Source organism: Barbatula barbatula (genome assembly GCF_947034865.1).
Source record: "Barbatula barbatula genome assembly, chromosome: 14".
Lineage (NCBI taxonomy): Eukaryota > Metazoa > Chordata > Actinopteri > Cypriniformes > Nemacheilidae > Barbatula > Barbatula barbatula.
Genome location: NC_136777.1, coordinates 373,235 through 445,323, shown reverse-complemented (window position 1 = coordinate 445,323; position 72,089 = coordinate 373,235). Strand labels below are relative to the sequence as shown.

Sequence of the window (72,089 nt, the reverse complement as noted above, 5' to 3'; positions counted from 1 at the left end):
TGTAAAGAGCCTAAAGTATATACAGTAGTAGCGGAGCTCTATAGAACTAGAGACCATTAAAGTGCATCTGTAAAGAGCCTAAAGTATATACAGTAGTAGCAGAGCTCTATAGAACTAGAGACCATTAAAATGCATCTATAAAGAGCCTAAAGTATATACAGTAGTAGCAGAGCTCTATAGAACTAGAGACCATTAAAGTGCATCTATAAAGAGCCTAAAGTATATACAGTAGTAGCAGAGCCCTATAGAACTAGAGACCATTAAAGTGCATCTATAAAGAGCCTAAAGTATATACAGTAGTAGCAGAGCCCTATAGAACTAGAGACCATTAAAGTGCATCTATAAAGAGCCTAAAGTATATACAGTAGTAGCAGAGCTCTATAGAACTAGAGACCATTAAAGTGCATCTATAAAGAGCCTAAAGTATATACAGTAGTAGCAGAGACCTATAGAACTAGAGACCATTAAAGTGCATCTGTAAAGAGCCTAAAGTATATACAGTAGTAGCGGAGCTCTATAGAACTAGAGACCATTAAAGTGCATCTGTAAAGAGCCTAAAGTATATACAGTAGTAGCAGAGCCCTATAGAACTAGAGACCATTAAAGTGCATCTGTAAAGAGCCTAAAGTATATACAGTAGTAGCAGAGCCCTATAGAACTAGAGACCATTAAAGTGCATCTGTAAAGAGCCTAAAGTATATACAGTAGTAGCAGAGCCCTATAGAACTAGAGACCATTAAAGTGCATCTGTAAAGAGCCTAAAGTATATACAGTAGTAGCGGAGCCCTATAGAACTAGAGACCATTAAAGTGCATCTATAAAGAGCCTAAAGTATATACAGTAGTAGCGGAGCCCTATAGAACTAGAGACCATTAAAGTGCATCTGTAAAGAGCCTAAAGTATATACAGTAGTAGCGGAGCTCTATAGAACTAGAGACCATTAAAGTGCATCTGTAAAGAGCCTAAAGTATATACAGTAGTAGCAGAGCCCTATAGAACTAGAGACCATTAAAGTGCATCTGTAAAGAGCCTAAAGTATATACAGTAGTAGCAGAGCCCTATAGAACTAGAGACCATTAAAGTGCATCTGTAAAGAGCCTAAAGTATATACAGTAGTAGCAGAGCCCTATAGAACTAGAGACCATTAAAGTGCATCTGTAAAGAGCCTAAAGTATATACAGTAGTAGCGGAGCCCTATAGAACTAGAGACCATTAAAGTGCATCTATAAAGAGCCTAAAGTATATACAGTAGTAGCAGAGCCCTATAGAACTAGAGACCATTAAAGTGCATCTGTAAAGAGCCTAAAGTATATACAGTAGTAGCAGAGCCCTATAGAACTAGAGACCATTAAAGTGCATCTATAAAGAGCCTAAAGTATATACAGTAGTAGCAGAGCCCTATAGAACTAGAGACCATTAAAGTGCATCTATAAAGAGCCTAAAGTCTATACAGTAGTAGCAGAGCTCTATAGAACTAGAGACCATTAAAGTGCATCTATAAAGAGCCTAAAGTCTATACAGTAGTAGCAGAGCCCTATAGAACTAGAGACCATTAAAGTGCATCTGTAAAGAGCCTAAACTAAAGTATATACAGTAGTAGCGGAGCTCTATAGAACTAGAGACCATTAAAGTGCATCTGTAAAGAGCCTAAAGTATATACAGTAGTAGCAGAGCCCTATAGAACTAGAGACCATTAAAGTGCATCTGTAAAGAGCCTAAAGTATATACAGTAGTAGCGGAGCTCTATAGAACTAGAGACCATTAAAGTGCATCTATAAAGAGCCTAAAGTATATACAGTAGTAGCAGAGCCCTATAGAACTAGAGACCATTAAAGTGCATCTGTAAAGAGCCTAAAGTATATACAGTAGTAGCGGAGCTCTATAGAACTAGAGACCATTAAAGTGCATCTGTAAAGAGCCTAAAGTATATACAGTAGTAGCAGAGACCTATAGAACTAGAGACCATTAAAGTGCATCTGTAAAGAGCCTAAAGTATATACAGTAGTAGCAGAGCTCTATAGAACTAGAGACCATTAAAGTGCATCTATAAAGAGCCTAAAGTATATACAGTAGTAGCAGAGACCTATAGAACTAGAGACCATTAAAGTGCATCTATAAAGAGCCTAAAGTATATGCAGTAGTAGCGGAGCTCTATAGAACTAGAGACCATTAAAGTGCATCTATAAAGAGCCTAAAGTATATACAGTAGTAGCAGAGCTCTATAGAACTAGAGACCATTAAAGTGCATCTATAAAGAGCCTAAAGTATATGCAGTAGTAGCGGAGCTCTATAGAACTAGAGACCAATAAAGTGCATGTATAAAGAGCCTAAAGTATATACAGTAGTAGCAGAGCTCTATAGAACTAGAGACCATTAAAGTGCATCTGTAAAGAGCCTAAAGTATATACAGTAGTAGCAGAGCTCTATAGAACTAGAGAACATTAAAGTGCATCTATAAAGAGCCTAAAGTATATACAGTAGTAGCAGAGCTCTATAGAACTAGAGACCATTAAAGTGCATCTATAAAGAGCCTAAAGTATATACAGTAGTAGCAGAGCTCTATAGAACTAGAGACCATTAAAGTGCATCTATAAAGAGCCTAAAGTATATACAGTAGTAGCAGAGCCCTATAGAACTAGAGACCATTAAAGTGCATCTGTAAAGAGCCTAAAGTATATACAGTAGTAGCAGAGCTCTATAGAACTAGAGACCATTAAAGTGCATCTATAAAGAGCCTAAAGTATATACAGTAGTAGCAGAGCTCTATAGAACTAGAGACCATTAAAGTGCATCTGTAAAGAGCCTAAAGTATATACAGTAGTAGCAGAGCTCTATAGAACTAGAGACCATTAAAGTGCATCTATAAAGAGCCTAAAGTATATACAGTAGTAGCAGAGCTCTATAGAACTAGAGACCATTAAAGTGCATCTATAAAGAGCCTAAAGTATATACAGTAGTAGCAGAGCCCTATAGAACTAGAGACCATTAAAGTGCATCTGTAAAGAGCCTAAAGTATATACAGTAGTAGCAGAGCTCTATAGAACTAGAGACCATTAAAGTGCATCTATAAAGAGCCTAAAGTATATACAGTAGTAGCAGAGCCCTATAGAACTAGAGACCATTAAAGTGCATCTATAAAGAGCCTAAAGCATATACAGTAGTAGCAGAGCCCTATAGAACTAGAGACCATTAAAGTGCATCTATAAAGAGCCTAATAGGCCTATAGAACAAGAGACATAAAGAATGAAGTGTATAGCATCTGGGCCATATAGAACAAGGGCTTATAGAATTAGAGTATATAGCAACAGAGCCCCGTAGAACCAGAGACCTAAAGAACCATAGACTGGTACAATTAATGTATAGCAGAGCCCTAAAGAATCTATAGAATCAAAGTTTATGCAATTTTATAAAATATTAAATTTAGTCATAGTTCTGGCTTAAGCTAAGCCTTGTCTGTGAATCCAGGCCAATATGTATTATTTTGAGTCACTTAAAGACATCTGGAGTTTTCTGCACTAAAGGAAAACACTAAACACTGATCGAGTGCCTTTGCATGTTGGATTGGTAAACAGAAGTCAATTTTCATCTAAAGTAGGAAGGTTTACTGTGTCCCAGTTCCAGACCGCCACAGATAAATAGGTTAGCTTTCAGCTGACAGAAATATCAGCGAGCTAGATGTTCCTCTAGCCAGATGTTTGTGAGCGCATAGGACAGTGGATTCAGAGACATTGTGAGATGACATCGGTTGACTAGATTTGACATATTTGACATCGATTACAGAAATAAAATATATATATATATATATATATATAAATACCTCCAGTTGTGGACCAAACCGGCTGCAGTCATGTAGCAAGTATAATGAATTATTGAGCAGTTGTGGAGGTTATTTGATGTAAACTCGGTTTGGCAGTGAGGTGTCAGTCAGACGGCTGAACTGGAACTGTCAGTGTGTGTGCCGAACTCAAGCCAAGAGAAACACTGTGACATCTTAATTCTGTCCACAACTACTTCACAATATTTACAATCATGTCCATCTCTCCATGAATTCTTACAAACCTCCCAAAAATGACAATTGACAGGAGTTTTTCTCTCGGGTTTCAAATAAATGTGGATATAAAAGATTTGTCTGCCGAGTTATCAATGCCTAAAATGAATAGAAATTAAGGATATGACAACAAACCTGTGTGTGTGTGTGTGTGTGTGTGTGTTAGTGAACTACATTGTGCAGATTCATTATTATTGAAATAATGTTATTATCTAAAGTTCAATGAGCAACAAGCTCTCTGTAATATCACTCTCATATGTTTTAAAGTAAGCTCAGGACAAGTGCACTAATGAGCACACTGGTGTTGTTTAATGAGTGTTAATGAACAGTGACAGAACAACAGCAGGTCAGCTGTGAAACACTTTGTTAATGTGGAAACAAATAATGATTACTTTACAATTATGACCTCATCATGATGAACTACATAAATACTTTCAGTCTACTTTTTATCTATTTCTCACAATTTACACTTAAGTATACTTGACTTGAATGATTTATAAAATACATAAAAGCAATACTTGAGTAAAAGAACAAATATCTTGCCAGAAAATGACTTTGGCAGAAGTGAAAGTATCCTATTAGAATGTGACTTGAGTAAAAGTCTTAAAGTAATAGATAAATATTGTACTTAAGTATCAAACATACTTTTTATATTAAATCTACTGAAGTATTTAAAGTAAAGTTGAATCAAACGTTGTTCGTAAAAATGTTACTGTTACAAAAACTTAATAAGTCCCAAGCAGTGTTTCAGAACAACACTTTCAGCTCTCTTGATACAAGTATACATATGTACTGTAGCTGTAAAGCTCAAAATATTCAGTCACTCTGTTATTTTAAGTTATTTCTTTTTATCAATTATTGCAAAAGATTGTGCTGAATAAATGTCTTCATTGAGTATTGAGTTCAATGCTAAACTCAGCAAAAACAAAACAGACTCATCACTGAAACACAAATAAACACAACATACTGTTCATGAGATGTGTGATAATGTCTGTATATTCAAGTTAATGAACACGCTCACGTGTGATGATCTGCTCAGTTTAGGAAGTGTCTGATTCAGCTGGCGAGCTGCAGAGACATCGGCACCCTCGACGGAAACGTGAATCAGACCACCGAACGTGTTGGACTGTCCAATGAAAGCCACACAGGAGAGATGTCAGCCATCTCCGCCCGGATCCCAGCGGCCGGACCCGTTCCATCCAAACCTGAAGAACAGCCCAGTGAATGTAGCCTCTTCGGTCAACTTCCCATTCCTGAGAACAAAGTCTGTCCCAAGTGAGCACAAACACACTCCACATGACTTTGTGCAAACATTCATATAGTGTTTAAGGTTTTACAACAGAAGTTCAGATAGTGTAAGACTGTTGAAAACACATCATTTACCATGGAAAACGACAAAAAACTCACCAGTCTACTTTAAAAAGATAATTTAAAGAGCCCCTGATCCAGAAAGTGCACTTTCAAATGTTGTTTGAACATAACTGTGTGTCAGGGGTGTGTGTACAAATCCACCCTAGTATGGAAAAAATCCACACATTCATTTCTTTAATCCCCAATAATCCTCAACTGTCCACTTGAACGAGCTGTTGGCGTCCTGACGTCACAGCGATTGAGTCCTCCAGATGTCTGCTGATGGACTCCGCTGTCTCCTCCCTCATCCACTTCTATACTGTCCGCCATCGTTTTGCTACAAGAATGTTTTGTAAACAAACAAGGTGTTTTGTTGTTGGATGCAAGACTGAACAGAAATCTTCATTTCCTTCCGACATCGAGCCTCTGAAGACGCTGTGGATTAGTTTGATTTCTCAACGAAGTGTGCAGAAGACATCAGGTGAAGTCACTTTACACATGGATGCAGTACAATGCTGGATTCATAATGGGTCATGTTTTCACTTTTTATATATATATGATGTGTTTGTCCCGTGTTTTGTCACTTAAAAAACAATGTGCACGTTGTAAAGACATAATGCGTTTGTGCATTCACTCAGAGAAAGCATGTTGTCTGTTTTTATAGATATGATGTGTTTGTCCGGTGTATTGTGGCTGTAAAGACAACGCGTTTCACTCATAGAGAGCATGGGTTCCGTTTTTATAGATATGATTCATTTGTCCCGTGTATTGTCACGTATAAAAACTATGTGCACGTTGTAAAGACAACGGGTTTGTGCATTCACTCACAGAAAGCATGTTTTCACTTTTTATAGATATGATGCGTTTTCCCTTTCTCTCAGAAACAGTGTGTTAAACTTTTAAAAAAACTATATGTTTGCCCTGCACTTTGGTTTTTAAAAATAAAAAGTGTTTCTCATTCACCTTATGTGACAGCCCTGTGCTTTCTGATGGAAAGGGGGCGGAGAACAGCTGCTCATTCGCATTTAAAGAGACAAAACAGCGTGGTTTTCCTTACAGGCAAAAATGGACATTTATGGCACAGTATAATAAAAGATCTGTGGTGTATTTTTGTCACGTGTAGCGGGTATAAGAGCGCACCACAACGGAGTAGAATCAAAAAAGGGTATCTTTAATAAATCACCAGGAGAAAACAGGACTAGAAACTACACAACAACTTAAAGGAACAATTATGGTTTTTTAGGAGGATCTATTTACAGAAATGCAATATAATATATAAAACTATTTCTTCAGAGGTGTATAAAGACCTTCCATAATGAACCGTTATGTTGTAATACCTTAAAATAAGATGTTTAAATCTACATACAGAGCGGGCCTACAGACATTAAAAATCGCCGCCATGTTCTGTACAGTCGCCGTAAACGGACAAACAACTCTACAGCGTGTGTTTCCTCTTCCCTACGGTATAGTGGTGAAACAGATCACACCTCTACGGTTGGGAACGTATGTGACCTGTGGATTAACTGTAAATTTAATCATCATTGAGTAAAAGAGTCAAACGCGCTCTGGCTCTCTCTCCAGTTTTAGCACAAACGCGCTCTCGCTCTCCAGTATCTGGATGAGAACAATATTAAAGCGGGTCCAGACAAACAATGATGCTCAAAACTGCTCCGTCACACAGCTTATATTACAACAACAACATATCTTGGTTCTAACAAACAGAAAACCAATGTTTCTCACATACTGATCCGCATCCAAGTAACCTCCTCTGGGGGATTATTAGATGATCTTTCTCTCCAACGTCTCTCTACTGGAAAGTATCTCCATAGATATCTATGAGTACTATGATCACAATATCTGCACATCATACTGAGGCTGTATAACATTCAGCTTCAATGATCAGTGTAAATACTTCTACAGTAGTGAACAACACTAGGATGAAACACACAGTTTCAGTGTTGATATCACATGAAGAACACAGTCAGTTAAACTCAGCGATTGTTCCAACATCCACTTTAAATTTCCTCTGACTCTCTTCAACCCTTTAGACACTAAAATTCACTGCCATTTATCTATCAATTCAATTCAAATGAATGAAACACATGTGTGGGGACTTTTGTATTGTTGTAATGATTTTCAAACCGAGAAAATTACATTTTGAATAACCTCAGAAAAAACTTTTTGCATTCTAGCAAAAGACAAAATATAGTATGTTTTTAGACCATGAAGTGTCATCATAAATCATGTCTATGTTTATCTATGTTGATATACATATCTACAGTATGTCCTCATAGACGCTTACAGCGGCAACAACATAAACAAATGTCATGTGGTCTAAACGTAACGTCCGTTAGTCGGTAGAATTTATAAGTGTGGAGTAGACGCACGCAACACAAAGACAAAAGGTCTAAAAGAGAGTGCGCAGTAGTTGACTTGTGTTCACACTACACGGGGTTAATGTAGATTGACTCATTGACGTGTCTGTGTTTTACTGTATCAGCATTAGTTCTGCTGTTGTGTGTTTGTCGTCTATTTGAAATCATCACACTCTGTGTATTTTGCATGCACTATAAACACACACAACACTGTGATCTGATGCTGTTTACTGTTTGAACACAATCGGCCATATGAACAAATGAAAAGCATCAATTGAATCTGTGTTTTACATGACAGCTGATGATGGAAACATAGAAAGAAATATAATCGAAAGAAACACGTGGAAGCACACAGAGGACACACATCACCGGAGTCTTTCTTCAGTGGAACACAACAGAAGATATTTCGAGAAAGATCTCAAAGGAGATTATTAATATTCTTCAGAATATCTTCTTTTGTGTTCTGAAGAAGAAACTCATACGGCTTTAATATGACATGAGGATGAATAAATGATGACAGAATTCACAGTTTTGAGTGAACTATCGCTTCAGTATGATGCTTCGACATGTTTGGAAAGAGTTGTTTGAAATATTTTCAAATGTTCTTGTTCTAGTGATATACGGACAACGGATGTTAAAGCAACAGCAGCTAAAACACATTTACATTCATTCATTTTCCAGAGATTTCACCTGATTCATTTCAGCTTTGTCAAATGTTTGTTTGTTTAACATGATAAATGATCTTGATCTGTGTGTGAGATTCACATCAAATCCTGTATGATGGAACGGAAGTAAGAATGTTTTTCTTCTGTAAAATCTCAGATTCTTCTGGAAATAAATTGAACTCCCTTTCTCCTGTTCCTTCTATTCTAAAGAACTTCATAAAGAAATGCATTACCTTTCTATTCTGGGATGTATCAGGCACTTCTTAACGCCCAAACAATTTCTACTGCACAAAATCCTACAATCAGGTTCTGCAGTATTTTTCATTTAATATCTTTTGTCTGTTTGTTGCATTTCTGAAGTGAAGTCATATTTTCAGAAGCTAGACTAAACCTACACCATTAAAAGTATTTCTGTAAATGGTCCATACTGGATGTGTCTTAAATAATTTACTTTGATGTATCGACTGTATATTGGAAAGTGAGTACGCAATAAAACTGTGTTATATATCATGTATTTCTCAGTGCTGTAATTATTACTGCACATATTATCGGACCCAAAAACTGCCAAAACTTTGTCCCTGTTTGACAAGAGAGTCTTCCAGTCACTCACATAAGAGTTTTAGTCTCGCTAGCCAAAAGTTTGACAATGAATTATTCTACTGCAGTTGTCTGTAATAGCCATGTGTGCTTCACAAACTCTCACAAATATGGAGAAATGTCATTTACATCAAACAATACGCTTCAGTATACGCTCAATGATTCATCACCACACACCTATTCAAGTTTTATTAGTCTTATGTTGTCTATTTTAACAGCCTGGAACCTAATCACACTTATATTTTCATCTCTTATTTCCACACTTGAATTGTTTACATGAATTCATTAATAATGTAGGTAAAATGTAAAAACAAAATGTTAAAAAGCGTACTTATTACTTACTGGAGCAGTGTTGGGTAAGTTACTCTGAAAAAGAAATGAATAATATATATAGTTTCTAATGACATATTCAATAGTGTAATTAGATTACTGTACAAAATACTCTCTCCAAAAATTATTAACTTGGGTATCACTTATTACTTTCTATATCCTATCAACCTTGATTAGTTAAGTGATTGAAGGATAGACATTTAATTCCTTCAAGTAAATAATATAAAACTACGTAAAGTAACATTATTAACTGACCAAAGTATACAAATGTGAAAATTATACATTAAAGCACGGATTTAAAAGTTAGACTTTGAATTTTGATGTAAATTCCACTACTGCACACACATACAGTATATTCCACTTAGCATTTAGTTTAATTACTTAATTACAGAGAGAGAAAGCCTAACCAGGGGATTCCAGTTCCCCTCTGGCAAAAGCTGCAGCCTCTGCACAAGTTTGACAGTGCGCGCACAACAAGGCCAAATTATGTTTTTTTTAGATTTAACTTTATCATTAATAATCTAATAGCGGCTGAAATTTAGTAGTGAAGACGTTTCAAGTCACCGTGTCATTCTTTATCCAGCTCTATCACCACAGCATTTGTCAGTTCTGGGCATAAACTGTGCCCTGCCCGCTCTGGTAACCTTGGACTGCGCCCTGCCCGCTCGTGAAAGAACTGTAATACAAGAGAACTTCACTCAAGTAGTGAGGAGCTAAACCATGCGGGGCTTTATAGGCAATAAGCAAGATTTTAAAGTTAGTGCGATGCTTTATTGGTAACCAGTGCAATGTTGACAGAACCGGGCTAATATGCTCATACTTTTTTGTACGTTTAAGAACTCGAGCTGCCGCATTTTGGGCCAGTTGGAGTTTTTGTAATAAGCCTACAGGGCAACCACCTAATAGTGCATTACAGTAATCTAGTCTTGATGTCATGAATGCCTGAATTAACTTCTCTGCATCTGATGGTGACAGCATATGACGTAGTTTAGATATATTAGATATATGGAAAAACACAATTTTACAGGTGTTGGCGACCTGGTTCTCAAATGACAGAGTACTATAGAAAAAGACGCCAAGATTCTTTGCGACGACGAGGGTTTTATGGAACATCCATCAATAGTTAAGCAGTATTCATTCAGCAATTCTTTGAGCAAACAAGTGGCGCCTTGTAATGCCTTCTCATAAGGGCACTAAATCCCTTCCCCGCTCATTCTTCTACACAACTCCTTCCTGGTGGAACATTCTTCCCAATGCTGTCCGATCAACCACATCCTTCAAAAAACTACTTAAAACACACCTCTTCTGTGAATACTTAACAGACAAATGAGGGGGAAAAAACACACTAACCCTCTTCTCTCAACAGGTAGTGGTTTAGCTTTTGTTAAAACTAGTATCTTTGTATTAGCACCTATTGTACTATTGCTCTTTTATGACATATCGCTTATTGCTCCCTGAACTCTTTGTAAGTCGCTTTGGATAAAAGCATCTGCTAAATGTAAATGTATTCTTGGTTGTTACATATGGCGGTTTTCGGTCCAATAAGTAACACTTCAGTTTTGTCCGAGTTCAGTAATAAAAATTGTTACTCATCCGTTTTTTTTTATCGACTATGCATTCCATTATTCGATGGAATTGCTGTGTTTCATGAGGCTTTGAGGAAATATAAAGTTGTGTATTATCAGCATAACAGTGAAAGCTAACACTGTGTCGCTTAATTATATCTCCTAGAGGTAGCATGTATAATGCGAAGAGCATAGGCCCTAAGACTGAGCGTTTTAAGAACGGACAGACTGGTTCTTTTGGGAACCAAAGGTTCTTCTATGAGATTGCTGTGAAGAATCTTTTGTTTTCATGAATCATCATAATTATAATGGTGTCGAACTGTTAACTGTGCCTGGTCACATCTGATTCTCCATCTCAGTCTGTTAACAGCTTGAACGTTCAGAGATCAGTCTGTCTGATCAGAGAGATGATGAATGTTGTCATCTGTCCACTGAGAAAATATCTTTGACTTCAGTATCATCTCTCAATGCCTGCACAGAAATATTGAGAAACAAAATAATCAACAAAACACTACATAAGAATCCTATCTTCCCCGTACTGTCCATGAGACAGACACACTCAGTCAGTTTAAATCTAAACTAAAGACGCATCTTTTTAATCTTGCACTACACTATCATAATATATATAAACACTTATATGTTTTGCTTATAGTCATTATGTTTTCCTGTACAGCTGCCTACAATTAAAATTGTAAAAAGCGCTGTATAAATAAAGTTGACTTGACTTGACAGCTTAAACAAACCTTAACCTGTTAGCTGATCTCTAAGGTTAGGTCAACTAACATCAGGTGAAACCCATGACCGGCCAGACCTGTTTAAACCACATAAAAACCACAGAAGACTGGTCAGAAAAAGAAACATGTAGAATGTGATATTGTGTCTTTTCAAAGTCCAGGAATAGGAATCTGCAATAGTGGCTGAATATTTTATGTATGAGTTTCCCAGCAGTGTCTGTCCATGGTTTTCTCTTCTACCGGTATTTTCTTCAGGATGTCTGGACAGAGAACAGAGATAACATGAATTAAACATGAAATAAACTCACAAGCTCTCACACGACTTTACCAAAGCCTTTTTTCAAAGAGGACAAACCACACTGTAGATATGAAGACGTGGACTCAATCCATCCATCCTCAACTAACTAACTAGTTCACCCTGTAACACGGACTTTGCAAGCACTACTCTGCAAAGTTTAAAACACATACAAAGCTGTATGTTATTGGATACACTACAATTTAACATCACTCATCATGACTGTTATTAAAACTACTAAGATCATTTGAGATGCAAACACCTTTAGATCAAGATTGAGATTTAATGTTGTTAATTACTACAATCATCACTTTTTTAAAAACAAAAAGCATCACTGTGTCATTATGAAATCACATCTCTCATGAAGGGGATGAAATTATGACCCCTTTCCTACAGGCAGAATTAAAGACAAGTCATGTATAAAAATGATTTACTGTAAACACAAGATGAACTTTCATTTAACCAAAACATTCCTTGAGTCATTAGGAGATCGTGAGAGAGTTAACACAGCTGGAGAGATTCTGATGGAAATCATTTTAACTAGAGCTCTTCTCCATCAGGACGTGTTCGTGTATTGGATGTCAGAGGATTATAGAGGACGTGAAACATCTAATGGATTTCCACAATCCTGATGTAATGACACAAGACCGCGTGTTTAATAGAAATGAAAATAATGAGGTACAGCAGAGGATTAAAGATCAAGATAAAGACCGTGTGAATACAAGTTCTGATGTAGAAAATTGCATAAGTGCTGTTATTTCGTTCCAAAAGATAATCTTACTGTCTGTGTGTGTGTGTGTGTGTTCAAGAGAGTGTGTTACAGTTAATTGTGTGTTTAATTGTGTGTTTATAATTTGAGTGTGTTTTGTGCGAGCGTGTGTGTGTGTGTTGCACTGACTCTTCATAAATGCTCCATCAGATCCCTCAGACACATACTGTACTGTACGTCCAGCCGTCTCATCGCATCTTCAACCTTCGAAAAACACTCAAAGCATTACAGGGATAGTTCACCCGGAAATAGTTTACTACAGGGATAGTTTACTCACGTAACCTGTATAAATAACTCTGTTCTGATGAATACAAAGAGAATTTAAATTTTTTAGGTGAACTATCCCTTTAACGTTGTGGTTTCATTTCTCAGGAGTTCTCCACATATGAAATAAAGCACATCTGCTCATGAAGACGTAGACGACAGACAGACAAATCAAACAAATATATTAAAATGAGGAAAAGAAATGAATGCGTACCACCCGTGGATACCCGCACAGGTCCCTGAGACGCAGCTCGAGTGCCAGCCGCATGGGCAGCGGTGTGTCCTCGACGTGTCACAACTGATCCATCATCAGTTCCTGTTCACTTCAACTCAATGACACTCAACAGATTAACAGCCCACCTTCAAGAGCTGCCCTCCAACGCATGTCAACATGACACAGCATTATATCAAAAACATCATCGGTATTCACGAACAGGAGCAGACGAATGTTTCCACCTCATAGCCTTCATCTATAAATCCAGTTGAGAGAATAGAGAGATTTTAGTGTCATTCATTCGTGAAATAACATTTACTTTAAATCTTCTGAAGTGCAGCGTGAAGATGCTGATCTTTTGGCCATGACTGTCAGGGTTTGACGTTTATTTTTTGTTTTTAATGGGTTGCTTGAATACATTCATTGGACAAGTAAAAATGTTTCCCCTGAAAGAGGATTTAGCAGGTCTGTCAAAAGAGTGAAAGTGTCTCGTCCTCCAGGAATCCTGAAGTAGCTAATGGATAACAGTGATGATGCAACCGTGTGCTAATGCACCTGAAAGTTATTAACACAATTAACATTTTTGTATTAATACAAACAAAACTGGTCGAGTCATGAGCGACAGTAATTGAGTGAGAGAGAAGAGATGTGTGCTGAGATTCAGACGGTTCAGATCATTGAACTGTAACATTTTCATAATTTTGTCAGATGCTTTTATCCCTATTATTTATGAGATATGATGTAAATGAAAGACTCTCTGTAGCCTATTGTGTGGCTGAACAGTGGAAATGTGGATCAAATATAAAGCCCTAAATTACCTTATATGTCTGTCATCATGAAGGACACGAGACATCAGAAGTTCAGCAGATGTTTGTGATGTGGATGTTTGTCACATGTACCTGATTCACAGATGATTCCAGTTCATCTAAACACTGCTTTAGTCTAGAGAGAGAGAGACAGAGAGAAAGAAAGAGACAGAGACAGAGAGAGAGAGACAGAGAGAGAGAAAGAGACAGAGAGAGAGAGAGACAGAGACAGAGACAGAGACAGAGACAGAGACAGAGACAGAGAGAGAGAGAGAGAGAGAGACAGAGAGAGAGACAGAGACAGAGACAGAGAGAGAGACAGAGACAGAGACAGAGACAGAGTCAGAGACCACTCGGGGTTGAGCGGCCAGGGGACCCAGGATGGCGGATGAGGATTTGCCAGCCGCCCGGCAGCCGATGGCAACTATATTTATGGAAGCCCCGTGGGCCCAGAAGTACGGTGGGCCCGGCTCAGAGTTGAGCTTGACAGACTGGAGAGCGCAAGTGGAGTACCTGGCCGGACTGCAAGGGCTCCGAGAAGCCCAGAGGATACAGTTTGTGCTGAATTCGCTCGAGGGGGAGGCGAAGAGAGAAGTTCGAGCAGCACCTGAAGCCGTCTGAGCCACTACACAAGCGATCTTTGAGTTCTTATCCAGGCAGTATGGTGATTCCACTCCCGTGGCAGTGTTGCCGGCTCAGTTCTTTAACTGTAAGCAGGGACCTGGGCAGACCCTGCGAGCATTCGCTCTGCGACTACGAGAACAGTTCTCCAGGTTGAAGAGTCGGGAGCACCATGGTCTAGGAGATGAAGAGACATTATTACGAGACCAGTTCCTGTTGGGGTTACAGGAAGGTCCAGTGCGACAGAGTCTGAGATTACAGCTTCGACGGGACGCTGCCCTGACTTTCGAAGATCTACGTAAAGAGGCCCTAGCCCTGGAACAGGATCACAACCAGACCGTGGAGTCACCGGTGTGTATGGCTGCAAGTGGTACTAGTGCCCCAGTACTGCGTGAACCGACGGAACCTCGTCCTAACCACGTCCCTACTAGAGCAAGCTCCTGGTTCGTAAACGCGGCGCGAATTTTCGCCAAAATTCAGATTTTTCAACTCGCGCGAACTATGGGAAGCCAAATAATCCAAAAGTTGGACGAGACAGCGGGTATTACAGAGCTTGCGCCGCGCTCAATCGCCCAGCCAGCCGACTCCTCGTCAGCGCACACGTTATTTAAACAGCGCAAACCGTACACTCAAATGTACAATAAAGAAACCCCTCATTCCTTAAAAACATTTACATTTGTTTACATTTACACAAGTCTATCAGTTTTTCCCTACAGAAGACAAAGGAAATCAGGATGAAATGCATAATTTTTTTTATTATTATCTTTAATAGTGTACAAGTAAACGGTAGTGTTTTGCATCGATACTTTGAAGAACTGCACATATGTATAGACTCTATACTATAGAGGCTACGGAAAGACCTGTACAAAGCAGAAACTTCAATGACTTCCAATTTCGTGGTCTTGAGGAGCACGCCAACCTCCTGGAAATTATATAGGACAGTTTACATGTTCAGGTAATTTTTTTATTATTGTAGTACGTTTTGCGCCTAGCCATTTTACCCCAACTATTTATGTTAAGCTGATTGAGTCCGTTGAGCCGTCAAGCTGAAGAAGGAGTCTTATCGGGCCTGGTTGGCTTATGGGACTCCTGAGGCAGCTGACAGGTACCGGCAGGCCAAGCGGACTGCTGCCCGGGTGGTTGTGGAGGCAAAAACTCGGGCCTGGGAGGAGTTTGGTGAGGCAATGGAGAAGGACTATCGACTGGCCTCGAAGACATTCTGTCAAACCGTCCGGCGCCTCAGGAGAGGGAAACAGTGCCCTACCAACGCTGTTTACAGTGAAGGTGGGAGGCTGTTGACCTCAACTGGGGATGTCGTCGGACGGTGGAAGGAGTACTTCGAGGATCTCCTCAATCCCACCGTCACGTCCTCCATTGAGGAAGCAGAGGCTGAGGGCTCAGAGGTGGACTCGTCCATCACCCAAGCCGAGGTCACTGAGGTAGTCAAGAAACTCATCAGTGGCAAGGCACCGGGGGTGGATGAGATTCGCCCTGAGTACCTCAAGTCTCTGGATGTTGAGGGGCAGTCGTGGATTTTTATGGACAGAATTTCTAGGCGCAGCCAGGGGCCGGAGGGTGTCAGGTTTGGGGACCACACGATCTCGTCTCTGCTATTTGCGGATGATGTTGTCGTGTTGGCCCCTTCAAACCAGGACCTTCAGCATGCACTGGGACGGTTTACAGCAGAGTGTGAAGCGGCTGGAATTAAAATCAGTACCTCCAAATCCGAGGCCATGGTCCTCAGTCGGAAAAGGTTGGCTTGCCCACTTCAGGTTGGTGGAGAGTTCCTTCCTCAAGTGGAGGAGTTTAAGTATCTTGGGGTCTTGTTCACGAGGATCTCGAGGATCACGAGGATCACCTTTGGGTCATGACCGAAAGGACAAGATCCCGGATACAGGCGGCGGAAATGAGCTTCCTCCGCAGGGTGGCTGGGCGATCCCTTAGAGATAGGGTGAGAAGCTCGGTCACCCGGGAGGAGCTCGGAGTAGAGCCGCTGCTCCTCCACATCGAGAGGGGTCAGCTGAGGTGGCTTGGCTATCTGTTACGGATGCCTACTGGACGCCTTCCCCGGAAGGTGTTCCGGGCCCGTCCGACCGGGAGGAGACCCCGTGGAAGACCTAGGACACGCTGGTGGGACTATGTCTCCCGGCTGGCCTGGGAACACCTCAGTGTCCCCCCGGAAGAGCTGGAGGAAGTGTGTAGGGTGAGGGATGTCTGGGCATCTCTGCTTAGACTGCTGCCCCCGCGACCCGGCCCCGGATAAGCGGTAGAAAATGGATGAATGGATATTTATGTTAATAATAGCAGAGGTTTATGGGTAAAATGTAAATGAGTGGTGCCAAATGAACATTGTATATGTTTTAATTGGACAGTGCAGCGGATTGGTTGGTGCCACGCTGCCCATCGGTTGGCGATCGGAAATTGAATCGCGCAGATGACATGTCAGCGCGGCGCGAGCTCTGTAATACCCCGCTGTCTCATCCCCCTATTGGATTGTTTGGCTTCCCTTACTAATGCTCAATTTGCGCGAATCACACCACAAGTAGGTATAGGTCTATCACCAGGGAGTCAGTCAAGAGAGAGTGAGTACACTGGTCCACTTGCACTGGTACACTGGTACACTGGTCCATGGCACTTAGTTCTCAGCTTTGTAGGTTTTTGGGGGAATGGAACAGTAGATACGCATATCTACAGGGACCGCAAGGATGGTGTACTGGTTGGTTGTGTCCGACCCACTGTGGTGGGCCGGACTGAGTAAAAATGCCAGGGCCCTTTTTTTGTCCTAATCCAGCCCTGGCGTAAGAGAGAAATTTTATGTTAATAGGAATATGCTGATTGAGTGATTTTATTAATGTGGGACTGAAATGACAGAGTGCTATCTAGGATGACACCCAGACTCTTAACCTGAGGGGAGGGGAACACAGATGAATTGTCAATGGGGATGGAGAAATCATTTATTTTAGAGAGGATGGATTTGGTGCCAATAAGGAGGAGTTCAGTTTTGTCACTGTTAAGCTTGAGCAAGTTTAGAGGGAACCACGATCTGATTTCCTGAAGGCAATTAGATAGAGAGGTGGGAGGGAGGGATGTAGTGGGTTTGGTGGATAGGTAGAGCTGGGAGTCATCTGCGTAGCAATGGAACTGGATGTTATGTTTATGAAAAATGTGGTCAAGAGGGAGAAGGTAGATAATGAACAAAAGGGGTCCAAGGACAGAGCCTTGGGGAACACCAGAGGGAAGGGGGCAGAGTGGGATCTGAAAGTTTTAAGTTGTACAAACTGAGTACGGCCAGAGAGATATGATTTAAACCAGTGCAGGGGTGTATCAGATAATCCAAGGAAAACTAATCGGTCGATGAGGATGTTGTGGGAAATGGTGTCAAAAGCCGCACTCAGGTCTAGGAGGATGAGGATTGTCAGTAATCCAAAATCCGCAGCCGTGAGGAGGTCATTGGTGATTTTAAGAAGAGCTGTTTCCGTGCTACGGAGGGGACGGAAACATGATTGGAACTGTTCATAGAGACTATTGTGGATGAGATGGTCATGAATCTGAGAACCCACTGTTTTTTCAAGAATTTTAGAAAGGAAGGGGAGGTTGGAAATTGGACGGAAATTGTTAAAGTTGCCGGGGTCAGCTCCAGTTTTCTTAAGAATGGGGGTTATTGCCGCTGTTATGAGGGGTGATGGAACAATACCAGTGATAAGCGAGGAATGGATAATTGCAGTTATAAAAGGGGTCAGGGAGTGAATGCAGGTTTTAACCAATGTAGTCGGGAGAGGATCAAGTTGGCAAGTTGATGTTTTAGATTTGCGAACAGAATTTAATGAAGGCAGATAAAAAATGACAAGAAGTTATTTGAAAATCAGAGGATAGTTTGAGGGTTGCGATCTGAGGGGATACCTGTTGATGTATACGATCAATTTTAGTAGTAAAAAATTTCATTATAGAATTACAGGAGTCAGTGGAGTAAAAATGAGGTGGTAGAGAAACAGGTGGACGAAGTGTTTTATGCACAAGTGAAAAAAGTGCTTGAGAGTGACCAGAGACTGAACTGATTAAATCCGCATAGTAGTTAGACTTTGCTGTAGACTTTCTTTGCTGAAAGTAAATGGGTATAAAACATTTGTTTGTGGATGGGCAAACCAGTTTTTCTTTAGAAGCGTTCCAGTTGGCAACCTCTAGATTTCAGTTGGCGATGTTCAGAAATAAATCAGGTGCAGATTGGGAAAAGGAAACAAACCGTGTTTTTATTGGAGCCAGTGTATCGAGGAGATGGTGTAGGCCACAATCGTAGTGACTGAGCAGTTCATCAGGGGAGGATGTGAAGTCGATATTGGGAAGATTGGCAATACCAGAATTTAAAGCTGCTGGGTCAATGGACTTGATGTTACGGAAAGAGATTTTACGTAACAGTTTCGTTTTGAACAGTGTCACCATAGCATTAAATGAAATAAGTTTATGATCAGAAATGGGAAGGTCAGATGCAATACACTTAAAAGGAGTGACACCAGCAAAGTAGACGGCCCTTTGAATGGGTGGGAAAATTAATAAACTGCTGCAATTCAAAACTATCAAGGCATGATTTAAAGTCTTTTATGAGGTAGTTATTGTCATTATCAATATGGATGTTAAAATCACCAAGGAGAATAATATTTGGGGAAAGAGGTGATATAAATGTAAGAAAAGCTGAAAAATCATTAATGAATTCTGAATTAGATTTAGGTGGACGATACACGGTGGCTACATGATTGATGATTGATCATTATTAATACACACTTCATTTTCAAGTTCTATTCTTTCACTGATAGGCCACCTGTGATCTTGAAACACTGAGCCACAACTGAGTAAAAATGAGCGTGTATGTTTTAAGTGCCTTCATTATTGAAAACAAATCTTAATCAAACATTTCTAATGACGTCATTCACAATATAAGAGTATTTTGTCTTGGGGTGTAATTGCGGGTGGATGTGGATTGCGTAAAGTGGTTTCCACTTTCAGTGTGTGTCCGTCTGAGCTTTGTCTTTTCTCTTCTTTCAGTCTTGACGTCTCAGAGGAGCTCAGAGTGACGGTCACAGGTAACCTGATAAATAAAGACATGAGGTCAGAGGTCAGTTAGTCATCTGATTAAACCTTGAACTGAAAGCGTTTCCTTTGAGCTGTACGGACACAGATGAATGAGAGCAGTCAAGACCTTCAGACTTCTGGGCTAAAATGTGAAATTGGTCAATATATTCAATAAAGCATCAATCCATTCATATTATTAGACATTTGATCAATTCATTAATCCATATCAATGGATCATTACACCAATTATAGGCTCAAAAAATGAAGACACCTCGTAGTTAAATTGCACTCAAGTAAATTAGTTTTATAGCTACATGAATAAAGGGATCAAAACAATGACAGGTGGTGGCTGTAGTAGGTCTGGGATGTGTGCATTAAGAAGTATAGACTTCATGTAGCTCGCTAATCATAGTCACAGCTTTCTTTATGGAATAAAGCTCAGTGTTGGACTGTAATTATTCTTCTGCTCGGATCAGATCTTCAGCATCACATTTATATTATATCATCTGGATTTTCACTCAGAGCCTCTACAGGATTTACCGCATACGATTCTGATCAGAAAACATTCCCATTATCACACCAGCTGGCAAAAGACATCAGGAGATCAGAAATCTGTTCGCATCAACACAAGTGGCTCTTCTGATTTAAAACATAACCTCAATATAATCACAATATTTTACTCGAGCTGAATAAATCAGCCGCAACAGAAACACACACAGAATCTATAACTGCAATCTAAAACACGTGACACGTGAAGAGTGTCCTGACAAGACAGATTCAAGCATTCACAAAGAAAAATCATATTTAATATCTCAATTATTTCAATGAGATGAAATGAACAGCTGATTGTGTCTCAAAAACTGAAATAATGTGACAAATGTGTCCGTCATTAGAGTTTGAGAAGAATCTCAAAATCATTTCTCATCACATTTACTCAAATCCAGATGATTTGACATAGTTCACACTGTACTGGACAATAATAGTAAAAAAAAGCTTTATAAAGTTTAATCAACTTTTAAAACAAGACTAAAGAAATAATGCCACGTAAAGGCCAGACCACTGTATTTCCATTTCATATTTCAAACAACCTCAGAACATTATTAATGCCATTGTTGTGTAAACACGCACAACAGATCTGAGAAGCGTTAAGCTTTTGTTAAATGTACAAATACTCAAGTATTCCACACTGCTCAGAACTCATTATTAACATGAACACATTTGATATCACGAGATATGTTCAGAAGGAGCATGTTATTGTAAATATACAGTATAGATTTAAAGACCCGCGACTAAAGGTTACTCTCTGCAGGGAGATTTAGTTCAACACAATGCTTTAATGCACACGGGGTCAACACTGACGCGTTTCTGTCAGTGTGTTATGACATCACTGATAATCTCCAATAAAGAGGAATTACTGACCTCCAGCGTCACGCTCTTCATCTTCTCTGTTACCTTTAAAAGCTCATTTAAAAACCTTTCAGCCGCTTTCTAATGAATTCATATATTCACTTGTGAAAACATTATTCCACCCACCAGAAGCTGAATAGTGTAAATCATGTGTAAGTATTAAAGTCTGTGATTAACAGTCAATCAGAAATAATGAACGTCTGCTCCTCTGGATTATTGCGCTGAAATACCAAATTCATTTTTCATAAACCTAAAAGAACTAACTGCTTGAATTCATTAGATTTTTTTGAAGTTGTATTCTGTGTCACTTTATTTGGTCTCAGTTCAGTTCAATTGTGTTGCATTAACACAACACGCTGCCTGTAGACACGAGTCCAACACAAACACAGGAATAGTGTAACACACACACACACATGATATTTAAATGTGACCATTCATTGCTGTGATAAGACAAAATGATCTGGTGGTAGTTCTGATGTGATATTGTGTGACAGTCTAAACTGAACCAGAGAAGACTCAACAGAGTCAGAGTCTTTCAGAGCTTCTCTCATCGACGAGACATTAAAAGCACAGAGATGATGAATTAACAGCAGAAACTCTTTCAAACTATCATGAGTTTTATTGCAGTAATCTTAGCTAAAGGTCATTGAGTATTACAGTCTAAACAATGCTATTGAAAAGTTCTACATTGAACAACTCTGCCGATGTCAGATTTATGAAACCATTAAATTTGGAAGTCCATATATAATGAAGTTTGAAGCAGAAGCGCTCAGAGCTTTGCCTTTCTTGGTGAAATCACAGTCTTCAGACGACACATCAGCTGTAATCTCACTCGCTGTGATAAAACAAAGACAAACATTTATATCATTCAGCTTTATTTGACTGCATAAACAACACAAATGAAACACACACACACACACACACACACCTGTCGGACTGGACAGCTTTCCACTGACATCTTGGCTTTCTCTACAAGATCTCAATACATGAACAGCCTGAGCAGATGTCAAACCTCTTCTCAGAAGATCTGCAACAGAAACATCACTGAATCATCTTGTTTGTTTCGTGTTTTAGAATCTACATATTAAATGACACAGTGTGTTTTAACATGTTAAACATGCTTTAAATGTTCAGAGATGAATACACAAGTGTGTGATTGACTCACTGTCCAGAAGCGAGCGCATGTTATGCAGGTTGACTGCAGTGCTGCAGCTCCATTGATTGAGCAGAACAGAACGACAACCAATGAGAGTGAAGAGAGACGCTGACCCAACAGAACCTTCAAACCCGGACCTCACAGAGTCACTGCACAATACACACACACACTTATTAATGATAATCTTAAATCGAATGATTTTGTTATTTTGCCTTGTTGTGCGCGCTCTGTTGAGTTTGTGCAGAGGCAGCAGTTTTTGCCAGAGGAGAACTGGAATCCCCTGGTTAGGCCTGCTTTCCCTCTGAGGTTTTGGGTTCCTCGCCACCGTTTGCAGACTGTTTTACACTGTTTGCCTGGCCGGGGGGCTGCTAGAATGTTATAATTTTATTTAACGAACACCGCATAAAATAAATTTTCTTGGGGGTCTGTTGTGGCCTGGGGGTTAGAGCGTTGGGCTTGTGATCAGAAGGTTGCTGGTTCTAATCTCAGTGTCAGCAGGTCATGACTGAAGTGCCCTTGAGCAAGACACCTTACCCCTGATTGCTCTGCAGTAATGTGACACTGTATAAAAAAACTACTTGTAAGTCGCTTTGGATAAAAGCATCTGCCAAATGAATAAATGTAAATGTAAAATGTTCTTGTACAGCTGCTTTGTAACAATAAAAACTTTAAGCGCTATATAAATAAAGATGACTTGACTTGACACACACACATGCATGCACACGCACACAGTATTATAACACCAAGTTTCTTGAGATGCACTATTTTATCTGTGCAAATGTTTGAAAGTACAACTTTCATATTTACATGAGAATTCTTTCATCATTTATTCACCCTAATGTCAAACCTGAATGAGTTTCTTTCTTTCTTCTGAACACAAAAGAAGATATTTTTAAGAATGTTGCTGATCAAACAACAATGAACTCCAGTGACCTGCATTGTATGAACACAACATTTCTCAAAATTTGGCTTTTTTGTTTCACATGAGGAGAATAAATGATGAGACAATTAAAATGTTTGGTTGAACTTTCCCTTTCATCCATCAATCCATCAATCAAAAAGAAGCGAATGAAAATGAGGCAGTTTGAAGTGACTGTAGAGAGTTTGTGTTTGTTTTACCTCGTGTCCTGTGTGGACGGATGCAGCACGCCGGCTCTGTTCCGACCACAGTCAAAGAGAAAAACCATCTGACAGCCTGCGTGGGAAAAGCACATGTGACTGATGGGGATTTGTGGGTTTATGTGAGAAAAGCAGTTCCATATCATACACGTAAAAACAGAAATATCTTTACAGATCTTAATGTTCAGATTCACTTGTTCTATTGGTTTTTATGGGAAACGCTTTTTTTCTGTCTGTACAGTCCTCACGTAGACCCTGAAGATCTCCACAGAACTCTTTATTTATCTTCTGTGTTTATTTATCATCGTCTTCACCTGACACGTGGATGAATAAATGATTGAAGAAGATGATGAAAAATAAACACAGAGACACACGGAAGATACATAAAGAGTTCTGTGAAGACAGACAAAAAAAATGGATAAACATTTATTTTTATAAAACGTCATCATGACAACCCAAAAACTTGTGATCAAACGTCATTTAAAGTGACACCTTGATGAATAAATTTCAGCATCTTGTTCATTGTGTTTCTTCAGTATTTCATAGCTGGTCATTTTGTCACTGATATATATTACTGTTTAGAGATAAGCAAGAGTTTTGAGTTCTGCAGTTCTCAACTGGTTACGGTTCTTAAGATGTGATATTGGAAATGACCTGGAGACCTGACACAGGAAGAAAACGGTTCGTCAGCTAAAACACAGATGTCACGCAGGAGAGAAGTTCTTGTTATCATTCTGTATGATGTTTCACATAAATCCCGACAGTGAGTGAGTGTGAATGTGGAGGTGAGTGAGAAAGAGTTTTAATACCGGACATGTTAAGAGCGGTCAGTCGGTCTGCTGGGACACAAGACAAGATGTGTTCTGTCCCACAGTAGATTAAAGCACCGCAGGAACTCAACAGCTGCTCCAGATCTGTGAGACTGAAAGACAAACATCATTCAAACATCAAACATTCTGAAAGATCTCATCCACGGCTCTTCATGACCTCTGACCTGGGTGTGTGATCGGGGTCACAGATGAAACCGTTCCACAGAGATGTGAAGTGAGGTGTGTATGAGTCGAGGATCGCTCTCATGTTCTCTATCTGGCTCATCCTCTCTGTGCAGAAGAAGTCAACCACCAGACTTTTATATATGTCAGTAAAAGTCAACTTCAGCTCCACAGTTCAGTTTGTTGTGTTGTAAATGTGATTCTAATAAAACTGATTTATATCAGGATGAAAATAAAACTTTAAAAAATTGCCCCTCAAGAGCCTCTCCAAATAATACTTTGTTTTATCTATTAAATAATAATCTATCAATTTAATCACACAAAAACATTAATTCATTCCCTTCATGTGGGAATTCAGTTTGCTGATAAACTCACCCGTCTGTTTTCCATCATCTTCCAGCTGGGCAGTTACTACATCTTGAAGTTTGTGTTAAGGAAAATTTTGAAGAATAGTAAAGAAATGTATTATAAACAAATACATTATAAAGAGGAGCATATGTGAAGACGGCTTGAGGTGATGGGATACATTTAAAGCGGCGTGTGTCCACAGGGATGGTGTGGGGGGGCAGGACTCGATTGACAGGCACCTGCAGAGAAATTGAGAAAGAGAGAGGATGAGACAGAGAGAGAGAGAGAGAGAGAGAGAGAGAGAGAGAGAGATACAGAGAGAGAGATACAGAGAGAGAGAGAGAGAGAGAGAGAGAGAGAGAGAGAGAGAGAGAGAGAGAGAGAGAGAGAGAAGAGATACAGAGAGAGAGAGAGAGAGAGAGAGAGAGAGAGAGAGAGAGAGAGAAAGAGAGAGAGAAAGAGAGAGAGAGAGAGAGAGAGAGAGAGAAAGAGAGAGAGAGAGAGAGAGAGAGAGAGAGAGAGAGAGAGAGAGAAAGAGAGTAATATTGCGTCTCAATCAGCAGTGGACAGATTGATTTAGGAGACTCACCGCTTTGATGTCTTTACTTTGATCTTGTCCCTTGACTCTTCGTGCACCTTTAACTTCACTTTCAGCTGTAAGCGACAGGAAAGAGAATTCAAACAGGAAATGAGCATCTGAGCGGCGCGTAATAACCGGCCGTAAAAACCAAACACCGGCGACATTTCTGATCAATGACTGAGTTTGTTTGGTCTTTAATATTGTGCATTTCACGCCCGCCTCCAGCTAAAGTCACGTAAACACATTATGCTGAATGTGTTTAGCAGTAAACAAGTTTAGCAGTAAACACAATCACATTTATAATTACTGAAAAAACTCACTTCAATCGCTTCATATTAAAACGTTTAGTGAGCAGAAAATCTGAAATGAATCTGACCAATGTCTGTATATCAAGACTTTGATTTAGAAACTTAATAAACGTCACAACATAAATGACTGAATTCTAACAAGCAAAGAAAAACACTTTTGTTTTGTAATACTGTGGAGACTTTGGACTTCTCATATTATTATCTCCTCCCACTGATAAACTGTTTTATTGATTTAAATATTAATGATCAACTTTTGTGGTCCATAACTTGTACTAAAAATGATCTGTGCTGGTGGTCAACAGTCATTGTCACATGATTGATTATTAAATATACTGAATATGAATAAGATTTCAGCAGCTCGTGGCCCCTGATGACACTTGAAAAAACATGAATGTAAGACACGTCCACTAAAAATAAAATACAAAGTGCTTTGACTGTACACAGCGCTTATATTGTTTTTAGAAACAGCAACGAGAAGAAAGAATTTGTTAAAACATGACGAACCCAGTGAATTTTCTCAGTGTGTGCTTATTTAATAATTCATGCAAAACAGGGATTAAGTAACAAATGTTTGTATGATGTGTATTATGAGCTGGTCATTTGTCTTCCTGATATAATGATAAACTATGAATGTCTAAATCACACGAATAACAGTCTCAGATGAAAAACTCTCTGTATGTTCAATTGTTTTCTCACAAGTATTAAATGTAATGTATTTATACATAGAAACACTAATATTATAAGCTTATGTACATATGAACTTTACTGCTGCTGTCCAAAGAAAAGAGAAAGAACAGGATGAATAAAACCAAATGAATAAAACAATGTTTTAATGTTAATTTACATTTATTCATTTGCAGACGCTTCTATCCAAAGTGCCTTACAGTGCATTCAGTTATTACAACGTGTTTTTGTATCGGCTCTTTACTTCAAATCATTATAGGAGAGCAGAAGAAGGATAATTCACTTCTTTATGAAAACAGTGATTTACACAGAATCATGCTTCTCTTTCAGATGTGTCTGGGCATTGAGTTTATAGAGTTTCTGTGAAATGTCACTTACCTGACTATGAAACATAATGCACTAAATATAAAACAAATTCGAAGAGAGATCTCACATGGGTATTTGTTCCAGCAAAAGTTTATATCTGTGCTGTTCCCATAGTAAAAACCCTTGGTGAAAACGTTTTTTTATCGTGGTAAGGTTGACATTTTCACAGAATTGTCTGTCTATATTTCTGCTGGCCGACACTTCAAAATAAGATGACATCACTTGTTTTCTGACTGCTATTAATGTGCTGTGATCATGTTTGCTAGTGAATGTTTTTAACGTTGACATATTTTTTTCATGACTGTATATTTTCAGATTTGTAATAAAGCAAACTATCGTACAGTAAATTAATTTCCAACTTTATGTGACTTCTTATGATGCCTAGAACATCAGAGTCCATACTGATAAAAACTGACCATCAACACGGGTTCAGTTTCATGAGAATGACCCACATTCACTTCATGATGTTTCTCAGCGGAGGACAGACGTCTGTCTAAATGACGAATGAAATGAAAACCAAGTGGTTTCAATCAACTCGCCCGCACACACTACAGCCGTCTCTGAGGATCTTATCTCCTCTATGACCTTCTGTCTCTCGACCCATTTCTCAAATCACTGCCCTACTCTCAACACATACTCACATCATCTGACCTAAATCAGTTTGTGTGAATATTCTCACTCGGATCTTTAGACATTAGAGATGTTTATATCCTGTGTTGACTATTGTGTCATTACAAACGACAACATTCAGTTTAAATACTAGTTTGTTTGTCATTTAGTACAGAACACATTGAGCACTTCCCCACCGCTGTACAAACCCGCGTTGTGCTCTCAATAATCCCCGAACAGCCCTCCAGAGGTATGAGCCCAGGAAAAACACATAAGCTTTTAATTTGCCAATTTACATGCAAGAGTCAAACGCGAGTCCCCAGAATGAATGAATCGCACAAATAAAAATGTAAATGTAAAGAGATTATATTACCGGCTGCTAATCCTGACAGAACGTTTCTTATTAGATCAATTTCATTAGCATGATTTATATTAGAGAGGATGAGAAAAAATGTGCTCGAGTAAAAACCGATTAACACGGATGACACCGAAATACCTCAAGGTGTCCTCAAGATTTTCTTCACCTGAAGCCTGTTCTCTCTTTACTTCAGACGTGACACATTTACACACACTACATGTGTTCATTATAACAACAGTTTAACAAAGTCGTTTGTTTTTAACCCGGGTGTCATATTTTGGGGTTTGTTTCAGATACAGAAAGCTTTAACAGGAGGTTATTTGACTACCAGGTCATCAGAAGAAACTCTTACCTGCTTCATCTGACTGCAGACGCGCATGAAGAACCTGCAGAGAGAAATCACGAGACACCGAGACGATACCATCAGACTGTAAAACCTCCAGAGCTTCCAACGGCAGATCCAACAACATCCGGTCGGCTAAAATCACCACACACTCGCCCACATCTGCACACAACACACACATTCAAGTGTTTTATCTACACAATGTGGGATGTGTGACAGAATCACAGATGCATTATGGGTGATGCAGCGTGGCGCCAGACCTCAAACATAACTGAAGATGTTTACACAGGAAGCAGAGTCAAAGTTTGCTTTATTGTTGTCAATTCTGTCACATGAACATATACATGTAGAGGATTGAAATCGTGTTACCCATGATTCATAGAAATAACACAAACACGTTGACACACTGCATTTTCATCTGACAGATGCTGTCTGCTCATCTGCTCTACATCTCTGAGACGTCAGATGTCATATAGACCACGAGTGCAAACACACCCTCATGCATTTATGCTCCGTGAGCACACGGTCAAAGCCTCTGCACGTCGACTGCGTTTTTGCACTTGGAGCAGAAATTATATTCTGGTGAGGCGGTGTTTACGCTTAAATCACGCGTGTGAGTTTTGGGACTGAATAAACGCGATAAGAAGGCTCTTGACAGTGCCTCTGTAAGAGGACAGGGGCTCCGGCTCTTCTCAGTTTGCGGAGGAAGCGCTGCTGTGCTTTTTTGGCCAGTGCTGCGGTGTTGTTAGTCCAAGAGAGATCCTCAAGAACTTGATGCTGCTCACTCCCTCCAGTCGCACCATTGACCGTCAGAGGAGCATGCTGGGTGTGAACTCTCCTGAAGTCAACAACAATCTCCTTCGTCTTCTCCACATTCAGAGAGAGATTGTTGTCACTGCACCACCTGGCCAATGGTCACCTCATCTCTGTTGACAATGAGACCCACCACAGGGCTATTCTCCTGGAGTGCTGCTCTTAGCCGCTGGCTAGTTTGGCCCTGGCTTTCTTCAGCTCTGAAGGCGGCGTGGTGAGCCTTAAGGAGACTACAGACCTCCCCTGCCATCCACGGCTTCTGGTTGGCCCGCACAGTGATGGTCTTTGTGACCGTTACATCATGAACGCACTTGTTGATGTAGGCAGTGACAGTCTCTGTGGTGTAATTGTGTGTGGCAGTCTGTTTAAACATATTCCAGTCAGTGGTCTTGAAGCACCTCTGAAGACCCTTCTGAGGGTTTGGTGACTTTAACGAGTGGTCTGTGAGCAGGCATTAGCATGACAGTGATGTGTCTGATGGGGATCCTCTTTGGGTGGTGTCCAGAGTGTTGTTTCCCCGTGTTGGAAATTCTATGGCTGTGTCCGAAATGACAGTACATACTGAATTTATATAAAACACTACATTATATAGTATGAGTGGGAGTAGTGTGAATACATTTGGGACAAACTGTATCCACCATGTTTTATGGTCATGTGACCCGTATGCTCTTTGACCTATGAAGTATTAACAACAACCTACACGTGACGAGAAATTCCTTTATTGGCACTTACACTTACAAACGGACGTCCGCCTTAAAGTTTTCCGCTACATTTATTTCACTACGTGGCATCATGGGATAGAAAAGTGTCCATCCAATCCACACTCATGAATGTTGGTGGAAGTGGTAGATGGGTATTTCCCGCCTACTGTTTTTTGCATACTGAGGTATCGGACATACTATTCATGACTCTCATACTCATTTTGTATAGACTACTATAGAGTATGGAAGTAGGTGATTTGGGACGCAGGATATGTTTTTGGGAACACACTCTTTAGGTCTAATAAACTCATGAACAGCAGTGCGAGGATCATTAAAGGATCAATACTACTGACACTCGTGTGTGTGTGTGTGTGTGTGTGTGTGTGTACCGGGCTGAGGTTTATCAGGAGCACTGCGGTCGGATGCAGCGGTGGAGACAGATGAAGAGCACACACTGTGATAAGAGAAGAGCAGAGGAAATGAGACACAAGTACACACACACTTCACTTATAAACACACACACGCTCACAGGAAACATCAGCAATTGTGCACGGTGTGTGTGTGTCTAAACGGTGTGTGTGTGTTCGTGAGTGTTCGTGTATACCTAAAGCATGAGAAGTCAAACTGTGAAAGAAGAGGCTGCAGATAGTCCTCCGTCTCCTGTACCAGTGACCTGAACACAACATCCACATCTGCATCTGCATGTTCCTTCAGAGAGAGAGAGATTTGTGATTCTCTACTGTGTTCAGGTACAGTAAAGTACAGAAGAGATGTGTCATACCGTCTGTGTGCAGTTGGAGTGCATCTGCGCAGTCAGCTGTCTGAATTCCTGCAGGTGTTTGTGGAGCTGCAGAAGATCTGAGCGATGAACTGAGACCTTCACCACCTTAGAGCACATCAGACCACCTACATACACACAAACATTGTCATCTCATTTCTCTGTAGATATTGTGTATGTGAAGTTACAAAGAGTTCTAGATGTTGATGATGATGTTACCTGTGGAGTTGACACTCTTTCCTCTATGAGTCTCTGTGCTTTTCATCTTCTCATAGAATCCACCATACAACACACATCTACATAAACACACACACACACACACAAGTTACATACAAACACTCTGTGATCTGAGATCTGGTCCACAACAACAGCAATGGCGTCCCTTGAGATATAAAAGCAAACATCAGACAAGATTACAGAAGAGATCCGCACTGACCCGTCCTGTGAGTGCTGGAGCAGCAGGATCTTCATGTTTGGAGGCATTTCTCCCAGAATGCTCATGTGCTTTGGGTTAATGGTCAGATGACTGAACACCTGAGAACACAAAAACACAGGAGCATCAGAACATCATCAATAATAATGTCATCAGACACATTCTGACTGTCTGACGGACACATGAAATCTGTATTCTGATGTCATTCTGTTCATTATAATTTGACAGATGCAGTACAGTACCTGAGAGAGACCCGCACGCTCTCGTCTCACATTCATCCTCAGATCAGACTCACTGACATCAGGACAGACAGATGACATCTCGGCACAGCACAAACTGCTCTGAGATCAGAGACAAACACCTTCATTATTAACATTACACGCACACGCGTGCGCATACACACCTGCAGTCAGCAACTGATCATATATTTTCATGGCCTGTGATGTTTTATTTACAGTCTGATGTTGGATGTACCTGAAGCAGCGTGAGGTATTGTCCGCTGACGCTGGGCTCAAACTGACCGTGACACTCCAGCAGATCACAACACACCGCAGGAATCAAGTGTGTGACACTGAACTGCAAACTCAAACTCACAGACTGAAGCAGAGTCTCACTCGCCTGACACAACAGATGCTGAGCACACCTCCTGGCCTTCTATCACACAAACACGCATGCATGCACACGCACACACCATCGACGCACACACACACACACGCACGCACACACAAACACAAGCACATGCACACACACAAGCAAGCACATGCACACACACACACAAGCACATGCACACACACGAACACAAATAAGCGGACGCACAAGCACGTACGCACACACACACACACACACACACAGACATGGTCAAACGCTTTTATTGGTGTGTGTGTTTCTGTTCTAAACTACTCAACAATTCTGTGAACAGTCTTCAACAAAAATAACATTGTATAGTAAGTATAGTTCATAATGTCATTGTGTGTGTGTGTGTGTGTGTGTACCTGCAGTTGTGTAGTGCGTGTCTGTTGGGTGTCTCTCAGGTTTGTTGTGTGTTCATAGTCGTGGTCTCTCTCTCTCGTGTGATTCTCCTGTGTAGAGAGGAGTGAATCAATGACTCTTTCCAGAAACACTGCTGCTGTGACACAGTTTAAAGAGCAGCCGACAGACAGAACATCCATCATCATGTCATCTGAGTGTTATTGAAGTGTACAGTAATCATAATCATTATTCTATGACTGACATGAAGCATTCAAATGAACATTTGGTGTGTGCCGTACCGTGATCGGCTCGACCCACAATGCTGAAGTGTACAGCGGGTCTCGCTGCTGAGCTAAAAACCTCAGACACTTTCCCATCATGCCGAGCGTTCGAGCTTTGGTCTCTGAACAGTCCAGAGAGAGAGAATTAACAGCAGTCAGGTGAGTCAGAATCACCTGACCCAGACTCTGTCCAACACAACCCCACTCCTGAGGAGAGAGAGAGACAAAACGACACACAATCACACACACACACACAAACATGAAAGGAATAGTTCATCCCAAATAAACGACTTTTCATAGTAGGAATATAAATGACTGTGGTCAAGTAAATGGGGACCATGTTTGGGTGAACTATTCCTTGAAGAGAGAGAGAACTGTCCACAGGGGTCAGTGTGTGTGTGTGGTCTGACCCTCTGATGTGGAGTGAGATCTGAGGTGCTCCTCATGAACTCCTCGACGGCTCTCTCCTCTGATGTCATCATGTCTCGAGCGATGGCTCTTCTCTTCTCATCCGCACACTGAATGTCCAACATCATCAGACCAAGATCAGCGAGAGCCAGCCTCAGACGAACACACACGCGCACAGACGAGAGATTACACCAGCCTGACTGTAACACACACATTTACATTGATGCATTTGACTTATATTGTATTATACTATACATCTGGTGTTCGCCCAAAAGCCCCCCCTTCCTCACGCTCAAAATATATACCCAAAAACATACAGCGCATTCAATGTAAACATTGAGATATAATAAGAAATACATTTGTTTCTTTTGTATTAAAAGGTATTGCAATGTTCATTTTAAATTACTGGTCATCTTGAGGCCCCCTTGGAAGTCAGCTAGAGCCCCCTGTTGAGAACAACTGTAGTCACCAGCACATCTGAGAGGTCCGTGTGTGTTTCATTTCTTCAGACTACACTACCTGCTTCTCAAAATAGATCACTCAATCAGTTTGTATTGTTCATCATTTGTGTTCACTGAATGTAAAACAAAACAGCACAAATATGTGTTGTCATCTGGGTTAAGAATGATATTAGAGTCTGGGTTCTTATGAATTGAAACAGCACAAGAGTGTAACTGCTTTGGCATTTGTTTATCTAAACAGAAGCATGCTGTGAGCTGTGTAATGACATCATCCGTTTATACAAATGAAAATCTATAACACAGCATGAGGTGAAATGAATGAAGAGTTTGCTTTAGTCATGTGACACCCGGCTCACAATTCTCCATCAGCTAATCTCATTTCTTCCACTTCTGTTCTTTACACTTAACATGGAAATATAAATGACAAACAGATGTGATTATCAGAGGTGTGGAGGAGAGTCGGGACGTCTCAGAGATCTTTTGGTTACGCCTTCAACAACTACAGACCTCATTGAGCTGCTTGAAAACAAACATTATATAATCCAAAAAACATCCCACATGTTATATGACTTGATTTCTTCAGTTAAACACAAACATATCATGTAAAAGTTGTAATGTTTCCTCAGTTCTCTAAGTCCCTTTGGATAAAAGCTCCTAAATGTAAATGCTGTCATGTCATGTTATGACATTTGATATATTGTATATTTCACGTGAATAATGTGTCCTCACACCAATTACTGTATTCCATTAGAAATTAAATTCACGTCATGGGAAATGTTTTCAAATATGAGCGATGCTTGTTCATGTGTGATACCTGATGAGGTGGCAGAATGTTTAAGACATCAGCAATGACGTCCTCCTGAAGACACACGGCCGTCTGCATGAAGCAGAAGGAATCCAGAAGGTGGCGCTGTTTCTCTTCTTCACTCGCAGCATCAACAGCCAAGATTCTTCATGAGACGGATGACAAACACACATCAGAACTCATATGATACCAGAGAGAACACTTCTGCTAAAAATAACAAAGAAAAAGCTATTCTTCTTCCTGTTATGTACAAAATAGACATTATAATGATAAGTTGTTGATATTTGATGTCAGTTTAAGCTGCATTGTTTTATACAGTAACAGTGATCATTTGTTGGATGTTGTGATGATGTCATGAAGCTCATGATAATGGCATGGACGATCTGTGTTTGGGTGAGTTACCGGAGTGTGTTGGCGTGTTCTAGCGTGGCGTCTGCGGCGTGTGTCCTGTAGCCCAGCTGCAGTAATTCAGCAGCAGCGTGTTTGAGCGTCACACAGATGCATGTTAACATCTCCACACACGAATCACTCAGTGAGGACACGCGGCCATCAGCACACAGCAACTGACGTCGCACAACCGCACCCCTACACACACACAGAGAGATGAACACACACACACACAGAGTTGAACACACACACACACACACACACACACTCATAGAGATAAACACACACACACACACAGAGTTGAACACACACACACACACACTCATAGAGATAAACACACACATAGAGATGAACACACACACTCATACACAAACATGGAGAAGAACACACAATAACACACGCACATACACACACGCGCACACACACGCACACGCACACACACACGCACACGCACACACATATAGAGACAGACAGACAGACAGACAGACAGACAGACGGCAGTCTCTATCAGATGTGATTATTGAATGAAGTAGACTGCACCTGATCTCAAGTGATGCGATGTAGAAACGCAGAACTCCGGCTCGGTTCTGTCTCTGTTCCATCACTGATCTGAAGCTTCTGCACGCCTGAGCTGTAATCTCACACACCTGAAAACAAAGCCACAAACACTTCATCAATCAATATTAGGGTAACATGAACTCTTACTGTATCATCCGTCTGCGTGATGTCTGACACAAACAACCGTAAAGATTCATCCACACACTGACAGGATTGAAAACCCATGCAAGTCATGTTATACTGACTTTTACTTTAAAACCTATGTCACGTTTCTATACGATTGATTTGTTTCAGCGCTGTATGTTATATTTCACTTTAAATATCCTGTAAATAATCTTTTTCAATCATCTGAACCTGATGATGTGCGTCTCGTCTTCTCCGTTCAGCTACAGCTGTCAGCAGCGTCTGAATCAGCGAGTACCAGAAGTTTTCATCTCCATCAAACTCCAGCGCCTGCTTCATCAGATCAACTGCATCACTGTATCTCTGCTCCTGATTGGCCAGAACAGCCAGAAGATGGAAGCTCTTAGCCAATGACATCTGGTCACCCAGTTCCTAAAACAGAAAAACAATAATGACCTGAATCATCTGCACAGAGGTCAAGATCTCAAACTGCTCTAGAAAGACATTTCCCTTCAGAGTCTCTAGTCACTTTATGCATATCATATATCTTAGACCTCAGAAAAAGGTTATAAATATATTCAATATATGGGGTCAGCTATACAACTCATTACGGATATAATAAAACATACATGTGCGTGCGTGTGTTTGTGTGTGACCTCAGCTAACGTGCGAGCTCGTGTCAGCAGCGGTTTGGCAGATTCATGCAGGTTTATAGTGAGACACACTTCAGCTTTCTCCAAACACAGCTGACAGATACGGAGACGTCTTCTGAACACTTGATCACCTTCATCCACTGACGTCTGCAAGACATCAACACCTTACATTAAACATGACACTCACATTCATTTGCCAGCATGTTTTAATAATAACAGAATAATCTTGAGTATCTATAATTCTTCAGTCCTGATATAATACTGTACCTCATCTCTTATGTTGCTGTCAGACGGAGGTTGAGTTCTGTTTCTCTGACTGATGATGGATTTATGACTCCTAAAACAATATAACCTTTCACTAGACTGTGACAGGGATAATAAATGAATGTTTTAGTGATGTCAGAGACTCATACTGTGTCTGTTCATCCCCAGGAACGTGTGTGAAACACAGAAGATCTTCACAGTATGGAGATAAAGAGCGAAGGCCCAACTCATCACAGTTCTTTAGGATCCTGACAGACGACAGATTATACATCAATATAAAGTGTTGTTGTACATGAGAAGACACATGCTGAGGGGATCCGTGATGTGATGTTACCTGAGACGATACACATGAGAGTGACTCTCACTCTGTGTGAGGTCATGAGCGATGACCTCTGCCAAATGAAGAGGACCAAAGGTCAAAGGGGTCAAACAGAGCGACTCCAACTCGCTAACCAACACATCTAAATAAAACAGAGTGCGATTCTGAAACACAACACAACGTTACTGTACATGTGCAGAGAAACTAAACAACACATGAAAAAGACACTTCAAGGCATTTTTCTTTTTGTTGAACTTTGTTAAATCGAGTGTAACTGAAGAAGAACAGAAAAACTGCAAGCACACATTATCCTTATCATTACACATTGCACCATCTTTTACATCCTCATGTTTTCACACAAGCGTGTGGTGTGCGTGAGGTCCCTTCATGCCCTCTAGTGGAGATCTACTGACCTGCATGCAGATGCTGCTGGTGTTGATGGTGTACGGGCTGCTGTCACAACAGAAAGCCTGTCGAATCTCCTCCGGACACTCAAACTTAGCCCACTGCTCGGGGCTGATGGGAAGACAGGTGTCTGGAGCTTTATCTCCTGACTTCTCCTCCACAGGAGACGACTGAACGTATAATCAATCATATAATGAACGTCAGAGATGAACGAGATACAAACATCACATACACTGCATACTGCTGTCTCTCACCTGCTTCAGCTTCTTCTCATCCGGTCGCTCTTTATCTTTCCTGGAGGAGATCCCAGGCTGACCGGCAACTGAACGATTCCTCGACATGTCCTTCATCACTTCCTGTGCCGTTGATATGGATACCTGCATTTAACAACCACACAGGTTTGCATGATTTCTGGGAAAGAGATGCAAGAGACGTATGAAGCGCAGGTACCTTCCAGATGTGAATTGTGAAGCTCCAGGCCATGAGCAGATGATGCTGGCGTTTGGGTGAAGATCTCTCCTCTGTGAGAGCCATCAGTGTGTGTGCTCTCATCAGACCCTCCAGACGTCTCACGTCAGTCAAACACAACACAGACTCCACAGCGTTTACTCTCAGACCGAGCGGACGCGTCGCAGGGACTGCTTCATCTGCATCTGCTAACAGACAAAACAAAACATCACTGCAGAAACACTGCAGATTGTTGTTTATCAGACATGAGCACACTTACCAGACATCTGTTGTAAGTCTGTGAACATCAGGATGTCTATGGCCCAGTCGATCTGAAGACGAGCGTCAGTCACATGACACTGTGTGAAATACAACCACTCGCCAAACTCCAGGAGAAACTCCACCTTCTGCCACTGACCGCTACAATCCTGACACACACAGTTTTATCTTCATTTAACTTAAAAAAATGAGCATTCATCCACCCAGTAATACTAATCCAAAATCAGATCGTCACACTCCACTGAAATGTACAATTGTATATCATCAGCATACTAGGTGTGACGCCGAATAGTCGAAGATTTGATGGGAGGAGCCTGATTCGACTACCAATCTCACAGTGGAATCTTTGAAGAGGTGTTAGCAATGGGGATTATGCCATTTTGGTTATATGGGCAGTGAAGTAACAGACGGGCACACACTGCGCCGCCAAAAATATTATTTATTATATTACACACGACTATAGCATACAAATGATAATTCATTCCATACTCCTTAATTATACAACCCAATGAAATAAAACTGGCCCAAGAATTGATCCTTGAGGGACACCATACAATATTTCACGAGTATCATTTACAATCCTTAATAATGCTACTCAGTATTATGACCTTGTCTAAAATCTGATATGACTCTCGAATATTATAATCATCTCAGAATTGATTAAGATATGTCGTAATACAACTTTTTCTAAAATTGGTCTATAAATCTCTAAGAGAGAGATCAGTCTGGGTTTCTGTTCTTTAAAAGTGGCTTCACAACAGCACATTTAAAAGCATTAGGAAAAACACCTGTCTGCAACGAACAGTTGTTTATGTCAAAACATATCAATGTCAATAAGGCCGTGTGATACCCTTTTAAAAAATTGCGTTGGTATCGGGTCAAGACGCCAAGAAGAGGAATTGAACTGAGATGCAAAAGACTCTTTAGTAACTGTACTGAGCGGCTTGATTTATTACTAAAGAATGTGGCAAAATCTTCACACATAATGACATAATGTTTTAGCTAGTGTGTTACTTGTAGTGTTGTGATGGCGTTCTGATAGCAGGTCAGCCGCTGGTTGTTGTCTTGAGCACAGTGAGCGACACGCCGCCACATACGAGAACAGATGATGTCACCTTCATCACAGATCTGCTTCATATCAAACACAACACTCTCTCCCAGCCGAGCTTTAACCAGAGCACGCTGCTTAAACACAACACTACACACACACACACACACACACACACAACACACAACACTAACATCTGATGTCTGACACAATAACAACATCATTCACTTTATCATCGGATGAAATACAGCAGTGAATCTAATCATTCAAATACAGAAGCTCAAATCTAATTAGTTTTGGTTGTTTTTGGCTCATGGTAGTTTGAATGAAGCACACACTTCTCTACATCTCTTCACTTCATTACACATGAACTCATTCTTATTATTGACAAATAATTGTTTGTTTCAAGAATTACATTAAAGAATTAAAAACCAAATGATAAACTGATTATTGCTATAACAAAAGTACTTTGTCTAATAAACAAACGCATGAGCATCAGCATCATCATATCAGTGTGTGTGTACCACCCGTGACCCATGATGCATTGCAGATATTTGAGTGCTCACAGTCGATGTGTGGAGGGTGGGATCACTCTGACAGCCTCATCTAACAGCTGCAGACCTCTCCTCCATTCACCAGAGTCTGAATAAACACAGAGAAGAGCGCTGTACAGACACACCATCAACTTCACACCATCACCATCACCTGCATCTACAGACACAGAGAGAGAGAGAGAGAGAGAGAGAGAGATAGTTACTGTTGTGTGTGGCTCATTTCCTCTCAATACACAAACATTAAATGTTGACGTAAAATGCAAAAGTAATAAATCTTTTATAATGAGCAATATATCATAAAAATACGCTTTAATCTCAGTTTAAAGTGTTTATATGTGTATATATCTACAGACTGTTATATCTGAACGTGTGGTTTGATGCGTTGCAGGTTTATTCCAGCAGGTGGCTGTGTTGTTCAGATATCAGCTTAAGGTTTCTCAGGTTCAACAGGAATTTAAAATAAAAAGATAAAAACCCAAAGAGCTAACATTCTATCTTTTTAAATCCTTATTCATTAAAGCAAACTGTGGATGAAAACTGTGTCAAAGACACTTCATGTGTTTGTATTTGAGTCTGAAGACTTTAAGAAATCAAGATTTTGAAATGTTCTGTTATAACAATATGGTCACTTCTGGTGGAGTCTGGTGCGTCCACGACAGCTCCGGCTCCTTTCACTTCTGACGCTCTTTTATTTCTCACCTAAACACAAAAACAAGAATATAATGTCACGAGATTGAAGTGAATGAATAAGAGTCAGTAATGTGAGAGTCTTACAGTCATGTGTTTGTTTTGTGTGTCGTTGATGGCCTGTAGAATGACCTCCAGAGGTTTCCTCAGCTGTCGTCTGTCCCGTCTCGTGTTCAGTCGAGACAGACAGGAGTTCCAGTAGTGACCCGCTGCTGTCACACACAGAGACCAGCTGCCCGCCCGCTCCGCATATCTACAACAAAACCACACAACACGCAAACATCAGCACACTGAGACACAGAGAGCGCTCTTGAAATGATGATGATGACGATGATGACGATGATGATGTGTGTTCTGACCTGACGCTGGACTCGAGCATCTCCAGAGCCTCCGCATATCTGCTGGAATCAGCACTGACCTCATCAATCAAACTCTGACCTCTGACACATGCAGCGCTGCACAACATCTCCTGAACACAACGTCTCTCCAACCTACACACACACATCACTGTCAACACACAAACTGATGAGTTTTAGAAAGACTTAAACCCTTAGGAAGTCATTGTGTTTCCTGTGTCAACATCCAGCAGGTGTCACTGTTAACACTTTTAAAGTTTATTTTGTGTAACCCATGAATCAAACCAACAATCCATAAATACTTGTACAAAATCATGACAAAACACAGAGAGGCTTTAAATGTGTTCATAATGATAACATTAAATAATTATACCGCTGTAAAATACATTTCAATAACTGTATCATCATCTTCATCATCACGTGACAGATAATGTCACTCACAGCGCATCAGTGTTCATCTTCATCCTCAGCTCCAGTTGCAGTGCATTATGGGTACAGGTCATGACCAGATCATGGTCACGTGTCTGATGAGCGAACAGGGCCAGCTGTGTCCACACATACAACTCCACGACGGAGTCAGACCACTGACAGTTCTGTGTCATCTGAACTAACTGAACAACACACAACATCCTTCACACAATTACAAACAATCAACTTGACTTTTGCACATCACACACTTTAGATGTGTTTTAGAAACTGAGAGACGTGCTCCAGTGATGAAGAGATCTTACCACAGACACGGAGGGCACTATAAACTCCATCAGTCTGCTGTTTCTCTTACACCCAATCATCTCCACACCGACCAGCACACGAGACATCGCCGTCACCGCCTCGTTTTGACTCTGACGGATCACAAACTCATTCAGATTCATCATGTCTTAGTAGTGATGCAGTGAAATGTGTCGCACGCGTTGAAACACTACACACACCTGATCACAGATATCCAGCTTGAGTCCGATCTGTTGCTGAAGCAGCCGTTTAACCGTCACCCATGTGCAGATGAGCTGCTTCCTCACCTCCATGGACACGAGTTCTGTGTTTCCGTTGGACATCAGCAGAGCGTATTCACACACCTGCACACACACACACGAGTAGTGAATGAATGACATCGTGAGTGTGCTGCTGGATGCTGATTGGTCAGTGATGTCACTCCAGCTGTTCTATAGTAAAGTTATGATGTAAAGCAGCTGTTCACTAGCTGCAAAGCATCTGTCTGTGATCTCCTACAAAGCATCACCAGTAAAAGTGGTTGTTTGGTGGATTAATTTTCACGCAACATTTTATAGTTCTTGTACAATTGTGTGGTGCTAATTATTGTGATAATATTTATTTTCATGTAGCATTAATGTTTTTGTGTATATTTAGCTCAAGTCATTTTGAGCTTATATCATTTATTATATGTCGGTATATTGAAAATAAACAAAAACTGGAAAAAAGTTTACATATTTAAACAATTATTTTCCAATTGTCACTGTCAGACAATTCTAGAAATGTGTGTAGCACAGGGAAGGTGGGATGAAGCGATGATGGGTGACTACGTCTGGAACTTCAAAAACATCAAATGTTTACTTGTGACTCATTTTTAGTAACGGTTATGTTGAGCTCAGTCTTATGCCAGATTCTTGTCATTTCTGTGTACAAGTAATAAACACCTCTAAAGCTTTCTTCAGGTCCTGTGTCACGGCCGTGTCAAACAGCGGCGAGTGTGTGGAGCTGGATTTCTCCGAGGCCTTCCCTCGTCCTTTCTTTGGCTTTTCATCTGGCAGCTGTGTGAATCCTCCTTCTCTCTCGTGCGTCTCAAGATCGGCTTGTGCTGACGTGATGACACCCTGAGCCACAGTGTCACACAACAGAACCAGAAGATCCACCTCTCTGCACGCAGACATCACATGCTTCAAACATCCCAACACTTGATTCACGTGTGATTTATTACAGTGTTTGGTTATTAAAGTGTTTACCCAGCATGCCCTGTGTGTCTGAGGAGGTCTAATAAACGTCTGTATGTGGGCAACAGAAGTCTGTGTGTTCTGGTTTTCAGCAGCCAGCGGTTGTAGTTCCACAAGTTCACAGCCGCATTAACTACCAACCAGGCCTCGCCAAGCTCCGCCCCCAGCTCCGCCCCTCGCAGGAAGTTAGCCGTGGCATAAGCCGATAAATCTTTGATCCAATCACTGAGGAGACGACATCCCATGTTATAATAAACTGAAGGGGTTTAAAGTGAGGTTTCAGTGTGTCGTGTGTTTATGTGTTCACCTGTACAGGGTCCAGAGAGCGTCGTCTTCAGGTGAGTCTTTCCCTCGTCTCTCAGGACGAACCGCACAATGGTTTAGTTCCACTCCCTCTGAGCGCAGCTTCAGTACAGTCACCTACACAAACACGTCAACATCTCACACATCACCAGAAACATCTGCACAATGAAAATGACCACACGCGTGATGTTTTTCATTCGGGCCCTAATAACGCGACTGCATCTGTCAGTGTGTGATGTTTTAATCACATCATGAACTCAAGTGATGTCTCTCTCTCTCTCTCTCTCTCTCTCTCTCTCTCCTGTGTGAGTTCATGGAGGGATCCTTGCGGTTAAAACAGCGTGAGTAACGATCAAAGCCTCCGTGAGGAACTCCCGGCCCGATCCCTTCACTTCCCCCGGACACAACGCTCATCAAACTAAAGAGACATCGTCTTTCCAAAGGAAACGCATTCATGAAGAACAAAGCAAGGCGCTGTCAAAGTGAAGATGCTCTGACAGCTTTTGTCAAGGTCACGACTCCTCTGTTGTTCTCCATCTTCAGTTCAAAGCAAATGTGCCGTCCCCGAAGACATAACAACAGAAAGGATCCCAGAGGTCCAGTGCGGTCATTAAAAACCCATCACAGCCGAGAGCAAGACATCCTCATCTTCATTATCAACCCCAAGACTATGTGTTCTATCATTATCTACTCACTCCTCTGTTGTTTTACACCTTTCATTTTATTTCCATGAAACACACAACAAAAGAGGATCTTTTCATTACAAGAACTAAAAAGTGAACACATTACTGAAGCAAAGACAAAAGTTTGGAAGTGTTGAAGTGGTCAAACCTGTGACAATCTCATGAAATGCTTCACTTCCAGTCTAAAGTCTTTAATAATAATTTGTGAATGCCGTCAGGAGATGAGCTGATGATTAATGACTTGTTTGGAACAAACCACAAGAAAGTAAATATCTCTTGACAGTAAATCAGATGAGTTATAAACAGAGAAACAATATGACAAACACTGAGAGTAAAAGAGCTGAAAGATGTCATTCGTGTCAGATTGTGAAATGTGTGATTAAAACACGAGCTTCTCAAGTCTTTCCAAAATCTTGAGTTTAAAACAAGTCTGTGGATCACGTGAAGGGGATTTTTTCTTTGTTCAGCCCCTCATAGTGCTTTTTTAAAGTACTTTTACATGAAAAGCTCTGTGCACACGGTAGTGATGAACTTTGGTTGTTGCCAGAAGTCGGGATATCAGATTCCGGTTTACTTATTCGTATTGTGAAAGGCTTTCTAAAAGGCTTCACATACCTAAACAACGACTGGAGAAAACCACATTTCTTTAACATATTACTTGCAATAAACACTTGCCTCTGTCAAAACAACAAACTCTTACTACACGGGATAAAGTGACGATCTCCCCCATAGAAGTCCATTATAAGCTTAACATGGATATCGCATCTAAACAAAACAGAGGGAAAATCACATTTCCGACCCAAATTGTACTTGCAGTAAACACTAGCTGCTGTCAATAAACAAAAAACGAGCTAATAAAATAATAATCTCTAATAAATAAATAATCTCACGTTTTCTCCATCATAAGGAAAGAGCTCAGTTTAAGGCATTGAGAAACAGAATATACAACTTTTCTGATATCATGTTGATGCTTATAACTTCATCTTATAATGGACTTCAATGGGGAGAAAAAGCAAGATTCTTCACTTTGTCTGTTGAATAAGAGTTGGTTTATTGCAATGAAAATGTGAAAGAAATGTGGTTTTCCCAGTTTGTTGTTTAAGTATGTTAAGCCTTTTAGAAAGTCCCCCATTAGTAAACCAGAAACTGATATCCTGACTTCTGACTACATCTAAAGTTCATCACTACTCCTGTGCACAGAGCGGATTAGATTTTGATGTGAAAGCAGCAGCTGCACAGCGATGTCACCGCTTGTGTTATCTCTTAAAGTAACTCACGCTCACTTCTGTGCATCTGTGCTCAAATCCTTTTATAACATGGAAGGTGAAGTGTTTGATATACAGTAAGCGTGTAGTCAGTGAAGATGATGTTGGTACCTGAGCGTTGATGAAATGAACTTCGGCCAGCAGACGTGTCAGTTCCGTCTGTGTTCTCTGATGTGATTGGTTCTGACCCGTCTCTCCTCTGACATCATCTAATAACAGACAGCAGAAAAACACAAACTCAGTCACAGCACCAATAAAACACTGCCGTCATGTTTCAAAACCTAAAAGTTTGGAGCTGAAATTTAAGCTGGACTTTTGATCGATTTACACTTTAACAATCTTTCTGGTCACAATCACTGAAACCCCGAACACTTAACAATGGATTAGTCAGTGTTGATAAAGTTCTGACAAGTGAATATGAAGAGTGAACATGATTTCTTTTTCAAAAATAATGTTTTTTATTATGTGATCATGTTTTTATTGTTAAAGCTGTATTTTTTTAAGTTATCATGGCTTAGATCAAAACAAACCAACTGCAGTTGGATTGATATTAAATGGAACGCACAATAAAAAATAGGATTTAACTCAGTCAAACTCTTCATATATTCCACACAAAGCCTCAACATGAAACCTTCAGACTCTCAACAAAACTAAAGTTAAGGAACATCTGCTTCATAAATGAATATAAAGTGAAAACAGCAGAAAGTTTTGAACAATCAGAAAAATGTGATGTTTCCTCTGATGAAGATCACTTACTGGAGTTTTTCCATCGTCCATCATCATACAGCAGACAAAAGCGACAGGCCGCACCGCACACATCATGAACTTCATATTCCCATGCCGTCTTGACCAGAAGTGCCCATAACTTCACCCTGACAAACAAATAAACTGTTGACCAGAGTGAGACCAGACATTTCAACCTGCCATCATCCTCTCAGGTCATCGTTCTGTGCGTGAAGAATACAGCACTTGAACCTCAAAGCATCTGTATGAACACATGACCTCTCTCTCTCTCTCTCTCTCACACACCTCTCTCGCTCATCTGAGTTCTGGTCAAGTCCAATCAAATGATCTTTGACCTTCTGAACGCAGGTGGTGTGATGCTGGGCTTTATCAGCAAGTCGTGTCAGGTGACCTTGAGTTTCATCATCTGCAGAAAGTGAACAAGCAAAAGTCATGTGCCTCAGGTCAGTCTGCTGTCAGCGGATTCATCATTCTAATGCTGATAAATGAAGTCAATCCATCGCTTTCATCACTCAAACAGTTATAAAATAATATTGAGGTCATCATTGGCTTCAGGCTACAGAGCAGCAGATTGTGTGTCACCATCACGCTCGGGTCAGACAGCGTGACCACAATCATTTATCAGCCAATATTAAGCACATCAATACAACAATCATTATTTCTCAGTTCTATGCTTAACAAGTCTGCCAATGATAAGAAAAGCAAGATGAGCACATTCATATTCAGAAAGCTCCTAACCTTCAGTTGTGATGTCAGCGTCCAGCACCGTTCTGAAGTCATCAGGTGCCAGAGTGATTCCAGCACTGACCAGCAGGGGGCGTCTGTCTGCCCCACGCCCTCTTACATCTTTAGCCTGTTACAGTATCAGTGTCATCTGTGTTAGACATCCACCAACTAACAGAATTGAAAGGCATCATTCAAAAAGCCTAATTCAGCCGTTTTATATTATATAGTAAATTTAATTTTGCAATCCAAATACATGCGGAGACCACTGCTAATTCTTTTTGTATTACTGGGGTGAAGGACTTTTTGTTCTCCTTATGTTGTTCCTATTGCTTGCATTTTTCACCCCATCTGTAAGTCGCTTTGGATAAAAGCGTCTGCTAAATGACTAAATTAAAATGTAAATGATTCATTCGCTAATAAAACGTGTTTAATAAAATGAACAAACAATGACAAATCGACAATTTTACTCCATTTAAAAAAAAATTTAATCCTAAGAAAGCATTTTTTAAGAAGCAATGTCTATTTTCAGAGAACGCATCTTAAAGTTGTTGTTTATTTGTGTGAGCGCCACAGTCATAAATCTAATAACATTCAGCAATGTTTATGCATAAAATTAACAAAGGCACAGTAAAAATAAACCTCATTTAAAACATGTTGGATAAAACAAAGTAAATATCATTTGAAGAGTTTGGTTCCAAAATGAGTTAACTTTGTTACAAATCCTGTTTTTTATTGTGCAGTCCAATTAAAATCAAAGTGCAGTTGGTTTGTTTTGATTTGAGCAATAATAACTGTAACAAGGAGTCAGAGACGTTTGGATCCATATGCAGTATTGTAATATAAGAAAGTTCAAACAGGCAGAGATCGCTGATTGATTTTTCCTAATTCTCTTGCCTTTCCTTCTTTATAATAAAAAAACACTTACTAACCTCACCATTCTTATCTTTGTATACTGTACTGGGCGTTAATGGACTAGTTTGATGCACTTATGTATTTTGTTGCCTATGTTGTTTTAATTGCTTCCAATGTTTCCTCATCTGTAAGTGGCTTTGGATAAAAGCGTCTGCTAAATGACTAAATGTAAATGTAAATGCAGATCAGAGAACAGCGTCAGGTATGTCAGGGTATATCCAAAATCAGAAACGGGGCAGGCAGGCAGCAGAGAATCAAAGTCAATATCAAAAATCCAAAATAATACACAGACGGCACAAACACAGGGACCGCTCGGCACATATCAGACAGGCTAAACAAGACTTCGCCATCATTGAGAGTCCAAACACAGTATATATAGGGGAGTGGTAATGGGGAACACCTGGTGGTGGTTAGCATGGGATTATGGGAAATGGAGTTGGAAGTGGGAATGGACACAAAGGCCAGAGTCCTGAGTGGAGTGCCCTCTACTGGAGTTCATGGGCACTCCAGCTGACGATCGTGACAATAACAAAAATACAGTTAACTAACACAATAAACACAAGATTTTTGAAAAGATTCATTTTGGAACCAAACTCCTCATTTGTTTATGGCATGTTTAGATATTTTTCTTAAAAACACTAAGAAAGAGAAAGATTTATTTACAGACATTCAGTCATTTATTGAAAGAGAGAGAGACCTGCTGTATGAGCCGTGCGGTGCGTTCCTCCGGCCGTTGAGGTGAGCTGTGGAGACATGAGCGCAGCTGCAGCAGATGTAAAGAGAACGACAGATGATGAGACTGATGTCCTCTGTGATCCAGCTGCAGAGCTCTCTTCACATGTTTCATGGAAGCTTCCAATCTGTCATCATCCTCCTCTATAGCAGCCAACACGGCATGAACATCACATAACACATCTAACAGCATACTGCAGATAAAAACACACACAAAAAACACTCCTCATTTACTCCAACTCCTGTTACATCTAAAACTCAAGAACAAACTCTGTTGAGCACCATAAATATAAAATCAGCAGAACCAAACTAGTGTTCTATTAAAGCAATAAGCCCCAAGAAGCCGTGGGTTACAGTGCATTTTATAACAGCTAAGGGGCGTTGTTAGGCACGACGCGAAGCGGAGTGCCTAAAACCCCCTTAGCTGTTATAAAATGCACTGTAACCCACGGCTTCGCGGGGCTTATTGCTTTTATAAAACGGTTAATCCATATGCATAGTAAAGTTTCATGAAGTAAAACACAACAAATATTATGTAATTATTTTAATAGAAATACATTCTTCCGCCAAACAAAGTAGTTCCTCAGAAACAGGTGCGGCTGCCAAGCAACACAGACGCAGCAAAGAACACAATGAATAATGTGCTTAAAGACTGTGGTGTTTATCTATTAACATTAACATGTATCTATTTTTATACATGAACAGTGTTTAAAGTCAATAAAAATACGTGTAACAAAGTTCCATAAAAGGAAGGAAGGAGACGGGAACCGGCGAACATAAACTAACTTTTAATTAATAAAATCAAACGTAAATACACATAACACAAACGTAACATTTCCGGTCCCGGTCCTCTCTACTTCCTCCCGGTTTCGGCACCACTGTAACAACGTTCCATAAAAGGAAGGAAGGAGACGGGAACCGGCGAACATAAACTAACTTTTAATTAATAAATAAACTCAAACTACCACATAAAATCCAGGCCTGTTCCTCTCTCACTGATGGTCCGATCGTTCGTCCTTTAATTAAAACTCCACAATCCCCTCCGTGATGCGAGACCGTCGCACGTACAGCTGACGCTCGTAAACACTCACGCACCGGCCTCGCATCCCGACTCTCGTCCCGCCTACATCACTACAATACCGAAAACAACTAACAGAGCACAGAGTCTGTTTATGAGTATTCACCTCATTTCTACTTTTCGATGTCTTCAATTTCTCTTTCATTAATTTCAGCGGTGTTTGTTATTGGTCTAATTTGTCCGTCATGTCAATCTCTTCACAAAATCGGACATTTTGACAATTATTTCGCTGTACGTAGCAAGAGTGGCGCAGTGATTCTAGGTAATGCGGTCAGCCGTTATAAATCGGGGTATTATATAACGGCTTAGATCTCCGCTCAACCAATCAGAATCAAGGACCAGAACTGACCGTTTTATAAAGTCCTTTAACAGAGGTGTCAGTGGATAATAAAAGACATTTGAGTCCGTCCATCCTTCAGGCTATTGCACGGCTTCATTACACTCATAGGAACACAATACACGGCTCATATGAGCTCTACTGTTGTTGTGATTTATTATCTTTTGGAAACAGAGGTGGACAAGAGACACATAAATATTTACCAAATGCCTGGGGAACATGAGGCTGAGTGAACACAGAATCGATTCTCTACTGTTTAGAAACATTATTCCCATTAATAAAAACACACACACACCTGTCTGTGGTCTCTAGTGCTCGAGCAAGGGTAAGCAGAGGTTTTCTGATCTTTTTTCTCAGGTTGTGTTGCAGGAGGGGTAAACAGGTGTTCCATTGAGCCGCACACACTGTCTGGATCACCCGAGCGTCTCTCTCTCTCACCGCAGCCTGCAGTAATGCATCCAACCGAACTACAACACTCATCTGTACCTGCATCCGCAAGACACCAGAGACACAAACCCATTGACATCATCAGTCAAACATATGAACATTCTACTCAAAATAACATTCGACATCCAGAAACAGAGCACCAGAATGAAATATTAAAGTCTTGTGGGTATCACAGAGATAATGTGAAGCAGCACCTCCACGCTGGATCTGGAGGAGTTCTCCATTCTGTCTCTCTGCTTGTTAAGGTCGATCTCACACTGCACACACTCCATCATTATACGCTGACTGACCTTCAAGAGAAGAGCGACGGTGTTTACAGGAATGAGAATTGAGGAAAGATGGTGTGAGTGAAGGTGTGCTTACAGTGACGTCTGTGTTTCTAAGCTCCGTCAGACAGTCACACGCCACCTGATGCTGATCCAGCCGCAGGGACACCAGAGACAGTTCCAACAACAATTCAATCCTGTGTCCAGAGAAAAAAACAATCGCAGCAAACAGGGTTGAACGCATTGAGTTAGTCTCTCTGAAATGAGAATGTTGTTCATTGATGACACAAGCTATCAGATGTGATTCATGTTGGGAGCACCTGTCAGCCAGAGACATGTAAGAACCTTGGTCCAAAACGGAGTGGACTGTGACGGGTGAAGGACTGGAGCTTTGGGCAATGGGTGGAGGACTGGAGCTTTGGGCATCGGGTGGAGGACTGGAGCTTTGGGCATCGGGTGGAGGACTGGAGCTTTGGGCATCGGGTGGAGGACTGGAGCTTTGGGCATCGGGTGGAGGACTGGAGCTTTGGGCATCGGGTGGAGGACTGGAGCTTTGGGCATCGGGTGGAGGACTGGAGCTTTGGGCATCGGGTGGAGGACTGGAGCTTTGGGCATCGGGTGGAGGACTGGAGCTTTGGGCATCGGGTGGAGGACTGGAGCTTTGGGCATCGGGTGGAGGACTGGAGCTTTGGGCATCGGGTGGAGGACTGGAGCTTTGGGCATCGGGTGGAGGACTGGAGCTTTGGGCATCGGGTGGAGGACTGGAGCTTTGGGCATCGGGTGGAGGACTGGAGCTTTGGGCATCGGGTGGAGGACTGGAGCTTTGGGCATCGGGTGGAGGACTGGAGCTTTGGGCATCGGGTGAAGGACTGGAGCTTTGGGCATCGGGTGGAGGACTGGAGCTTTGGGCATGTTGTGATGTCAGCAGACGGAAAGTTTCCTTAAGTCTGTCACAGTGATCTCTAATTTCATTAACTTCAATCAAACTGTGGAGAAGATTAAGACACAAACACTCAGTACAGAATCAGAGACACACACTGCTCATTCATGAGACGGTCACAAGCAGTAATGTTGTTTAACACATCATCGCTTCAGAATTATACGGTTCTATCTGACATTATTCACATATTCTAATTCCATGTTTGTTTTTTTAAATGTGTACATTTTGGGACTTTTTGTAACATCTACAAAGAGGAATTATGATTTGGTTCAATGAGGTTCTATCTGTGAGCCAATCAACACTTTGAGGACCAATCAGGATAAATAGATTACATTGTTCTGATGAACACAGAGAAAGAAATGTGGAAGAATGTTTTCAGTTTTCTGTTCTGGAACATCTTTGACTGCCATAATAGGAAAAATGTAATGGTAGTCAAAGGTGTCCAAGAACTGTTTGTTTCCCTAAATTCTTCAAAATATCTCATTATGTCTTGGTAGTGGATGACATCACAGAGCAGAAAATTGCTATCATTCTTCCAAGTATCTTTCTTTGTGTTCAACAAAACAAATAAATGTACACAAATTTGAAACAACCTGAGGGCGAGTAAATGATGACAGAATTATCACTTTTGGGTGAACTGTCCCTTTAAGGTAATTCCTGTGTTTTCATGAACCCTGGTAAGTACAATTTATTTATATAGCACATTTATCTCAGCAGAGCTCACCAAAGATCTGAAAAGGAACAGAAACTGCTGACAAGCAAAATAAGCAAAACAATATCAAGCCATAAAGGCTAAATAGTCAACATAGAGCATGGCACTAGCAACACCAAGGTCATGGGTTCGATTTCATGGCATTGCACATACTAAGAAACAAATGTGTAGTAACTTGCAATGTAAGTCGCTTTGGATAAAAGCGTCTGCCAAATGCATAAATGTAAATGTATTTCATCCAAACTCATCTCTAGATTTGATCTGTCCTACCCTCTAATAAATTCTAGGTCAGATCACAGTAGCTGCTTTCTGTCTAAACCAACGCAAACTTATGAAATACTTTGTAAAATTACCCACAATGAAGTACTGCCTTTTATGCTTAGCTTGAACAAAAAGCTATGCGTCCTAAAATATCAAATAAATGTCATATAGAGCATGTAAATGTAACTTATTGTGTAAATGTCAACACATTTACATTTATTCATTTGGCAGACGCTTTTATCCAAAGTGACTTACAAGTAGTTTTATACAGTGACACATTACTGCAGATCAATCAGGGGTAAGGTGCCTTGCTCAAGGGCCCTTCAGTCATGACCTGCTGGCACTGAGATTAGAACCTGCAACCTTCTGATCACAAGACCAACGCTCTAACCATTAGGCCACAGCTGACCCCTATTAAAACACATTATTAAAACACTAATTTCGCGTTTTAACAAAAATTATAAGTAAATTGTTTGTGACTGGTTTGCCGATAAAACCTTATAATTCTAAACAGAAAGTGATTTTTTGAGAATCTGCGTTTGACCTGTTCCGAAAATCGCCATTTACAAATTTCTGAAAATGTTAATGTTGTACATTGAGAATTATTTTCACATATGAAAGAGATGTGTTGGCCATATCATTTGTGCTACATAAAACGCAAACACTTTAAAGCTCAAAACTCAGAATAATGATAAGGTTCTATCTGCGTTCTAAGGTGACAATATATGCTATAGACTATATAAACTTAGGCAGCATCACCATTAACATAATGTACTTACTGTTTAAGCTTTTGAATGTTGTAAATGACGAGGAGTTTTGCATTTCTATGTTTAATCACGTCGTTCTCATCTATGAGGTTGTGCTGAACCTGAGGACAGATAAAATGCAGAAAGGTCAGAATCAGGCGGTGCTCGGGGAGATTCATGTGCAGTATGTGAGTGACACAGACAGATGTACCTGTATAGAGAACAATCTGGGATGAACCTCTGCTTTATGTGATGCTATCAAATCTGAGGTGACCTTCACCAAAGCAGCTGCTTCCGGCTCTTTCCCAGCATCAAACAGACATTCAACAAGATGTCTGAATATAAAAAGAACATATAAAACACGAGCCTTCACTGCAGACCATAAGTCATAAATCACACTTTTGCCTTCTTGAATTTACATTTCCAGCGTAACCTCAGCAGAGTCAAGGCAGTAAGCAATGACAAGAGTCAAACCACTTTTATTAAAGAAGAGTTTACTGTGTGGAGCTCAGGGGGTCAAACGGCCACAACAATAAACTGATCACATCATTAACACTTCTAGTCTGCCTTTTAAATGACTTATTTCATTTCATTTAAGTGTGATTTATCATTTCATGAATGAAACCACAAGCATCCACCTGTGCAATGATGATGAATTCTGCCCTCAAACACAATATACAGTCATATAGAAGAAACATCTTACAGTTTAGTTATTTTCCTCTAAAGTTCTCATGGCTATAATGCTTTTGGACATGTGACTCTTTCCGTCAATAGTTTTTATATATCCACCAAAAACTGACAGCTGGTCCTTCATGTTCACGTATAATAATCAAATCATTCTTCTACGTGTTTCTCACGTACGTGTGTTAAACAAGTGAAATTTCCTATTTTTATAAATGCACGTACATCATCAGTTCAGCCCTCCACGTGTGATCTGGATCCTGAACCTCCTCTAGAGCCTTGAGCACCCGCGTGAGAGAAGACACGAGGAGGTGACGCCGACCGGGCATCAGGAACAACCGGACGCTCTGGAAGTACAGCAGCGACGCGTTGAACACCAAGAATCCGTATCTGATGAAGCAAGATGGAAGAAGAAAGAGAAAAAATGATCCGATGAATTATTTAAGTCATACTGCTGGAAAGATTTTCAGTACATCTCAATTTATACACAGATCTGAGACGCAGTGAACATCTAAAGAGACTTTCAAAGAGCCACGGGAGTCCACAACTGTGAAAACTCGACACAAGACTCAAGGCGGTCCCTAATTTATCCACTGGAGAAAAGCATGAATGTTAGCAGAAAATATCTGAGCAGAGCTTCTACAGAGTCTGTGAATCAGGAATAACACATCCATCACACATGTACAGTAGATAACATCCTCTGACTTTACTGTACGTCCCTCAATACAGCAGCTGTGTGTTTATAGAGGTGACTCTTCTTCGCTGTGATGGTGATGATTGTGTTGTGTTTATGATCAATTCAGTTTCAATACTGACATTCTTTCATCCTTTCTGTCCAATCACAGATACAAACCTGTTCTGACTAATAATCAAGGAATTTCTTTGAATTTCAGATAAATCTCTTTGAACAGCCATCATCTTACAGAAAAAACAAAGACTTCCTTTCTATTTCTGAACGTATAAATGTTATCTTCTTACAGGTTATGGATTATGTGTTGAAGCTCCAAAATGCACAAACATCCATCATTGAAATGACTCCACAGGGATTATACTGTAAATGTGTTCATATGTGCTTGAACGTACGGCTCGCATCTGTCTAAACAAGCAAAACATAAATGGTTTTCTCTCACAAATGTAATATTTGGCTTCACAGGACATTTATTCATCCACGGACACATTTACATTGCTTTAATGCTGGATGTTTGCACCCATACAGTACGTTCTTCTAGACCGGTTTGTATGACATGAGGTGAGTAAATGATGAGAGAATTTTCAGGTACATTTCTTTGAAACTGAACGTTGTTTGTAGATTAACTACTTTCTGTTTTTTGATATTCTGAATAAAAGTCATTTTTCAACATGAAGCGGGTCGGTCTGGTAAGCACAGGAGATCAGAGAGAAGCAGAAATCTGTTTATTTCTAGATACTCCACCTGGGTTTGTGTTTGGCAATGTCAATAGCCTTCAGATAGCACATCACAGCTTGATCCAAGTCCTCCTGGAATGAAACCATGACAAAAATAGACACAAAAACAGATTTATCAGAAGCCGAGACAAGCTGTCTTTCCCCTAAGAATAATACTGTCAGGCCAATAAACACCATATACAAACCAATCTAACCACAGCAAAAAAATACAAATACTATCTGTTAGTGCTGGACTGTTGTGAGGGGTTGCCAAGGTGTTGCTATGTGAATGCTAAGAGGTTCTCAATGTTCTGGTGTGCAATGTTTCAAGGATCTATGATCTTCTGGTCTCTAGACCTAAATCAAGTGATTTTTTCCATATTTTGTACAATATGAAAGGTCTTTGCACATACAGTCCAAAATTTTTGTTTGTTTATGGAGTCTCTTAATTGTCATAACACCTTTCAAAATGCTTGATACGGATGTGAAAAACGCATTGTGTAGATGTGATTGATACAATGTGAGATCCAAATGATTTTTTTAACGTGCGGAAATTAAGGACACAAATTTGAGACTCAATGTCCAATAGGCTTGAAAATCTAAACTGTTAATATTCCAACCCGCATGATTTGACGACGTCTTTATTACATCTGTAGCACATACGCAGTGTATGTACGCTGAACTTTAAAATGACAGTTCAGTCAAAATTCTATATTATTATTTTACCCTCATGTCATTCCAAACCTGTAGAGTATGACTTTCTATTTTCAGTGAAACACAAAAGAAGATATTTTGAAGAACTGTTGATATTGTTGTTCCACAGAATAAAGAGGTTATACAGGTTTTCAATCACATGAGAGGAAGTCAATGATGACTGAATTTGTGGATGAACTGTCACTTTAAGCAGCATTGATTCATCCTCAGGGTTCTGTTCTCAAACACAGAACACATTATAGTTCTATACGTCTTTTCATTTGAGCATGTACAGGTTGAACATTACCTCAGTAGTAATGTTGTTTCGGGAGATGAGCTGAGCCTGACACAGATACGCACGACACAGAAACTGATTCACCGGAGGTTTTCCGTCCATAAACATCACAACACAGTCCTGAGCGATTTCCCTACAGCCCAGCTGACAACACAACACCACAAAATGAGAACTTAACAACTCATAAGCACTGTTCCAAAACACAAATGATAAAACTGCCCATTCTGGTCCTTGATTCTGATTTAATTTACTTTATTTTATGAAACCTTACTATGCATATGGAAAAAAACGTTTTATAAAAGCAATAAGCCCTGTGAAGCAGTGGGTTACAGTGCATTTTATAACAGCTATAACAACGCTATTAGCTGTTATAAATGCACTGTAACACACTGCTTCTTGGGGCTTATTGCTTTAACAAACATGTCCGTTCATTTGAGCAGATTTATTTTTATCGTGCATCTATCAAACATTGTCAGAAATGAAGCAGAACACCTCAAACATGTTCATCTTAGCTCAGTGTGGATGTGTGTCTGTGTTATCAGTGGAATCATAACTGATATTCTGTGCGGTCTCAGGGTATATGTGACCGTATGAGGGGTTAAAGTGCACGGCCATCCATTTAGCTTCTGTTCAGCACTTTCTTCAGCTCTTCTGTTCTCAGCATTTTTCAGACATGACATTTGAATTGACTCAGCATATGAGGGATGAATCACATGCATTGTGCCGTAAGAAAACTATGCGTCTCTCTCTGTGGTTGATACAGACATGTTAAAAGGTTTATCATCTTATCAAGTGCTGAATTTGAACAGCATCATTGGCAGATCAACAGCACAGTTTACTCGTATACAGAGACGGCCTTCATTCACTGTTACAATAACCCTGTGCTACACAAAAGTGTGATATGGCTGAACTCAAAACTTACACAAGGCAAATCTTGAGTGGGGCAGATTAGATCTAAACTCTCACTGCAAACCCCAAATCACATCATTATACCTCACCTGCAGAGACACTTCAGCACACAGCACACGCAGCTCATAGTGAACTGATCCGCCATCAGACACTCCAATCAGCTCATGGGCTCTCTTCAAAGACACAACATCTGAACACACAACAGAGAAACATTACACAACACGTGAACACACAACACGTGAACACACAACATCTGAACACACAACAGAGAAACATCACACAACATCTGAACACACAACATCTGAACACACAACAGAGAAACATTACACAACACGTGAACACACAACAGAGAAACATTACACAACATCTGAACACACAACAGAGAAACATTACACAACACGTGAACACACAACACGTGAACACACAACATCTGAACACACAACAGAGAAACATCACACAACATCTGAACACACAACAGAGAAACATCACACAACATCTGAACACACAACAAGTGAACACACAACAGAGAAACATTACACAACATCTGAACACACAACAGAGAAACATCACACAACACGTGAACACACAACATCTGAACACACAACACGTGAACACACAACAGAGAAACATCACACAACATCTGAACACACAACAGAGAAACATCACACAACATCTGAACACACAACATCTGAACACACAACAGAGAAACATTACACAACACGTGAACACACAACAGAGAAACATTACACAACATCTGAACACACAACAGAGAAACATCACACAACATCTGAACACACAACAGAGAAACATCACACAACATCTGAACACACAACAGAGAAACATTACACAACATCTGAACACACAACAGAGAAACATCACACAACATCTGAACACACAACATCTGAACACACAACACGTGAACACACAACACGTGAACACACAACAGAGAAACATTATACAACATCTGAACACACAACAGAGAAACATTACACAACATCTGAACACACAACAGAGAAACATCAGACAACATCTGAACACACAACATCTGAACACACAACACGTGAACACACAACACGTGAACACACAACAGAGAAACATTATACAACATCTGAACACACAACATCTGAACACACAACACGTGAACACACAACATCTGAACACACAACAGAGAAACATTACACAACATCTGAACACACAACAGAGAAACAACACACAACACGTGAACACACAATAGAGAAACATCACACAACATCTGAACACACAACAGAGAAACATCACACAACATCTGAACACACAACATCTGAACACACAACAGAGAAACATTACACAACATGTGAACACACAACAGAGAAACATTACACAACATCTGAACACACAACAGAGAAACATCACACAACACGTGAACACACAACACGTGAACACACAACAGAGAAACATCACACAACATCTGAACACACAACAGAGAAACATTACACAACATCTGAACACACAACAGAGAAACATTACACACCATCTGAACACACAACAGAGAAACATAACACAACACGTGAACACACAACACGTGAACACACAACACGTGAACACACAACACGTGAACACACAACAGAGAAACATAACACAACATCTGAACACACAACAGAGAAACATTACACAACATCTGAACACACAACAGAGAAACATTACACAACATCTGAACACACAACAGAGAAACATTACACAACATCTGAACACACAACAGAGAAACATTACACAACATCTGAACACACAACAGAGAAACATCACACAACATCTGAACACACAACAGAGAAACATTACACAACATCTGAACACACAACAGAGAAACATTACACAACATCTGAACACACAACAGAGAAACATTACACAACATCTGAACACACAACAGAGAAACATAACACAACACGTGAACACACAACACGTGAACACACAACACGTGAACACACAACACGTGAACACACAACAGAGAAAAAATATAACACAACACGTGAACACACAACAGAGAAACATAACACAACATCTGAACACACAACAGAGAAATATAACACAACACGTGAACACACAACATCTGAACACACAACAGAGAAATATAACACAACACGTGAACACACAACAGAGAAACATAACACAACATCTGAACACACAACAGAGAAACATTACACAACATGTGAACACACAACAGAGAAATATAACATGTGAACACATGAAGGTTATATTCACACGACATGACTGCAGTATCCTTTAATGACAATAATTGAATTATTAACATCGATTAAAAACACGTGGTACCTTTACTTGTCTGAGCCTTTGATAAATAATGACGAATGCGAAGATCCATGAAGAAGTTCACGTCACGTTCAGATTAGAAATTTAAATCCAATTTGTTCCTTTAAAACAATTCAGAACTTTCCTAGTTAACACATGAAAACACACATATTACATGAATGATTTAATGGCTGTTGTTTCGAGTTCAGGCGGTTAGCCAAGTGTTGAAGCAGCGAGAGTTTGGGAGCGTTGCCTAGGAAACCAAAGCTCTACGGAAAGCGCGCAGGGTCAAACTGTCCCTCGGAGAAAAAAACTGATTCTTTCTGCGGTTGTGTTAACGTTGTAAATGTCACATACATGATACGTTATTTAGGTATAACTTATTATAATAGCATTTGTATATTATTCATTCTACTTCAAATACAGGAACAGACGACAAAAGTCAAACAAGCAAGCAGGTAACATTCATAAAGGCATGAACCTAAATTCCCAAGTGACACAGTCAAACTCGCTTCGTCACCTCGGATTTGGGTCTCGATTTAGTAACATTAAAATAATTTAGCAGCCTAACAAAATAATGTTTGTGTTGAGAACTCAATGCACGCGTCACTTCCGCATTTGCGCTCAGGGTGCGAGAAAACATCCGCTGCTCCACCGGAAGCCATTCATCTTTACCTAGCGCTGTGAACATGACAGAAAAGAAGATGAATATTTGTTCTCTGCTTACATAAAGTTCGCCGGATTACAATAAACAATGTTCGTCAGCATTGTGAGACTGTCAGCTGCCCCCTGTCTAGTATAATGGAAAAGTACTTTTATATATATATATATATATATATATATATATATATATATATATATATATATATATATATATATATATATTAAATACATTAAATGAAAAAAACTATTAATATGTTTTAGCTTACAAAGTATTTAATGATTAAATACTTTGTAAGCTAAAACATATTAATAGTTTTTTTCATTTGTAGAATGTGTTAACTTATATTGTGTATGCAGAGCACTACTTGAGTCGCCAAAATCCCAGGATCAGGTTTCATATTAGTACTTCAATAGTATAACTCAATTTAATTAGGCACTTTTCATGTACTCAATGGCAGAATTGTGGGATAGATGTGGCACTCAGGTGTTGTGATTTCTTTATAACTGCAGTGAAAACTCACTTCAGAAATCACAGGTGTGACTGACACTAACATCATAACGTTTAGTTCTGTACTATTAACAAAGATCTCAAGACGTTTACAGTTTTGATTGGTTCAGTAATTGTTCTCAGTTGTTTTGTAATATTTCAGCGTTGCATTGTATTTCCCAACAGCTATTGAGTCAATTACAGTTAGCTTGTTAGTTTCCCGATCAGCTTGTAAATTGGTTGGCAATTTACATCAAACGTGTTCTTTAGGGATGAAGTCGCTGCATGAGGCCGTGTTCAGTTAATATGGTGATTTTCTCTTTGACAGGCTTCTGCTCACCAGCTGTGAAATCGGCTCAGAAAAGCAGAATTGCTCTTCAAGAAACCAAGCAGGACCCGTACACACACAGCACGACTCTCCCATCAAATACACTCAAACGCTTTTATTTTGTCATTGCATCAGATTTACAGAACAGTTTAGGCATTCAGACCTCAAGGAGATAAAGAACGGAATATATTAGGAATTAGTAAAGTGATATATTTAATGCTGCACTAAAGACCCTGTTACATACTTTTGTGTTGTATTACCTTTTTCTAAAAGTTCTGTAACAATGAAGATAAAGCAGATTTACTTACACCAGCATCTCTTGTCTGTCTGACAGAAAGCAGCAGATTTTAATGAAAACATCAGTCAATTGACTCTGAAGCGTTATTGATTGACATCTTTACTCAAACCTGTGACTGGTCATTCTCAACACAGCTCAGTGTTTAATCCAAGGATTATTCGTCTCTGTTTGATCGTTCACAAGATTATTTTGTGTGACACTTGTCTATACTATGTGATTTCTCAGGTTGAATTTGAACACACTGTTTGAAGGCTATAGGCGGTTTCTAAAGGTCCATTTAAAGAAAACTATATTAATACAAATTAGATAAGTGTGTCAATTTCTTTCAATGGAGAAAATGAGAAAAACACAAAAAATGTCAAAAAAATGAGTAAGATTATTCTAGTTGGTGATATCTAATAAATTAGTGTTCTTGGACGAGGGCACTTTGACGCATGTGTATTAGGTTTGTGCACCGAACGCCGCATGTGAACTTACCACTTTTGGACGCTGCACTCTGACAACATCTGAACACACTTTCACATGCATCAAAGTGCTCTCGTCCAAGATAAAGATGAAGAAGTCGTGAACGCGTGCCATATACTTTCAAGACAGAGGAGAATATATCCATTAAAGTCACTATTTTGGTTTGTTTTCACACATAAATCATTCTTGTTGCGTCCTAAAAATTTAACTGATCTACTACGAGCAGTTGGACCAATGTAATCATGTCTTTAGTGCTTTTCTGGACCTTGACAACAACTGACACCATGATGTCTATGAGGAGGTCTGGAAATCTCTCAGATGTCTCCTAAATACATGTATTTATACTGAATTCATCAGGCTCCGACAATCCTTTAAAAAGAACACAAAGAATGTCCTCCTCAGCTGCCATAGTTCAACTCTTGCGTCATCACAACAGGGTGTTGGTTTAAAAAATGTTTTGCAGTGTTTTGCGGGGCTGAACGCAGGTCTGTAGCAGAAGTGACACTTGATGCGTTTAAAACTAAAGTCTGACATTTACTTACCTGAGGAACATCAGATCTTTTCATCAACAGCGCTACTTAATTCTGAAACATTTCTATTACATCTCTTATCTTTATATATGTGGAACAGAATTTCATTTTTTACCAGATTTTTTTCACACTCATAATATGCTGATTTATTTGATCAATTCGAATCAACACAGTTTCATTTGATGTGTTTTTGTAGGATGTAAATGCTACGGTTTGTATAGTGAGTTTTATTTTAAGTGCACTTGTATCTCTCGGAGTTCGATCAGCAGATGTTTTGTGTCTGTGAGTTCAGTGACATCCCTTCATGGCCGACCGGCGACCCTTCTGGAGCTGTATAGTGTTTATTTCAATAATCTCATTCCTTCATATTCTACACAGCATTCCTCGACCCGAATAAAAACTGTTTGTGTCTGACAAAACATGACCTAAACAAGAAACTGTGGCTTCAATATATCTCAAGCAGTGAGGAAATACTGAGAAGATTTAAAACAACAAATATGAGATAATAATCTTGTTTTGAATCACACAATATGTTCCCTCTTTTCTTCTAACACCCAATTTCTCTGTATGTGTAAATGGGTTTCTTTCAATTCAATTTGATATCTATTGTACTTTTTACATAAGAATTGTTTCAATGTATAGCTCCACAGAAAACCTTGTAGCATATTATGAATAAAATTGTTTATGCACAAAAACCTCTGTAGTCGTCCAGTAAACAAACTAAAGGTGACTGTGGCAAGAAACAAACAATTGTTCTAGTAGGGAATGTGTGTCTCATCAGGTTTAGTTTAGGGGGTAAGTCTCTGCTCTCTTTTATTCAAAAACACGTCTATTGTTGTTTGCTCTTAATGCAATATGTTCAATGTGCTCTCATTCGTTAAAGTTGTTGTGATGGATAAAACCCAGGATTTGAATCGCACAGTATTCTTGTGTCACATGTCTGGACAGTGTAAAAGCTTCTCCTTATTTATAATCTCAGAAGCTTTCATTTTCTGGAAACTTTGCACATCACTGTGTTTGCAACCACATACACATGAAGTTTACTGTAAAAGAGAGCAATGTTGAGACGTTATAATGTTTTTCCATCTGTTATAATAGACCAGAGTGACCTGAAGCCGAATGTTAGCTGGCCAGAGACGCTTCATTTTTCCTGAATAATTCTGGGTGGTGGGGGTGATTTACAGCAATGAGATTCTATTTCGCAGATAGGTAAAATCATCTGGATTTGGGTTCATATAATGAGATCTTCACTAATATTGACTTTCGATTGCAAATCTGAGTTTTGCTCAGTTTGGCACATTATCTACATCTCTTCTCAAACTTATTTCTGACTATTTTTCTCAGATGAAACATCTAAAATGCAGATAAGATTAAAGCAAACATTTCCATTTTCACTTCACTTTCATCCCGTTGATGTCTTGGAGAAATAACAAAGATATTACAGAGATCTCATCTGTGATATTTCTTTCTTACAGATGTCTTCATGGATAGTGAATAATGCTAATCATTTCTGTGAATGAAGACAATCTCATCGTCATTTGATTTTCTTCCACATTTCTCCTCTTTCCTCTCACATCACAAACACCATCAGCACATGAAGCTGCTCGGCTCCCAAAGTCATCCAAGAACAACAGATGAAGAGACAGAAAGGCAAAAGAATAAAGTTGAAGAATGAGAAGATGAAGTATTGTGAAGGGACAGTTTGAACCCTGAAGGCAAGCGTGACACACATCGCTTGTTTGTTTGTTTTATGTGTGTGATGGTGGACACTCACAGATATAACTCACATATATGTAGAATTGTGAATCATTTCATAGCCCTGTGTGAATGTTTTATTGCACATTATTTCAAAAAGAATGTCATAATGTCCTATTACTTAAGATCCTATGAAACTGTTCTTCTGTAATTGTAGGAAATGTAGGCTTTTTCAAATCTTTCTAGTTATTATTTAAATTCAGTCAACCTCAAATTTAGTTTCGCCAATATCAGGTCCTGAAAATCCTATTTTACTTGTAAACGTGTCGCTTTAGGACAATAGATTGTAAACATTGACTTTAATATCATCTAAATGTTTGTAATAATTCTTTCTTAAATAAGCATCCCTGTTTAAGAACACTGAACATTTTTTTTCGCGGTGTGAAACAGACGGTTGTGTTTCTTCATCTTCAGGGTATCAGCGTTAAAATAGTGTTGCTTGAATTGTCATGCATATTTCCAGCAAATGCCTGTACAGTGTTATGTCTTTCCACACACTTTACCACAACAGCCGACACATACACATCTGGCACATGTAAATGGACTCTGTATTTACTGTACTTATTCAGAGGGAAATCTTAGACGTTAACATATTCAGCTGATAGCGAAAATCCTGCTATTTGAATATAATAGCAACATATACACATGTGTGTTATTTTTGAACCTGCTGTTGAAACATACTGTATGTTGATGGTTTGGTTAAACTTGTCTTCACATGACGCATGGTTGGAGAACCTGCTAAATAAAAGGGAGAGAGGGTGAAAACACCATTATTATGATAGAAGATCTTGACCTAAAGTATTTCACTTATAATGTTAACTCTATAATGTTGTGAAAGGAACAGTTTGCACTCAGATTGTTGCAAACCTGTTTAAATGTCGTTGTTCTGATAAAGACAAAGGAAGATATATTAGAAAGAAAATAAGTCACCAAACAGATCTTATCACCCAATGACTCCCAAAGTACAGTATATATTTTCCCTACTATGGTAGTAAATGGGTCATGAGATCTGTTTGGTTGCTGACATACAAATATATTCCTTTGTCTTTAGCAGAACAGCGACATTTAAACAGGTTTGGAACAATCTGAGAGCGAGTAAATGACGACAGAATATTCATTTTTAGGCGAACTCCTCTAAGAATGTAGTATTGCTATTTGTTGAAATTTAGTTGGACACTGTGTTTCCTTTTACATATAAAGTATTTTCCTGTCAAATTGTCAATATGAGGGTGTTGAGATCTTGTGTCAAAACATCATCACGTTTTATTTCAGCACAGCACACATAGTGCCCAAAAATCTATATCCAGTCGTCATGTATTCTCTCTCGTGTGTTTGTGAACTGAACAACATATGTGAGTCTTTCTTCAGTGGAACACAACAGAAGATATTTTGAGAAACTTTGTCTCCTTTCAATGAGTTCAGTGTTGTTTGATGATCGACATTCTACAAAAATTGTCTGTTGTGTTCTGAAGAAGAAAGAAACTCACACAGGTTGAGACATGAGAGTGAACAAATGATGTAATAATTCACATTTTTATGTTTGTAACATGTACTTCATGTTTTATTGTGTTGTGTTGTTCGTTCATTCAGTGATCTCAGTTCATCTTGACACTATGTGTCTTGAGAAGGTGAAGGAGGTGTGTAGCAAAGTTCGTTAGAAGGGAAGGAAGGAGGCGGGAACCGGCGGACATTCAAATAATAAAACTTTAAATAAACAATAAACACCTCACGGTAGACTGCCGGCCATAAAACAACCTAAACATATGTCCGGGCCCGGTCCTCTCTCGTCAACAGTCCTGCCGGTCGTCCTTTTAAGCTCCCGATCTCCTCCGTGATAGATGCAGGACCGGTGCGTGCACAGCTGATTGCACTTATCACTCACGCCACCGGACCCGCCTCACGGCTCCCGTGCCGCCTTCCTCACCACAAGGTGTCTTATAATTCTGCTTCTGTGTTTCATGACCCACTTAAAGAACGCTCTTGAGGGAGAAGCCCGTATGAAACGTGTGACTAAATCACTGAGATTTAAAGGGACAGTTTGATGTTTTGAAGGTCTACTGTAAATCATCAGCTGATATTTTCTAGCAGATTGCAAACTTCACTGCTAAAAACACAATCTCCATTTCAAATCGATCATGCCTGGTGTTTTAAAGCAGCTTTTCAGAGTCCAGTATTTCTGTGTTGAGCAAACCTTGCCGAGCAGTTCAGGCTGCTCATTTTATTATATTTGTAAATGTATGCGGTTGTTGGTACGTGTTCTGCACATTCTGGCACATTCTCAACTCAAGCGTTTCCTTTCCTTTATTATGCAAATCAGTTTCCAATTACAGTATGACGGCCGTTTCTCATGAACTCGTTCCTTTGTATATATATATATATATCCTCTTCATATATTTGGAGTCGGTCTGGACACTTCTGTGCCGCTCTCAGTTTGATGTGTGTGTAAATGCTTGAGGTGCGACTGATCAAAGGAAACACAAAACATTTGATACACTTTTGAAGAAAATGTGTTCAGTGACACGTGCTTGTGTGCGTGTGTACAATTGGGAATTATCTCAAAGCAATAACGCCATTATTAGATTTATCAGTAGTGTTGCTATTTATAAAATACTGTGCTGCTTTTTTATCACATTGTCTTTAAAGGCGCATAACCACAGTAATGAAATACACCAGGACTACACTTGTGTAGATAAAATAATATACCCATAAAAATATATTGTATTATATATTGTATGTAAAGTGTTACATAAATGCAAATAGTTGACAGTACTTCATATGATGAAATGGATACTGAGCCACCTCTCGTCTCTCTGGCCGTTCTCTCATGTGTCATCGAAGCAGTGAAAACAATGACTACCATGCCCATGACCTCACTGGAGAAGGTCACAGGATGAACTGTTTTTCTGCCCCGAGGGTCTTTCTGTCACAGTCACACAACGTGTGTTGGATCTGATGATGTCCGTGAAGAATTGTAGAGCTACAGTAAGAGTAACATCATCTGTCCAGATGTTTCATGGGACACGTTTTGGAAATGTTATTTTTCCAGAAAAGATTGTGAAATAAAAAATATATTTGCGGTTCAAAAACAAGTGTTTAGCATTATAGAAGAGCTTATGTGTGCACTGCACTCGAATGATTTCTGCTCCAGAATGAAATGTTTTCTGGTTTAGGAGAAGGAATCAGGGAAACAATGAAGTGAAACACAAGACATGAGCAGATCGATTGTGGCCGTGAGATAAATGATTCACTATGAGTGCTGCGTTTCATGAAGAAATAACACACATTTAATAAAGACTGCGTTCATCTTATTACAGTCTTCAGCAGAGTTTTATGACTCTAATGCATTTAAAGATCTCAATTTATTCTCTCATGCAGCATATGTTTGAGTGTGTCATTCTTCTGAAAACAGGTCAAGGTCTGTGAGATCACTGCCGTTGGTCTTTGTGTTTGAGGTGTGGATGCTGTGATGGGCACCAGCTGAGCTGCTCAAGACTTCTGCTCTCCAACCATTCCATGTTTTTAAGTGTGTATATATACAGTTTATATGTTTTTGTGTGGCTGGAGAAGATCTTAATATGAATTAGTGTGTAGTTAAGCCGTTTACATGAATACATGCTAAATAAACCATGGGGACAGTCTCAGTGGTGTCTATGAAAACTCCACCGGCTTGATTGACAGTTGTGTCTGGGCTTCTGATGCTGCTCATCATTCACTGAATGGAGTGAAGCTTCAATGTTTTTAAAGATTCTCCCAAAGGTCCGTGGCTAAATATTGATCTTGTGTGGTATAAACGGAATTTATCAGTGACTTAAGTGTATATTGTTTGATCTTTATCCAGTTATCACACACGACTGGAGAGTTGTGCAGACCAGCAGCTCCAGCAGAATGTGTCGGGTCCGGTGATGTCTCACATCACTCCTAATGAGGCGGTGCAGAGCTTTGAAATGTCACTGGTTATGTAAAACGGTAAAGACGCCCGGCGGTCACTCTGTCTGCGGTCTGTAGACACTGAGAGAACAAGGCAAAGAGAGATTTTTCTATAGGGCATAACACTCTTGTAAAAATAAAGCTTCCCAAAAGGTTCATTATCAGTCTGTATGATTCCATAATAAAACCTTTTACTTCCACAGATGCTTTCTGTTGCACAGACTATAAAAGTCAAGACACATCTGGTTATTCTAAAGACCTTTGACTAAAATGGTTTTCCATTTATTCTCACCGTTTATCTCCTGTCTAAAATTTTATTAGAGCTGTGATAAGTTAATTGTTAATCTGATTATATATCCCGTTAGTTGTTAATGTACAAATTTAACTAGATTATTTTGCTCAAATTCTTAAATCTAGAGCAAAATTTTAAATCCTCCTAGAACTGCCACATATTGAGCTCATTGAGTTTGTCACCTTATCATTTCTAACCGCGGAAATGTAGAGTTTTTCTGTAGCAGATGATATAAAATGGTTAAACCCTGTAGATTTACATCGACTGAATGCTCTGTCTGACTGTAAGGCCAATATAACTTTCATCTGTCAGGATTTTTTAAACGTATTTAAACCTCGAGACAAGAAACTTTCACACTTGTCTTTTACACCGAACACTCAGACCTGGTCAGGAAGTCTCTGGTTTTTCAGATGGCGGAAGAAGCTGCTGTGATGCTGGGGTATTCTGGGGGGTTGGTTTGACATTTGGTTTTGGTCTCCAGGGCTTTGCAGGGCGAGTGCTTTAAGATGTTCAGAGTGTTTCAGTATTGCTTTCGGTTGGTTGAAGGTTATGTGTAAGTCAATGAGGCATCGACATCAGATCTCTAGATACACCTGAGATCAGTTCTTCAGTGTTCAGTTTTTGTATCCACCAGGAGGATAATTTTAGATCTAATTGCTTAGAAAAGTAGTTACAGTAGTAACCCCCTCCAGACACAAATGTGATAACTGATGCCCACAAATGCTGTTGGGTGAGTTATTCATTGAAGTTGAATAATTAGGGATTTTCTGTGATGTGTCTTGGTAAATTATATTGGTAAATTAACTCTGTCTGTTCCCACAGCGCTCTTATGTGCCTGTTTAACCTTAATGTTTTTTACTCGATTTCGACATGCATGATTTATAGAATTTATATTATTTTTGCTATGAAATTTTACCCTTGAGAAGCTTGAAATTGTATATCTAAGTATCTCCCAATATAAGAGATCAGTGTATTAGATCTAAATACATAAAGAGGTAAACTTCAAAATACAATAAAGTGTCTTGTGTCTGTTTTATGCCAAACACTATTCTGTATTAATTTCATTACTCTGCTGTTGCAAAAACTCTTTGTCCTGTGTGTATGTGTGTGCGTGTGTGTGCATGCATGCATTAGAAAAAAAGAGAAAATGACTACATGGAAGGCTGTCAGATTTGTGCTGTCTGATCAGACACATCTCAGTGTGCTCTCAAGCACACGTCTTCATCTCTGTTCCCAAACCTAGAGAGCATTAAATGGCGTATAGTCAGAGTCCTGTAATGAAAGCATGTTCCAAAGGTGCACTGAAACATTGTGTTATTAGGAACTGTTAAAAAAGCAAATCCTGTTTACAATAGTAAAGTGAGATAAATTATAAATAAAACAAATTAACAGTTATTTAATTATTTGTATTATTCTAAATTATATATTTTATATAAAAAATAAATAGATAAATAAATAAATAAATGCATTAATAAATATATAATGTGTCATTAACCTAATTGGATCGGTCTTTGGAGACATCTCACTAGTGTGTTGGAGTTCTGTACATGCTTTAACTTACTATCTTGTAGAAGTCTTCTATAACAACAACATTTCAGTCATTTAATTGCTTGCTTAAATAATCACACTCTGTAACTAAGGACATGAAACTGCCTTCTAGCTCTTCTCTCGAGGTGTGATATGTATAAGGTTTCTTTATTCTTTGCTGTCTCTGTCAATCTATCCGTGTGTGTGCGGTGCGTGATGCCGTGAGGTCTGGAATGCTGCCATGACCGTGTGAAGATGCTCCAGCATTTTGACAGGGAATGTGTAACGCTGGAAAACCGCTTAACCCCAGGGATTGAGACGTGCCACAGAGACCGAGAATCTGGCATGAAAATAAACACAGAGTGCAGAGTGAGAGAGAGGCAAAGGATTTATCAGGGTGAAAGAAAAACAGATAAAGAGAGAGAGAGAGAAATGATGTGGATGTAATTTAGAGAAAGGATGGTGAGAAATGGAGAGCAGGAGGGATTTGATGGGGAGAGCCAGATACTGAGAATTAATCATAAATAAAAGCTGCCAGGGAGAACAGAGAAAGAGCTAGAGAATGGACAATTCATAGACAAAATGTGTTATTGTAACAAGCTCTCCTCAACGGTCAGCCACACCCCCTCCATCAGCACCTTCTCCCAGATTCACCCGTTCAGATTCACTTTCCCCGGACTGTTGACAATCCACGAACTACATTTCCCATCATGCTTTGCACACGCCATAATTGTACCCGCACCTGATACTCTATATGTACGCTTGCTTGTGTTTAGTTTTTTGTCAGATCTAGTTGCATTTTGTTACCGTTCTAGTTCCGACCCTTTGATCTCCTGTTATTTCCTGGTGTTTGCTCGTCTAGTTACTTTGTGGAATATTCCTTTTTTGTCTTGGATTTGTCTTAAACCCACATCATCACAAGTCTTGTTGTGGCATCGTCCTTCTGTCCGGTGTGTAGTGTTACAGTTATGGGAACCAATTACATGGCAAAGGCAGAAGAGTTCTCAGTGGAGTCTGTTTGTATTATGCATGGGGGGTGGCATCTTCATCACTCCTTGCACCTCATCATCTCATCGTGCTTTTCAGAAACTTATTGAGGTTCTCACACACTGTTGACAACGTGTAACGTCATGCTGTGGGAAACTTAAAAGAACAATTTAAAGGTTTGCAAAGATCGCAGAAGGTCGCTGTCCGGGTGCTGAAGGTGCTGAAGGTCGCTGTCCCGGGTGCTGAAGGTTCAATTCCATTCAATTCAATTTTATTTATATAGCGCTTTTCACAATTTGCATTGTTCCAAAGCAGCTTTACAGGGGAAAAACGAAAAACCCAAGAAAGGGTAAAACACACTACATGGTGTGTTATATAATAAATCCAATTATTCTAGTAAATAATATCTGATGTCAGCATCTCCTGGTGGTTTATTAAGCATATTTGCTTTAAGTGAATGTTTGTCTGTAAAGATGTGTCTTTAATCTAGATTTAAATTGGGCGAGTGTGTCTGATCCTGGAATAATATCAGGAAGGTTATTCCAGAGTTTAGGTGCTACGTATGAGAAAGCTCGACCCCCTTTGGTGGATTTAGATATTCTAGGTGTTATCAAAAGTCCTGAGTTTTGAGATCTTAGAGAGCGTGATGGGTTGTAGTGTGATAGAAGCTCTGTTAGGTAGGTAGGGGCTAAACCCTTTAAGGCTTTATAAGTGATTAAAAGAACTTTAAAGTCAATACGATACTTAATGTGTAGCCAGTGAAGGGTTGATAACATTGGGGTTATGTGATGGTATTTTCTGGACCTGGTTAGAACTCTGGCAGCTGCGTTCTGAACTAACTGTAGTTTGTTTATTGATGATGAAGGACAAACACTATGTAGCGCATTACAGTAGTCAAGTCTTGAGGTCATAAATGCATGAATAAGCTTCTCCGCGTCAGCAACACACAGAATATTTCATCATTTGGCAACATTTCTTAGGTGGAAAAAGGCTGTTTTTGTGTCATTTGAGATGTGATTTCGAAATGACAGGTTGCTGTCTAATATAACGCCTAGATCTTTTACTGTATTTGTTGGAGTAACAGTACATCCTTCAACTTGCAGTTTATAATCAGGTATATTTGGTTTGCGAGTCTTTGGTCCGATAAGTAATATTTCTGTAATAAGGGGCTGAAAGTCGCTGTCCCGGGTGCTGAAGGTGCTGAAGGTCGCTGTCCGAGGTGCTTTAGGTGCTGAAGGTTGCTGTCAGTGATGCTGAAACTGCTGAGCCGTTCCCGTTACATCACTGACAGAAAGCAGGAAGAGTGTGTATTCTTGCCATTATAAACAGTTTCAGTAATCTATAGGCTAGAGTAGTCAGAAGTCAGGATATCAGTTTCTGGTTTACTAATGGGGGACTTTCTAAAAGGCTTAACATACTTAAACAACAAACTGGGAAAACCACATTTCTTTCACATTTTCATTGCAATAAACCAACTCTTATTCAACAGACAAAGTGAAGAATCTTGCTTTTTCTCCCCATTGAAGTCCATTATAAAATGAAATTATAAGCATCAACATGATATCAGAAAAGTTCTATATTCTGTTTCTCAATGCCTTAAACTGAGCTCTTTCCTTATGATGGAGAAAACGTGAGATTATTTATTTATTAGAGATTGTTATTTTATTAGCTCGTTTTTTGTTTATTGACAGCAGCTAGTGTTTACTGCAAGTACAATAAAAATGAGAAGCTTTTAAACCCAGATCAGATCTGCTTTGGACTGTTGTTGTGACAGGTTTATGTGAGATGCTTTTCACCACACTCTTGGCACCATAACCTCATTATGAGAGTGTTTTTATGCCATTTTCTCAAAGTTCCCTCTTAGCAGCATCTGAGAAGAGATCTTGAGTTTCCTTGATGTTTATTGCAAAGGGATGTCCTGTGCCTGGGGATAAGGAGGTTCAGGTTGTGAAGGGAGAAGAGGATCCAGTATGGATTAGTTTGAATCAGATGTTAATGTATCTTTGACCACCAGCGTTCACCTTCTGTTGAGATGAATCAATGCGTAATGCATACCACTGCATAAATACATACCTCTGATAAATGTGTCATTCTGCTGCATCATGTCCTTTTTCTCTTGGTTTAGTGGCAGGATCATGACAGAACGTCATGTTTAATGTGGAGAGAGGCATTTCGGCCCTTATGGCTGGCCATATACTCTCTCCGGTCTCGTCCCGCCCTCTCGTCTCCTCGTTATTGCTTGTTATTGATTTCATGCCCAACACCTGTTCCCCTCTTGATTTGTTCCCTTATTTTATGCCCCAGTGTCTTCAGTCTTGTGCTGGTTCATTTTGATTCATGTGGTGAGTTCCTGTTCAGTGTAGTCTAGTCCAGTTAGTCGAAGCATATGTCAATGTTACCTTTAGTCCAGTCTAGTTAGTTAGTTAGTCCGTGTTCCTGTTTATTTATTATGTTTATACCTCTGTTATTTTACCCCTCGTGTTTTTTTTGTCATTTTATTATTAAATGTCTTTTTAACCCCTTACCCGCTGTCTGGGTCCTCTGTCCTTGTGTCTCACCCCGGATCGTGACAATAAGTGCTCATTGTTCATGTGAAGTCTGCTGTAGAAAAGGCTTGACATAAGAATTGTGTATTACCACTCAATTGAGATGCCAACAATTTCTTTGAGGCCTTATCAACACTTAAATGATTAATGAATTAGATTGTGTGGTTTTGTCCTCGGTATATACAATATGTGCTTCAGTTAATGACATTGTCATCCCTATCATGAATT

The 72,089-nt window shown here is 39.8% G+C and overlaps 3 protein-coding genes across 3 annotated transcripts in view; 1 reads left to right on the top strand and 2 right to left on the bottom strand.

Moving 5' to 3' along the window:
- valopa (vertebrate ancient long opsin a) overlaps positions 1-6,503 on the top strand; it is a 22,418-nt gene extending 15,915 nt beyond the window's left edge. Inside the window, exon 5 of the mRNA XM_079472441.1 lies at positions 5,088-6,503. Coding sequence (XP_079328567.1) covers positions 5,088-5,327 — 240 coding nt within the window. The 3' untranslated portion in view covers positions 5,328-6,503. The remainder of the gene's footprint in view (positions 1-5,087) is intronic.
- A 15,203-nt stretch (positions 6,504-21,706) lies between these two features.
- LOC306903408 (uncharacterized protein) lies at positions 21,707-25,781 on the bottom strand. The gene is made up of 10 exons (XM_079472540.1): positions 25,620-25,781; positions 25,309-25,373; positions 24,898-24,958; positions 24,747-24,788; positions 24,374-24,479; positions 24,189-24,301; positions 23,380-23,455; positions 22,270-22,409; positions 22,033-22,131; positions 21,707-21,939 (listed from the first exon to the last, which is right to left on the bottom strand). Exons 5-10 carry the CDS (start codon positions 24,472-24,474, stop codon positions 21,818-21,820), a joined length of 651 nt encoding a protein of 216 aa, XP_079328666.1. The 5' UTR covers positions 24,475-24,479; positions 24,747-24,788; positions 24,898-24,958; positions 25,309-25,373; positions 25,620-25,781; the 3' UTR covers positions 21,707-21,817.
- A 1,265-nt stretch (positions 25,782-27,046) lies between these two features.
- cfap46 (cilia and flagella associated protein 46) lies at positions 27,047-71,419 on the bottom strand (the record flags this gene model as incomplete). The annotated part of the gene is made up of 54 exons (XM_079473412.1): positions 27,047-27,150; positions 27,977-28,129; positions 28,624-28,831; positions 28,887-29,221; positions 29,871-29,935; positions 30,086-30,189; positions 30,263-30,387; positions 30,479-30,555; positions 30,696-30,793; positions 30,935-31,033; positions 31,167-31,346; positions 31,685-31,771; positions 31,961-32,149; positions 32,353-32,550; positions 33,626-33,761; positions 34,019-34,201; positions 34,544-34,650; positions 34,709-34,765; positions 34,916-35,116; positions 35,341-35,484; positions 35,605-35,674; positions 35,751-35,849; positions 35,936-36,084; positions 36,334-36,495; positions 36,580-36,702; positions 36,776-36,981; positions 37,053-37,200; positions 38,066-38,249; positions 38,666-38,741; positions 39,283-39,352; positions 39,428-39,593; positions 39,700-39,831; positions 40,138-40,307; positions 40,428-40,538; positions 40,626-40,769; positions 41,349-41,568; positions 41,655-41,867; positions 41,950-42,062; positions 44,005-44,102; positions 44,650-44,765; positions 44,923-45,043; positions 45,376-45,490; positions 46,973-47,201; positions 48,718-48,908; positions 49,064-49,159; positions 49,233-49,332; positions 49,456-50,121; positions 51,828-51,916; positions 52,006-52,129; positions 52,701-52,865; positions 53,908-53,972; positions 54,880-55,011; positions 55,866-55,966; positions 71,389-71,419. 54 exons carry the CDS (start codon positions 71,417-71,419, stop codon positions 27,047-27,049), a joined length of 7,845 nt encoding a protein of 2,614 aa, XP_079329538.1.
- Between the last annotated feature and the right edge of the window lie 670 nt (positions 71,420-72,089).

Bases quoted from the DNA above. Each gene is read 5' to 3' on its own strand.
- LOC306903408 (XM_079472540.1), bottom strand. From the start codon at position 24,474: ATGAGCCAGATAGAGAACATGAGAGCGATCCTCGACTCATACACACCT. The intron at 23,456-24,188 runs GTATTAAAACTC...TTTCCCACGCAG, and splicing joins GACCGCTCTTAACATGTCCG to GCTGTCAGATGGTTTTTCTC. The intron at 22,132-22,269 runs GTGAGTCAATCA...TTTCTGTTGCAG, and splicing joins CATGCGCTCGCTTCTGGACA to ATCTTCTGAGAAGAGGTTTG.